This window comes from Lolium perenne, chromosome 2 (genome assembly GCF_019359855.2).
Source record: "Lolium perenne isolate Kyuss_39 chromosome 2, Kyuss_2.0, whole genome shotgun sequence".
Classification (NCBI taxonomy): domain Eukaryota; kingdom Viridiplantae; phylum Streptophyta; class Magnoliopsida; order Poales; family Poaceae; genus Lolium; species Lolium perenne.
Window position 1 is genome coordinate 290,490,639 of NC_067245.2, and position 72,089 is coordinate 290,562,727.

At 43.2% G+C, this 72,089-nt stretch overlaps 2 protein-coding genes across 2 annotated transcripts; one reads left to right on the forward strand and one right to left on the reverse strand.

The window, feature by feature from the left end:
• Window positions 1-26,862: 26,862 nt before the first annotated feature.
• On the forward strand, window positions 26,863-32,891 carry LOC127336286 (nuclear pore complex protein NUP88). Its single transcript, XM_051363077.2, has 9 exons — window positions 26,863-27,367; window positions 28,157-28,308; window positions 28,658-28,780; window positions 29,026-29,170; window positions 29,726-29,787; window positions 29,913-30,126; window positions 30,948-31,862; window positions 32,045-32,294; window positions 32,382-32,891. Exons 1-9 carry the CDS (start codon window positions 26,939-26,941, stop codon window positions 32,648-32,650), a joined length of 2,559 nt encoding a protein of 852 aa, XP_051219037.1. The 5' UTR covers window positions 26,863-26,938; the 3' UTR covers window positions 32,651-32,891.
• Window positions 32,892-36,547: 3,656 nt separating this feature from the next.
• On the reverse strand, window positions 36,548-42,226 carry LOC127336285 (26S proteasome non-ATPase regulatory subunit 1 homolog A). Its single transcript, XM_051363076.2, has 13 exons — window positions 41,972-42,226; window positions 41,187-41,250; window positions 40,997-41,102; window positions 40,793-40,904; window positions 40,541-40,709; window positions 40,264-40,398; window positions 39,830-40,176; window positions 39,602-39,737; window positions 39,265-39,513; window positions 38,964-39,184; window positions 38,628-38,886; window positions 37,577-38,392; window positions 36,548-37,151 (listed from the first exon to the last, which is right to left on the reverse strand). Exons 1-13 carry the CDS (start codon window positions 42,118-42,120, stop codon window positions 36,825-36,827), a joined length of 3,090 nt encoding a protein of 1,029 aa, XP_051219036.1. The 5' UTR covers window positions 42,121-42,226; the 3' UTR covers window positions 36,548-36,824.
• Window positions 42,227-72,089: the final 29,863 nt, after the last annotated feature.

Sequence of the window (72,089 nt, forward strand, 5' to 3'; positions counted from 1 at the left end):
CAGCATGTTGGGTGAACAAATTACAGTTGGGCAATTGACAAATAAAGAGGGCATGACCATGCACATACATATTATGATGAGTATTGTGAGATTTAATTGGGCATTACGACAAAGTACATAGACCGCTATCCAGCATGCATCTATGCCTAAAAAGTCCACTTTCAGGTTATCATCCGAACCCCCTCCAGTATTAAGTTGCTAACAACAGACAATTGCATTAAGTATTGCGCGTAATGTAATCAGTAACTACATCCTCGAACATAGCACCAATGTTTTATCCCTAGTGGCAACAAGACATCCATAATCTTAGAGATTTCTGTCACTTCCCGCATTCACGGAGACATGAACCCACTATCGAGCATAAATACTCCCTCTTGGAGTTACAAGCATCTACTTGGCCAGAGCATCTACTAGTAACGGAGAGCATGCAAGATCATAAACAACACATAGATATAAATTGATAATCAACATAACATGGTATTCTCTATTCATCGGATCCCAACAAACACAACATATAGAATTACAGATAGATGATCTTGATCATGTTCGGCAGCTCACAAGACCCGACAATTAAGCACAATGGGGAGAAGACAACCATCTAGCTACTGCTATGGACCCATAGTCCAGGGGTAGACTACTCACACATCACTCCGGAGGCGACCATGGCGGCGTAGAGTCCTCCGGGAGATGATTCTCCTCTCCGGCAGGGTGCCGGAGGCGATCTCCTGAATCCCCCGAGATGGGATTGGCGGCGGCGGCGTCTCTGGAAGGTTTTCCGTATCGTGGCTCTCGGTACTGGGGGTTTCGCGACGAAGGCTATTTGTAGGCGGAAGGGCAGGTCAAGGGGCGTCACGAGGGGCCCAGATGACAGGGCCGCGCGGCCAAGACCTAGGCCGCGCCGCCCTGTAGTCTGGCCGCCTCGTGGCCCCACTTCGTTGACTCTTCGGTCTTCTGGAAGCTTCGTGGCAAAATAGGACCCTGGGCGTTGATTTCGTCCAATTCCGAGAATATTTCCTTACTAGGATTTCTGAAACCAAAAACAGCAGTAAAAACAAAGAATCGGCACTTCAAAGATCTTGTTAATAGGTTAGTTCCAGAAAATGCACGAATATGACATAAAGTGTGCATAAAATATGTAGATATTATCAATAATGTGGCATGGAACATAAGAAATTATCGATACGTCGGAGACGTATCAGCATCCCCAAGCTTAGTTCCTGCTCGTCCCGAGCAGGTAAACGATAAACAAAGATAATTTCTGGAGTGACATGCCATCATAACCTTGATCATACTATTTGTAAAGCATATGAGCTAAGATCAAATCATTCAAAGCAAGTATCTATATTGACATAAGAGATGATAATGCAAGAGTTAGACAAGCTAGAAGTGTTCATGAACTATTGCTTTAAAGACATGCAACCGTACAAGGTTCATTAAAGATGTATTAAGTATTCAGCATAGAAGTTCTATCCTTCATTCCAAGCATCAAGTAAATTTTCACAACATAAGAAGGATTCAGTCAAGTAAACATAAACATGAACGTCATGAATCAACTGTTTCGAAGTCTACTCAACCGGTGAGCGCAAGCATTTGGTATTAGCACCAGGATGTTATGGCATAAAGAACGTTAATGGGGGTTTGAAAGGCCAAATGGAAGAAAGGCTTGCAAAGCTGTAAATGACCATTAGACAAGAGGAAGCCTTATGATCGAAGCTATGCAAGGAGTAGTGATTGCCATGCAACGGATGCACATAGAGCTATATGTGTATGAAAGCTCTCCAATGGAACTAGTGGGGGTGCATCCAACTTGGTTGCTCACGAAGACCTAGAGCACTTTTGAGGAGGCTCATCATTGGAATATACAACCCAAGTTCTATAGTGTAAATTCCCCACATAGTTATACTAGTAAAACATGAAAACTCTCTCATATGAATGTAGGTGCTGAACATGAGCACAAATGATGACTATGAATAATGCGGGTGCTAAAACATGAGCACAAGTGTGGATAAAAGATAGTAATGATACCCCCTTTTTTTTTCTTTATTCTCTTTTTTTTCTTTTTTTTCTTTTTTTTTCTTTTTTTTTCTTTCTTTTCATTTTTTCTTTCTTTCTTCTTTTTTTTTTCTTTTTGATGGCCTCCACGGCTCTTTTCATTTTTAGGGGCAACATCCTAATATGACAACACACTTTTTGGTACAAATAACTCATAATGAATGAAACATGATGTATGAAACTGTATGCCTCTGCCAGTGTAGCAGGATGTGCAATGATCTAGCGTAACATGGGTAAACCACACATCAGCTGTATATGATCATGCAAAGCAATATATAAATAATAAATGACAACATGGCATGTAATGTAAAAATGGATGTTGCATGGCAATATATCTCGGAACAGCTATGGAAATGCTGTGGTAGGTAGGTATGGTGGCTGTTTTGAGGAGATGTATGGGCTTATGTGTAGGAGAACAAGAGAAAGTTCTCCCACGGGTTTGGATGTACCGGCGAAGTATGCACAATTCTCAATGTGAGCAAAAGGCAATGCACAGTACCGAAGAGGCTAGCAAATTTGGATGGTGGAAGTGCCAAAAACCGTAGCTTAACATTAGTCAAAAAGAACTCACAAGCTTATTGCAAACAACTAGCAGGTTCATCATTAAGAGCATGATTAAAATTTACTCCAAGGAGGGCCGTTCACGGTGGCACAAGTACCCCGCTTGCGCCCTCGACCTTCAGCACAACTTAGTTATTACGATGAACTCTCAGACATGGAAAGCTATCAAGTCCAACTACGCCTTCAACTATTTAAATAGAGTTTGTAGTACGGCACAAGCTTAAAGACAACAATCCACTACTAATTTTAACTCATTTATCCAGCAAGCCTTACCATCTAAATATCTCAAAACATTTGCAAAGAATCAAGTTATCAAAGCTCAATGTTCTACAAGTATTTTATTATACACTACCACATGCAACATTTCCCGTTTCCAACCATACAACAATTTAACGAAGAAGAAACTTTGCCATGAATATTATGAGTAAAGCCTAAGGACATACTTGTCCATATGCTACAGCGGAGCGTGTCTCTCTCCCATACAATGAATGCTAGGATCCATTTTATTCAAACAAAACAAAAATAAAAACAAACCGACGCTCCAAGCAAAGCACATAAGCTGTGATGGAATAAAAATATAGTTTCAGGGGAGGAACCTGATAATGTTGTCGATGAAGAAGGGGATGCCTTGGGCATCCCCAAGCTTAGACGCTTGAGTCTTCTTGATATCTGCAGGGGTGAACCACCGGGGCATCCCCAAGCTTAGAGCTTTCACTCTCCTTGATCATGTTGTATCATCTCCCTCTCTTGATCCTTGAAAACTTCCTCCACACCAAACTTAGAACAACTCATTAGAGGGTTAGTGCACAATCAAAATATACATGTTCAGAGATGACATAATCATTCTTAACACTTCTGGACATTGCACAAAGCTACTGAAAGTCAATGGAATCGAAATATCCATCGAACATAACAAAACAGGCAATGCGAAATAAAAGGCAGAATCTGTCAAAACAGAACAGTTCGTATTGACGAATTTTATTGAGGCACCAGACTTGCTCAAATGAAAATGCTCAAATTGAATGAAAGTTGCGTACATATCTGAGGATCACTCACGCAAATTGGCATAATTTTCTGAGTTACCTACAGAGAATTTTGCCCAGATTCATGACAGCAAAGAAATCTGTTTCTGCGCAGTAATCCAAATCTAGTATGAACTTTACTACCAACGACTTTACTTTGCACAACAAAACACTAAACTAAGATAAGAAGAGGTTGCTACAGTAGTAAACAACTTCCAAGACACAAAATAAAAACAAAGTACTGTAGTAAAAACATGGGTTGTCTCCCATAAGCGTTTTTCTTTAACGCCTTTCAGCTAGGCGCAGAAAGTGTATATCAAGTGTTATCAGGAGACGAAGTGTCAACATCATAATTTGTTCTAATAATAGAATCAAAAGATAACTTCATTCTATTTCTAGGGAAGTGTTCCATACCTTTCTTGAGAGGAAATTGATATTTTATATTACCTTCCTTCATATCAATGATAGCTCCAACGGTTCGAAGAAAAGGTCTTCCCAATATGATGGGACAAGATGCATTGCATTCAATATCCAATACAACAAAATCAACGGGGACAAGGTTATTGTTAACGGTAATGCGAACATTATCAACTTTCCCCAAAGGTTTCTTTGTAGAATGATCAGCAAGATTAACATCCAAATAACAATTTTTCAGCGGTCGCAAGTCAAGCATATTATAAATTTTCTTAGGCGTAACAGAAATACTTGCACCAAGATCACATAAAGCATTACAATCAAAGTCATTGACCTTCATCTTAATGATGGGCTCCCAACCATCCTCTAGCTTTCTAGGAATAGAAGCTTCGCGTTCTAATTTCTCTTCTCTAGCTTTTATGAGAGCATTTGTAATATGTTGCGTGAAAGCCAAATTTATAGCACTAGCATTGGGACTTTTAGCAAGTTTTTGAAAGAATTTTATAACTTCAGAGATGTGGCAATAATCAAAATTCAAACCATTATAATCTAAAGCAATGGGATCATCATCCCCAATGTTGGAAAAAAATTCAGCAGTTTTATCACAGGCAGTTTCGCAGTTTTAGCAGTTTCAGGCAGTTTCTCGCGCTTTGCATTAGAAGTGGAAACATTGCTAACATCAATTCTTTTATTATTATTAGTAGGAGGTGCAGCAACTTGTGTAGCATTAGCATTACTAGTGGTGGTAATAGTCCAAACTTTAGCTATATTCTCTTCTTTTTCATTTTCTTCTCTTTCCCACCTATCACGCAATTCAGCCATCAATCTTATATTCTCATTAATTCTAACTTGGATGGCATTTGCTGTAGTAACAATTTTATTATGATGATTCTCATTAGGCATAACTTTCGATTTCAAAAGATCAACATCAGCAGCAAGACTATCGACTTTAGAAGCAAGTATATCAATTTTCCCAAGCTTTTCTTCAACAGATTTGTTAAAAGCAGTTTATGTACTAATAAATTCTTTAAGCATGGCTTCAAGTCCAGGGGGTGAATTCCTATTATTGTTGTAAGAATTCCCATAAGAATTACCATAGCCGTTGCCATTATTATAAGGATATGGCCTATAGTTGTTACTAGAATTGTTCCGGTAAGCATTGTTGTTGAAATTATTATTTTTAATGAAGTTTACATCAACATGTTCTTCTTGTGCAACCAATGAAGCTAACGGAACATTATTAGGATCAACATTTGTCCTATCATTCACAAGCATAGACATAATAGCATCAATCTTATCACTCAAGGAAGAGGTTTCTTCGACAGAATTTACCTTCTTACCTTGTGGAGCTCTTTCCGTGTGCCATTCAGAGTAATTGATCATCATATTATCAAGAAGCTTTGTTGCTTCACCAAGAGTGATGGACATAAAGGTACCTCCAGCAGCTGAATCCAATAGGTTCCGCGAAGAAAAATTCAGTCCTGCATAAAAGGTTTGGATGATCATCCAAGTAGTCAGTCCATGGGTTGGGCAATTTTTAACCAAAAATTTCATTCTTTCCCATGCTTGTGCAACATGCTCAGTATCTAATTGTTTAAAATTCATTATGCTACTCCTCAAAGATATAATTTTAGCAGGGGGATAATATCTACCAATAAAAGCATCCTTGCATTTAGTCCATGAATCAATACTATTCTTAGGCAGAGATAGCAACCAATCTTTAGCTCTTCCTCTTAATGAGAAAGGGAACAATTTTAATTTTATAATGTCACCATCTACATCTTTATATTTTTGCATTTCACAAAGTTCAACAAAATTATTAAGATGGGCAGCAGCATCATCAGAACTAACACCAGAAAATTGCTCTCGCATAACAAGATTCAGTAAAGCAGGTTTAATTTCAAAGAATTCTGCTGTAGTAGCAGGTGGAGCAATAGGTGTGCATAAGAAATCATTATTATTTGTGGTTGTGAAGTCACACAACTTAGTATTTTCAGGAGTACCCATTTTAGCAGTAGTAAATAAAGCAAACTAGATAAAGTAAATGCAAGTAACTAATTTTTTTGTGTTTTTGATATAGCAAACAAGATAGCAAGTAAAGTAAAACTAGCAACTAATTTTTTGTATTTTGATTTAGTGCAGCAAACAAAGTAGTAAATAAAACTAAGCAAGACAAAAACAAAGTAAAGAGATTGCGATGTGGAGACTCCCCTTGCAGCGTGTCTTGATCTCCCGGCACAGCGCAGGAAAAAGAGCTTGATACGCGTACATCACGCGTCCGTTGGGAACCCCAAGAGGAAGATGTGATGCGTACGGCTGACAAGTTTTCCCTCAGTATGAAACCAAGGTTTATCGAACCAGTAGGAGCCAAGAAGCACGTTGAAGGTTGATGGCGGCGAGATGTAGTGCGGCGCAACACCAGGGATTCCGGCGCCAACGTGGAACTTGCACAACACAAACCAAGTACTTTGCCCCAACAAAACAGCGAGGTTGTCAATCTCACCGGCTTGCTGTAACAAAGGATTAGATGTATAGTATGGATGATGATTGTTTGCAGAAAAACAGTAGAACAATATTGCAGTAGATTGTATTTCAGTAAAGAGAATTGGACCGGGGTCCACAGTTCACTAGAGGTGTCTCTCCCATAAGATAAACAACATGTTGGGTGAACAAATTACAGTTGGGCAATTGACAAATAAAGAGGGCATGACCATGCACATACATATTATGATGAGTATTGTGAGATTTAATTGGGCATTACAACAAAGTACATAGACCGCTATCCAGCATGCATCTATGCCTAAAAAGTCCACCTTCAGGTTATCATCCGAACCCCCTCCAGTATTAAGTTGCTAACAACAGACAATTGCATTAAGTATTGCGCGTAATGTAATCAGTAACTACATCCTCGAACATAGCACCAATGTTTTATCCCTAGTGGCAACAACACATCCATAATCTTAGAGATTTCTGTCACTTCCCCAGATTTACGGAGACATGAACCCACTATCGAGCATAAATACTCCCTCTTGGAGTTACAAGCATCTACTTGGCCAGAGCATCTACTAGTAACGGAGAGCATGCAAGATCATAAACAACACATAGATATAAATTGATAATCAACATAACATGGTATTCTCTATTCATCGGATCCCAACAAACACAACATATAGAATTACAGATAGATGATCTTGATCATGTTCGGCAGCTCACAAGACCCGACAATTAAGCACAATGGGGAGAAGACAACCATCTAGCTACTGCTATGGACCCATAGTCCAGGGGTAGACTACTCACACATCACTCCGGAGGCGACCATGGCGGCGTAGAGTCCTCCGGGAGATGATTCCCCTCTCCGGCAGGGTGCCGGAGGCGATCTCCTGAATCCCCGAGATGGGATTGGCGGCGGCGCGGCGTCTGCCGGAAGGTTTTCCGTATCGTGGCTCTCGGTACTGGGGGTTTCGCGACGAAGGCTATTTGTAGGCGGAAGGGCAGGTCAAGGGGCGTCACGAGGGGCCCAGATGACAGGGCCGCGCGGCCAAGACCTAGGCCGCGCCGCCCTGTAGTCTGGCCGCCTCGTGGCCCCACTTCGTTGACTCTTCGGTCTTCTGGAAGCTTCGTGGCAAAATAGGACCCTGGGCGTTGATTTCGTCCAATTCCGAGAATATTTCCTTACTAGGATTTCTGAAACCAAAAACAGCAGAAAACAGCAACTGGCACTTCGGCATGTTGTTAATAGGTTAGTCCAGAAAATGCACGAATATGACATAAAGTGTGCATAAAACATGTAGATATTATCAATAATGTGGCATGGAACATAAGAAATTATCGATACGTCGGAGACGTATCAACCGGCTAGGGGCAAAATAGCTTTTCTTCATTTTTAAACAGAAAATGCTCCCGAACTCCGATTGACATGAAACCAATTTTGTTGAAAAGATAACGACAAATAGAACCCAACAAAAACGGTGAAGACGTCCAAACTCGAAAACGCAATAGAAGATGCATGCGGATTCCGTTTTCGATGAACTTGGGCTTGTTGTAAAGCTAGCAACAAGATCAAGAACCTCTCACAGAGAACCACCAAGAAGCAATAGGGATATGCAAATTATGCAAAGTATTGAGCTCCCTAAGATGATGTGATCAAGTTACCCAACCGAAAGCCCCTCTTGATACTGCGGCTATCTATCCTATAATCCGGTCTCCCATCAACCACCTTGAGACCGGTAAAAGGAAAACCTAGCAAGGCCATAACTTTGTCTTGCGCATCCCGCTTGATCTTGATAATAACTCTTCAAGCTTCACTCAAGCCGAAATGCCTCACTTGATCATTGTTGCTTCGTGAAGACTCACAAATGCTCCCCGGCCCATACACCATGATGGGAAAGCTCCATTGATGCACATCTTCACATGTCCATTATCACCAAATTGCCGGCAAGCTTCAAGTATATGATCCTCTTGAGATACTCAACTTGAACTTGCCCAACTCAACCTTGATGACGATCACCACTTGTCGTCATCCTCTCATGGGCTATATGAGATCTCACTTTTGATGCATGCCCATGGAAAGATATCTAACCCACATAGACAACACAATGGCACATATATCATGGGTTAGTTCATGAAGCATAATTGACAAGGCTTACCATACCACATGACTTCACGTGGCACATTCTTCATGCTTCATGTGTTGACCAAACTTGAATCTATTATTCACTCTTTGTATTGGTCAACCTTGTATCTTCTCATGCTCTATAATACTATCTTGAGGTGTATAAATAACTCTTCATTTGTTTGCATGCTCTAAATCTTAGTCAACCATGGCTCAACTCATGAGCCTATCATGACACCGACTTAGAGCCATATCATGAGTTCTTCACTTGTAATCAAGAACTCAAGGTCTTGATCATTCATTGCTTATAACATAAGCTAGAGCATGGATAATATTGAGTTCCACATAAGAACTCCATCTTAATTTCTTCTTCTTGATCATATCACATATATATCTTCAAATCCATGATCTTGATGCCAATACACAAGGTATATCTTTATCTTCATGGCATCCATACTTGAATCCAACACATGGACTACAAGTAGTACCTATGGAATATTCCTTCATATAAACTCAATGAAAACATTAGTCCATAGGGGTTGTCACTAATTACCAAAACCACACATAGGGGCAATATACCCTTACACCTGGGGTGTGCGGCATGTGATAAGAACCAACTAGGGTGGTGTATACCTCTCAGTCGATAGTGTTGATGCTCGCGTCTCTGTTCGATGAGCTATGCACGTATATGGAGTACAATAGTTCTTTCAGGCCGGGGTTTTTGTAGAAATGGATCGAGTATAGCCGGGGGGTGGGGGCATTGGTTGGACACTTTGTTCGGTGCATGCAATGGCAATCCCCAAAGATATGTCATAATTTTTTGCATGATTTCTCTATTTTATCTCATCTTCATGTTTAACAGGTTTAGCATCAATATTTTAGCACAAATCATAAAACATGTTATAAAATAGATATGCAAAATTCATAGTCTACGTTTGGAATTCAAATTTAACCATAAAGTAAAAAAATGATCACAGATGGCACAATGTTCGTGCACATATATAGTAGAACATAGTGTTCAACTGATCCGCGACAATGATCTTGGCACGTGCTTGTTCATACCAAGCCTTCGTCATGTCGTCCATGATGCTTGTATACATCGGCCAACATTACTCGGGCTTAGTGAGCAACTTGAGACCTACTTCCTTTGTCTTGCTCCCAACTTGTCGGTTGCAACCTTTTCCACTTCAATTTGGACCTTATCTTCTATGTTTGTAAAGCTCTTGAAAGTGTTTATCTTTCCGGAGCCCTCTTGGATTTCCTCTTTTCTCGCTTGACACCTCTTGAGCTTATTATTTTGGGTAAGGATTATAGGAGTCAAATGTTCTCATATACATCCAAGGAAATGTTCACACAACTATACACCCAAATATTCATACAATTATGCAATCAAAAAAAAGAATGGTCATGAAACATACATTGGTTGTGGGCGTCGAGTTGCCAATAGCCAGGAATGCCCGTGGATCCATTACAACACCGGTGAGACGTCCACTATGTACGAGGTGTTGAGATCAAATGGCGACAAAATGGAAGAATTACATGGATAACATGCCGATCCGGGGGAGAGGGAGAGGGGAGCTAGCTAGCATGGTGGCACGGTGGCACGGTGGGATCACGGAGGTATGTCGGTGATAGCGAGAGGTCGATCTACAAGAGTCATCCAATTAAAGTAATATTTTATGCCATCTTTGAAAGTGCAGCTACTTAATTGTGACCATGAAAATAACCCACTTGCTCGCGAGAGTATTACAAAGACGTTGCATCAAATTTATATTAGAACGTGATGTTAATGCCCATATGAATGGAAATCAAACACTACAAACACTACAAAGAAGTTGCATTGAAATTATCTTGTCTATAAATGTTATACTCGTGCCACCATGTTTATGAGAGTATTATCAAGTGAATCCATGAACCCGATCCACTTTTTGTTATAAGAACATACTTTTAAGTTACTACACTTGCGTTCACATTTTCTATAATTACTTATTCTAAAAATACAAAAAGATATATCGCATTTGCAGCTTTTATTTACAATATTGGGTTTTTATTTCATAGACATGGGGCGACTTTGTTATTTTGTAGGGGCTGCCTCAAGAGGGAGAAAGAAACTTGCGTAACTCCCTGAGTTTGATAAACCCTGACTCATATTTGTGGGGGTAAAGAGTCATTTGCTACAACACTTTGTGCTTGAAGTCGCAATAAGGTTGTGTACAACGTAGTTTGTTGCCATCAACGGGTGAAAAAGCAATATTAGCTGACTTGTCTCATTCTTTCCTTAATAGCTTCCAAAGAATTGCAGCCTTGGCATGATGACCAGGCACTTCTAGTGGGTCACCATTCTAAAGAGCAGAGATGAGAGTATGCCAGTAATTAATTGTAGCTTTTGTGTGAAAGAATTAGGCATTTGCATTCTCTAGATTGACCTATTTTGTTTCCCTCTATGTCTCCAATAAGTTTGCTGATTACGCAGAAGTGAAAGCACGCGGATATCTCTTAAATGTTATTTTTATTTAGTTTAAATTATCAATTCTTCAAAAATTATCCAACATAACAATGACCATATTGACTTTTGGAATCAAAGCCCAAAAACAAGTCCAATTCGTTGACCAATACTTTTAACCCCTTCAAAGGTTTTCGAACTTAGCAGTATAATTTTGGCACTATCAAATTGACTAACCGGTAGAGTCCAAGCATTTTCGACAGTTTGCTTAAAATCAACGCGCTGCAGCAAAAAATTCTCAAGGAAGAACATAGGAATAGGATTTCCAACCTGAATAACAAAGGGAAAATGATCTGACATTAGCTTAACCAATGAAGTTAACAAATTTGGGGATCTGATTATGTCCAAGAGGTAGAAGTAAATAACCAATCAAACATTTTTTTAAGCAAAGCATCCTGATGCATGTTGATCAATGCGTATTTTCTACCCATAAGAGCTTGCTCTATAAGTTCTGAACTATTTATAGTTTCACCGGAGAGCATCATGTCATTTATGTCCCCACTAGGTTTGTTTCTATCATTTGGGATCTGATGAAGTTGAAACCACCGATAATAACCCGTACTTGAACGTTGTTGAATCAATTTAAACCCTTTGACGAGGATGTGGAAAAGATGATGGCATCGAGCCCGGACAAGGGAACATATGAGGGGGACATTAACTTTGGCTTGGAGTGGGAGGGCCAGAGCTTGAACAAAACTTATCAAGGAAGATCAGATGCAACAGTAGCACAAAGATGAGGCGAGGCTGACCAAAGCTTGCGGGGTGCGTGCCCCTGGAGGAGATAGTATTAGGCTCAAAGCAAGAGGGTCCAAAGGTGGTGCACAAAGTAATGGGTGATCAGCATGTCGAAGTTGGGACGCAGATACCAGGTTAGAGGCGTGTGGCGAGAGCCGGCACCAGGAGCTAAAGGAGGCGAGGTAGAACCGTAGAGGAGTGGGAAAGACATGAAGTTGGGAGCCAGCATGTAGCAAAGGTGAGGATCAGCGTGGGCTGGTGGGCGGCAGAAGGGGTGAGTAGTGGCAACTCGGTTCTTGGGGATCCGTAACGCGAGGAGACACTCTACCCTCGACGGGTGAGAGAAAGATGAAAAATTACAATGACATTCTTCTTGAGGTAAATACGGCGAAAATTATGACTAGTTTTATAAAAGAAGGGGAACCGAATTAAGAGAAGTTGCAGAAGCAGTGGGGGTTTGAGGCTCCCGAGTTTGAGTGATCTCTTTATTTTAGAAATTCAAAAATCTTACTTACAAGTTTCAAAAAATTATTTTAAAAATATAAATGTATGCAATTACAGATCCTACAAACACACAAATTCCCAAATTAAAATAATTTTTGTTATGAACTACACAAAAATAAAAATAAAACAAGAATCTTAGTATAGTTCAAACTCCAAAATTTTCCTCTTTTGTGTGCATCTCAGAACTCGAATAATTTAGCGTTGCGATTTTGCGTTCTTGTAGGATACATCATTGACTATATTCAGAGAAAGACATATCCTGAAACTTGTTAATAGTATGTTTCAATTGTTTCAAAATAAAGGAAACAACGGAGCTTGGGAGCCAAAGAGAGACTCTTCGCCGAGGCTACTCTTTTAACTTCTTCAAGATAGTACTTCCGTTTCAAAATAATTGTCGCAATTTTTGTAGATTTATACGTATTTATCTCTCTTTTCCAAAATAAGCCATCACAAATTTATCTAGATTCATATGTATCTATCACTAAAACAAGTCTAGATATATGTGAATCTAGATTTATCTAGATTCATATGTATCTATCACTAAAACAAGTCTAGATACATGTGAATCTAGATAAATTTGAGACATTTATTTTGAAAGAGAGGGGGTAGTAGGAAGGGGCGGTGGCTCCGAGCCGAAATTCAGCTGCACATAAATTTCGAGTTTTTAGGGACTTAGGGTTCAATCCACCTATACAAGTCTACCCAAAAGCTGAAAAGAACATGCCATTTTTTTTTTTATGAAAGCCCCAGCCTGTGGAAAAGAACCGGCCTTAACGAAACAAGATTCTTGAGAACCCCTTCTCCTGGGCTACCTAGCAAGTAACATGTGTCATCTACCCCGTCTTTGTCCTCACCTCTGTCTTATGCATGGATTCCCTATCAACGACTTGGTTGCGGCTGTTGCCGAAACATTGAAAAGAGCTTCTTCACCAATCCATCATCGTTTTTGCTGCTGGGTCTTCTTCTGTTCATCCTATTAGCCTTCAACCTGCTGACCAGCTGTGCTGCAGCCGGCCACGCCTTGGCCTGCTTGATATTGTTCTTCGTGTCGCTGTTTACTGAATCTCTGCGTTTCTTTGACCTCGTAGATGACTGCTGGTCAGTGTTGTTGGTCTGGCAGGGCATCACGAGCTTGAGCACCTTCTTCCAGTTCCAGTCGCCTCCATAGCCCAGGCATCTGTATCTCACCTCCTGCAGGCTCGCCGCGCGCTCCAGCCGCCGTTGTGATACCAGCCTCCGATCATCACCGGCCCCAGGGTGGTCGTCATGACGCACCGCACTAACCTGAACAAAATCAAATAATCTATCTTGTCAAATACACCGATGAGTTATTTTACAGGTCTAGTCGAGTGAGCTATCAGTAGCCTACAAGATGTGGAATCCGTACCGGTTTGATATCGCGCCGTGGAGGAAGAGGCGGCTTTGGGTGCGGCGCCGGCGTCGTTGCAGAAGTGGCTCTCAGCTGCCGCGAGTACTCCAGCAGGTCGGCCCGACGGTCCGCTCCGCGTCGCGGCGTCTCGTGGCTTCTGCCGTGCAGATGGTGGTGAAGATGATGGTGATGATGATGATGAACACTGTGGTGGTGGCGATGAATCTGTCGTGACGAGGACGAGGCAGCAGACACGCCGCCGCCATCTTTGTTTCTCCTCGGCCTCACCACGTAGAAAGTCACAAGCACGGCCTTCCCGCTCCCGGACTGCTGCTGCTTCTTCTTGCTATGCTTGCCCATCTTCATCGCACAGTGATAGAGAGATCGATGGATAGAAAACCTGTCGTTGTTGTGCAGGCACAGACAAATATATATACCACCTATCTAGCTGAAAAGTTCTTGTGCCGAATCAAGACTTGGCATACGGCGTTATCGGTTATTCTGCCGGAGGATTCAAAGACCGTGTGTGTGCAAAACGGACGGATGCATCGATACGTCCGGACACCATCGACCTCTTGCCTGACGACCCAACCGGCCGGGATCTGATTGGTCTCCTGCGAAACTGCTCTGGCTCTAACTGCCAAAAGGCATCACCAGTCCAAAAGTACCCATATCCAATGCTACTGTGTACCAACCGTATTAGGGCGCATTTGGTCCTTAAGATAATCTGATGCCGTCATCACGTATTGTAATCTCCACCTTATAATCTACTCATTCTGTCCCATAATAGGTTGTAATAACTTCTTATGATACTATAGGACAGAGTGATCAATTTTTTTGTGGGTGCCGTTTACCCCATAAGAACTGTGTAAATCAAGTAATCCCTCCGCTTCGTAATTGGTGGAAAAACAGGCTTTGGTCGCGGTTGGCAACTGCCATTAGTCGCGGTGGCGCAACCGCGACCAAAGCAGCGCGACTAAAGGCCCCCCCCCTTTAGTCGCGGTTCCTTACGAACCGCGACTAAAGGCCCGTCCACGTGGGCCGCGAGGCGGCGCCCGAGGCGGAGGACCTTTAGTCGCGGTTCTTACGGCCAACCGCGACTAAAGGCCTCACGCAGGGTTTAGGGTTTTAGCCCCCTCCCCCTAAATCTGGTTTCTTTTTAATTTGTATTGTTTTATTTCTTTTGGGTTTTAATTTTGAAGGAGTTTCACATATTCTACTAGATCGTATACATACATGCATATGAATGTACAATTTCAAACAAATTTGAAATTAGAACCAAAAAGAATTCAAGAGGAATATACAATATATATTCAATATCGGATGACCATATACAATATATATTCAATATCGGATGACCATATACAATTTTGAACAAGTTAGTTACAAATTCTGGTGCATATAAAGTTCTACGTCATCGTAATAGTGTTCTCCTCTAGGATCGATGACTTCCCTCGCCAACCATCCAGCTAGTTCCTCTTGAAGTGGTCGGAAGCGAGCTTCTGGACTAAGCGTCTTCCGGAGGTTATTCCTCAGGATGTTGTTCTCACACGTCTGGTCCCGCTCATTGCAGTATCTCCGGATCCTCTCACAAACATAGTATCCACATAGATTGGTCCCCGGTGGCTGAATATCCCCAGTCGTCCGCACTGCCATTTTAAAATGTAGCTCTTTTTTGAATTCACCGACCTTGGTATCTACGAACCGTCTCCAAACCCTACGAGGCAAAGAAAATTAAATAAACAAGAGAGTTATTAATTAGTTACTTGATATTAGGAAATGATGAACGAAATAGGCCGATCGATATAGAGCGCAAATGAATGAAAATAATTACTTTTGCATCATTTTTCTCATGTCGCCCCAAAGCGCCGGATCCATATTCAGAGAGTCGTGGACGAGAACCGAGGAGGTCTGAACTTTAATTACCATAAGAATCCAGTGGAACCTGCGGACACGATACATGCACGATCATGCATAACTCATCGATTAGCCACATACCATGCATGGAGTAAACAAAAGAGAATGTGCTCAAGACAAAACACTCACCCAAAATGGTAAGGAAATAGAATATCACTTTTCTGTTGCTGTTTTCTAATAAACCGCCACGGAGTCATCCTCCACGTCGGCGGGGTGGTGTTCTAACACATGTGAATTAACGATGTGTGGGTCAATGAACCCAACATCATGGATGTTCCTTATTCGCATTTCCCGCTTCTTCATTCTCGCATAATAGCGTACACAACAAGATAGTTAGGACAGTGCGAGGTGCAATGAACGAGATGGGGTAGAAACTAATAAATCACTTACGTAACGTAGCAACCGATGATAGATTTGTCGAGGTCGCGCAGATTGAACAGTGGAACAATTCACTCGATGAATTTGTACCCGGTAATGTTTGAAGTGATGCTCATATCTAACTTCCGCATAGATATAGTCTTTGGCGTTTTTATGTTTTATGTAACCCTTGTACCAAATTAGCAGACCTTTCATTTGTCGAGGTAGATCCTCTTCCCGCGAGGCTCGACGAGAGGGCCATTCTTCACATATGTAAATACTACGTCCTTCATTGGCGCCTCATCAAGGCCTAGCGGTGCACGAAGAGTGATACCTAACTCGGCCGCTTGTTCTCTCGGCACTCGTTACGGTCAATCCCATGTGCTGCCGCAGCTGCTATGATATCGGGGTCATCGGATCGGCGGCTTTCACTATGAGCGGGGCGATCGATTGTTTACTTTGTTCCCAGCTGGGCAACTTCTTTCCCCTTTTCTAATTTTGACTCGGCCTCCTCCTCCAAGGCTTTCTTCTCCGCCAACTCTTGGTTCCTCTTGAACGCGAGTGCTTGCCTACGAAGTTCACGTAAATAGTCGTCGTGCTGATTCTTCGCGGCTTGGGACGGTGTGTTCAAAAATGACTTAGCCCACCGCTTTTGCTTGTCGAATATACGGCTTGGGCTCGCCTCTCTTTTCTTCTTGCACTCCTCCTTCCATTTCTCATGCTTTGAGCAGCCACGGCCGCCGCATTTTCCTCGACACTAAGTTCCCAAGGCCTCGGGATGAGAGGCTTGAGTGATGGCTCTGGTATCTTTGTTTTCTTAGGTACATAAGGGTCCGGGTTAATAACCCAGGACTGCTTCGCTTCTTCGCGGAGGTGGATTGGGGCGGTACACGGTGTCGATCACCCGCCGGACAAGGATGGGGCGGCATCGTCGGCCGACGTGAATGAGGTGTATTAGGTGAAGCACCACCGCCACCGTCACCGCCACCGCCATCACCGCCACCGCCACCGTCACCGCCACCGCCACCGTCACCGCCACCGCCACCGCCATCGTCACCGCCACCGCCACCACCACCACCGTACGGGGTGGACTTGTTGGCGCCTCGCCTCGGAAACTTGATAAATTTCTTACGCCATAGAATGAACTGGCGCTTGACATCTCCAAGTCTTTTCACCCCTTCGGTGTAGCAATGTCAATGTCCAGGTCCTCAAACCCTTGGACTATCTCCTCCACCGTCACACGAGCATAGCCATCTTGAATGGGGTTGTTGTGGTGGAGTGCTCCAGTGGTAAAGCACCGCCGATGGCTACCTTCATGGACATGTTCCCGATAGGATAATACAGATGACATGCTTTCATCTCCTTTATATCGTCCACGGGGTAGCGAGGAGGCTCCGCTGGAGTAATTTCGACCACCGAGGCTCCGGTGCAGTAATTTCTTTCGTCGGTGCACCAGCCGGTGAGGCCTCCGTGGAAGCCACGCTGCTTCTTCTCCGCTGCCGGCTTCCGAGATCCATTGGATGATCTTCAGCATGTCTGCGCCCGAGCTGCATCTCTTTCGGCGACTAGTACACTCACGGTTTTCTTCATCACATCCATTTCCGTTACCAACTTCGCCACAACATCTGCATCCCGATCCATCTTTCTCTTACGGCTTCTGTAACCGTACGGGTCATCGTTCTGGGGGAACCCTACTTTCCACGGAATGGGCCCCATGCCTCGTATACGTCCTCCGTGTTCGGGATTCCCGAGGGCTTTGTCGGGCGTCGTTCTCTCCGTTGAACCTGATCCTCCCCTCTTGAGCCTCCCTCATTGCCTCAATAAGCTTTTTGGTGGGTGTAATTATTTTGCCCTGGTAAACACACTCCCCTGTCTCCGGGTTCAGCGATCCCCCATGCCCGTACCACCAGCTTTTGGCCCTTGGGTCCCATCCCTCCGTACCTGGACGGATTCCTCGCGCCCTCAGCTCGTTCTCCATCTTCTCCCACTTAGGCTGCCAAAAGCGATACCCTCCTGGCCCCATTTTATGATTGTACTCCTTCTTGGCCGCATTTTCCTTATTTTTTTTCGATAGTTCAAGGAACTGCTCCGATTTCTTTTGCTTCACAAATTCTGGCCAATCATGTTGCCTTTCTCATATTGTCCTTTGAAATCCGGAGTCTTGCCCTGGTTGACAAAGTCATGGGCTAGATTTTGCTTGTATTTCCGGAATGCGTTGGCCATCCTAGAAAGAAGCGAATCGTTTGACTAGCTTGCGCCTCTCCTTGTTTTCCGCAATCTTGTTACCCTCCTCATCGTATTTGCGGTATTCCGGAGGTAGAACGAAATGTTCCATAAGCTTGTTGAAGCAATCTTTTTTTGTTCTCTTATCGACAAAAGTGAAACCAACACGTGCCTTCTTTGGCTCATTCCACTCCTGGCGGGTGATCGAGACGTTGTCTCTAACAACGGCTCCGCATTGGCTGACAAACTTGGTGGCGTTCTTGCTGGGCTCCAGCGGCCTGCCGGTTGCTTCGTCGACAACATCGATGGTGCATGTTTCTCCTGGTTTCATCGTCTTGGTTGCGCCACGCTTCGACGACGTACTCGATTTTTTCGACGATCCGGCCGAGGGCTAAAATAAGAAAGAGAGTCGCGCGCGTTAGTACACACACATTTATTCAAATCAGTTAGTTTGTATCACCAGACGCTAGCTCAATATGTATATATATATACCTCGGCGCCGGAGGTGGTTGCTACTTCCAATTGAAGATCGTCGTTTATCGTCGTTCCTTCGGCATCATCTCGCTGGCGACGGCGCCTCTTCATCTTCACACTCAAGGTTCGATAAGAAGAGATATCATCTTCTTCTTCTCCGGTCGACAAATGGAATATCGCCTTTTATGATGCCGAACATATGGTCTTCAGCGTCCGGATCATAGTTGTCCGTAATCGGGTCAGCTCTATCGTCCGCCATATGTCGATCCCGAAAACATGTAGTCAAAACAAATTAATTGTGTATATGCCGGCATTATCATATCTCTTCTACATATAAAGAGAGAGGGCGACGAGGGAGGCGAGAGGGGGACGCAGTGATCGCGTGACCGAGAGAACGGTGGTGGTGGCGAAAAGGGGACGCTGATGACCGCGTGACCGAGAGACCGGTGGCGGTGGCGAAAGGGGACGCAGAGACCGGTGTGGCGGTGACCGAGAGACCGGTGTTGTTCTACATTTTGGACGAAATTCACTACAGATGATGTGTGTAATTGTTGTGTATGAGATTAATTGTTGTGTATGCAAGATAACTGTGAGTAAATTAACAATGTTAACAATATAATGTAAAATCAATAAGTTTACAACATTAATTTGTTCTACATTTTGGAAAAAATACTACATATGATGTTGTTGTGTATGCAAGAGAACTACATAAGTAAAAATAACAATGTTAACACTGTAAAATTTATAAGTTTACAACATTAGTTTTTTTGTATTAATTAGCAACAAAAACAATTTTGTTAAGTTAAGTTAAATTTTTAGTTAAGTTAAAAAAACAAAATTAACAAAATTTAACAAAGTTTACGATTGTTAAATTTGTTAAATTTGTTAAATTTGAAAATTGTTAAATTTGTTAAATTTTGTTAACTTTGTTAAAGTTTACGATTGTTAACAATTGTTAAGTTAAGTTAAATTTTTAGTTAAGTTAAAAAAACAAAAAAAAAACAAAAAAAAAGAGAGGCAGGGGGCGCCGGCCGTCTCTCTCTCTCTCTCCCCGCGCCCTCGATCTCTCTCTCTCCCGGCCGGGCGCAGCGGGCGGCGGCGGCGGGCAAGCGGCGGGCAACAGCGGCCGGCGGCGACGAGTGGGGGCGGCGCGCGGTGGCGCCGGCAACAGCAGCGCGCGCGAAGCCGGCAGCGCTGCGGCGGCGGTTGTGGATCGGCGCGACGGGCCGGGGACGGCGAGATCGACGACGTACGGCGGCGGCTCGGGCGCGGCGACGGCGGCGTGACGACGACGGCGACGGCGGCGAGGCGACGGCAGGGCTTCGGCGGCGGAGAAGGAGGCGACAGCAGGCTTCGGCGAGGAGTTCGATCGTCTGTCGCGCGGAGAAGAAGATGGCGCGGCGGCGGTTCGGCGCTGACATTTATAGTCCCCCTTTAGTCGCGGCGGGAGGCGACCCGCGACTAAAGGGTACCCTTTTAGTCGCGGTTGGCCTCGCCAACCGCGACTAAAGGTATTCCCCGGCGAGGTTTTTCCCGTTCCTGTGGGCAGGCAGATTTAGTCGCGGTTGGCGAGGCGACCCGCGACTAAAGGTCTTTTTTCAAATTGCTTTTCTTTTTCAAAATCATAAAATACAAATAATATATCAAAAAAATCAGAAAAATAAAACTAATTCAATTCAAAATTTTAAAAATACAAATTATATATCAAAAAAATCAGAAAAATAAAACTAATTCATTTCAATATGTTAAAAATACAAATTATATATCAAAAAATTAAGAAAAATAAAACTAATTCAATTCAATATGTTAAAAATACAAATTATATATCAAAAAATCATAAAAATAAAACTAATTCATTTCAATATGTTAAAAATACAAATTATATATCAAAAAATTAAGAAAAATAAAACTAATTCAATTCAATATGTTAAAAATACAAATTATATATCAAAAAATTCATAAAAATAAAACTAATTCAATTCAAAATGTTAAAAATACATATAATATATCAAAAAAATTCATAAAAATAAAACTAATTCAATTCAAAATCTTAAAAATACAAATAATATATCAAAAAATTCATAAAAATAAAACTAATTCAATTCAAAATCTTAAAAATACAAATAATATATCAAAAAATTCATAAAAATAAAACTAATTCAATTCAAAAATTTAAAAATACAAATTATCAAAAATTCATAAAAATAAAACTAATTCAATTCAAAAGTTCGTTGGCCCCCTCTTCCTGCCTCTTTCCGCCGACCCCTCTTCCCTCCTCGTCTTCCCGCCATTTCTTCCCTGTCTTCCCGCCTCTTTCTTCCCGCCAATTGTTTCCCGCCAATTTCTTCCGGCCTCTTTCTTCCCGCCAAATTTTTTCCCGCCAATTTCTTCCCGCCACTTTCTCCCCGCCTCTTTCTTCCCGCCTCCGTCTTCCCGCTCCCATTTTTCCCGCCATTTGTCACTACATATAGGTAGCCCGGCTTGGCCGCATCACATCTCTACAATCTCTCATCACTCTCTCATGGCTTCCACCGCACCCACTCTAACCTACCGGCAGGTGGAGGAGCTTTGCGCCTCGAACTACCCTTGCCCTCCGGCTACCGCGTCCTCGCCGGCCGGAGCCTAAGCGCCGGCGGCGTGCCGGTCCCTCCCGTCCTCGTGTACCGCGCGCCGGCGGCCATCACGAACCACTACTACCTCGACCTCACGCCGGAGCAGCGGATGAATCCCCGCCGGCATCCCGATAACCACATACTTGGGACGCCTTCTTCATCAATCGGCGTGAGAGGGCGCTCGCTGTATGAGGAGGACGGTCCGCCTCCGGAAACTTCCACGAGGCGGTCGTCGGCTATGGTGGTACGGCCGGACTTCTGCAGAGCGTCATGGACTACATCACGGCCGGCGATATCCCCGCCCGCGCTACCCTCGATTCGAGCCACGAGCGCCGCCCGACGACAGCCGACGACAAAGCGACGACGACGCCGGCAACTTAGAAGGCGACGACTACCAAGACAACGGCGGCGGCTATGAAGACTACGAGTATGCATATTATACGCCTAGGCAGGAGTATGACTAAATCACTCCAAATTTCATGTATGCAGGAGTATGACTTAGTCACTCCAAATTTCCTATATGCAGGAGTATGACTTAGTCACTCCAAATTTCATGTATGCGGGAGTATGACTTAGTCACTCCAAATTTCATGTATCATCAGTGCTATCTCGAGTCAATTGAATCATTCGAAAATGGACACCAAACACATCACGGGTAATATAATTCACATGATTCATTCAACAAAGTTTGGTACAATAAATTATTACACATCATTTCTTCCCTTGTGTCCCCGCTTGCTTACGATTGTGCCGTATCCATGGAGCATCCTCATCATTTAACTTAATGCTTGGGTCGGTGTTCACTTTGAAGGGCGGAATTTCAGCAAACATATTATAATCTTCTCGACATGTCTGTCTTGTCCTCCACTCCCACGATGTTTCTTTTCCCTGAAAGAACAATGTGGCGCTTTGGATCATCGCATGATGTACCGATCGTTTTCTTATCTTTCCGTTTCCTCGGTTTGCTACTCATGTCCTTCACATAGAAAACCTGAGCGACATCTTTTCGCTAGGACGAATGGTTCGTCAAGGTAACCAAGATTGTTGAAATCCACCATTGTCATTCCGTATTGCTGGTCCACCTTTACCCCACCTCCGTTAGCTTGAACCATTTGCACCGGAACAAAGGGACCCTAAAGGAGGGTCCATAGTCAAGTTCCCATATCTCCTCTATGTAACCATAATATGTGACCTTTTGCCCATTCTCGGTTCTTTTGCATCAAAGCGGACACCACTGTTTTGGTTGGTGCTCTTTTTATCTTGGGCGATCGTGTAAAATGTATTCCCATTTATCTCGTACCCTTGGAAAGTCGTTATAGTCGAAGATGGTGTCTTGGCCAACATGTACAAATTGATCTACAACCTTATTGTCACTCATTAAATGTTTTCTCAACCAACCGCCGAAAGTCTCCATGTGGGCCTTCCTAATCCAGGATTCGGGCTTCCTGTGGTTGTCCGAGCGTAAAATATTCTTGTGTTTCTCAAAGTACGGAGCCACCAAGCTGGAATTGGTCGAAGCGTGTGGTGTGCTTCGCCAGAGAATGGCCGTCCATACATATCATTGATTTCCTTCCGATCGTGCCTTTTCCACTTAGTCTCCCTCGTGCCGCGATTGAGGAAGACCAATCGGCTTAAGGTCAGGAACAAAGTCAACACAAAACTCAATTACCTCCTCATTTCCATAGCCCTTGGCGATGCTTCCTTCTCGGCCTAGCACGGTTACGAACATATTTCTTTAATATTCCCATGAACCTCTCGAAGGGGAACATATTGTGTAGAAATACAGGACCGAGAATGGAAATCTCATCGACTAGGTGAACCAGGAGGTGCGTCATAATATTGAAGAAGGATGGCGGGAACACCAACTCGAAACGACAAGACATTGGATCACATCGTTACGTAACCGTGGTAGAACTTCTGGATTGATTACCTTCCGAGAGATTGCATTGAGGAATGCACATAGCTTCACAATGGGCGATCGAACATTTTCCGGCAGAGCCCCCTCAAAGCAATCGGAAGCAATTGCGTCATAATCACATGGCGTCGTGAGACTTCAGGTTTTGGAACTTTTTCTCCGCCATGTTTATTATTCCCTTTATATTGGACGAGAATCGACGGGACCTTCATACCGCTCGGGCATTCAAAAAAGATGACCTTCTCTTCTTTGGTCGTAGCGTAGCCGGCACGACCTTGAAACCGTTCCGGATGCCGGTCATCGTGGTCTTTCAAACTTTGCTGGTCCTGCCGTGCTTCCTTTGTATCATTTGACTTCCCATACACGCCCAAGAAGCTTAGGATGTTCACGCAAATATTCTTCGTAACGTGCATCACGTCGATTGCAGAGCGGACTTCTAGGACTTTCCAATATTCTAGCTCCCAGAATATAGATTTCTTCTTCCACATGGCTACGTGCCGTCAGCTCCCTTCGGAACCGATTGTCCGCCAGACCCTTTCCAAAGATGACTTTCAAACCCTTGACCATATCAAATACCTCAGCACCGGTGTGTTCCGCAGGCTTCGGCCGGTGATCTGCCTTGCCGTTGTAATGCTTGCCTTTCTTTCTTCTTGGATGACCTTTCGGAAGAAATCGACGATGCCCAAGGTACACGTTCTTCTTACAATTTGGCAAATGTACACTTTCGGTCTCATGTAAGCGGTGCGTGCATGCATTGTATCCCTTATTTGTGATCCCGAAAGGTTACTAAGAGCAGGCCAATCGTTGATGGTTACGAAAAGCAACGCTCGTAGGTCAAATTCCTCTTCTTTGTGCTCATCCCACACACGGACACCAGGTCTGCCCCACAGTGTAAAAGTTCATCAACTAATGGCCTTAGGTACACATCGATGTCGTTGCCGGGTTGCTTCGGACCTTGGATGAGCAACGGCATCATAATGAACTTCCGCTTCATGCACAACCAAGGAGGAAGGTTGTAGATGTATAGAGTCACGGGCAGGTACTATGGCTGGAGCTCGCTCGCCAAAAGGATTCATGCCATCCGTACTTAGACCAAATCTTATGTTCCTTGCGTCACTGCAAAATCTTTGAACTCTCTGTCGATCTTTCTCCATTGCGTTCCATCTGCGGGTGTCTCAACTCCCGCCCGACTTACGGTCCTCTTTGTGCCATCGCAACAACTTGGCATGCTCTTTGTTCTGAACAGACGTTTCAACCGTGGTATTATAGGAGCATACCACATCACCTTGGCGGGAACCCTCTTCACGGGTTTACGGCCCTCAACATCGTCACCAGGGTCATCGCCTCCGATCTTATAACGCAATGCGGTGCATACGGGCATTCATTCAAATTCTCGTATTCACCGCGGTAGAGGATGCGATCGTTGATGCATGCATGTATCTTCGAACCTCTAAACCTAGAGGGCGAGACAACCTTCTTTGCTTCGTACGTAGTGGCGGGCAACTCGTTATTCTTTGGAAACATATTCTTCAACATTTTCAGCAAGTTTTCAAATGCCGAGTCAGCTACACCTGCTGTGCCTTCCATCTCAAAGAAATCCAGTGCAGCCCAGCTTTTTCAGACCATCATCGCATCAGTACGGCGCCTTCTTCCGTGATCCTCTAACATGCGATCCAAATTCTCCCTCTCTTTTCGATTTGCAGCGTCTCCGTGCATCAGCAATGGTCCGACCAAGATCATCAACGGGATCATCACGTGCCTCTTCTTCACCTTCCCCTTCACCTTCAGCATCCTCCATGAAAGTATCACCGAAATGAGCAAGATAGCTTTCATCATTGAAATCATCCCCTTCTTCATCTTCTTCCATTATAACCCCTCTTTCTCCATGCTTGGTCCAACAATTATAGCTTGGCATGAAACCGTGCCGAGCAGGTGCATGTGAACATCTCTTGAGGAAAAGTAACCATTCTGATTCTTACATTTAACACATGGACAGATAACAAAACCCCCCTGCTTGTTCGCATTGGCCACTACGAGGAAATCTTTCAAACCCGCACTGAACTCGCCGGAGAGTCGGTTACCGTACATCCATTGTCGATTCATCTGCATTATTATAATATAAAATATATAATTAACCAGCATGCATTTGTTAAACTAACTAGCTACAAACAATATAAATTAAACAATGAACTACACACACATGCACATTTTATCAACGACACATCAAAGGTTCAAGTTGCTAACCGCGATCGAGGAGGAAAAAATAAATGAGAAAGCTCAAGTGTGGCTCCAACACTTCATATCATGTTTGTTTCATGCTCTTGGGGCATTTCATCAAACACCTTATGTGCATAAGAGGAACCAAAAGCAAACCTAACACCCACTTGTGAAGCTTGTGAAGAGAATGGCACCAAATGGCTAAGTGTTGGCTGCTGGGTGGGTATATATAGGGGAGGGGCTTTAGTCCCGGTTGGCCTGGCCAACCGCGACTAAAGGCCTTCGGGCACCTTTAGTCGCGGTTGGCCTGGCCAACCGCGACTAAAGACCCCCCACGTGCACCGGCTGGCCACCGAGCGCCCTGGGCCCAGGCCTTTGGTCGCGGTTCTCCTCCCGAACCGCGACTAAAGGTGCCATTAGTCGCGGCTCCTTTACCTTCGCGACTTATGGGGCTTCCCGGAAGCCTGTTTTTCCACCAGTGAAGTTTCGCTGATTCAGTACAACTTTGTACTATACCAACGAAGCTTATTATGGATCAGAGGGAGTGAGACACGAATGCCGTTGAGAATGATACAACTCAACATGAGTTGCACTTTAGACAAGTATATATATGCGGTGGAAACACCTATTTACTCAACTTAATTGTTTGCTCAACTCTTACAGGATAAGTGGTTTACTCCGGTGTCGCATTTATAACCTTATCCACCTTTTTATGGATGAATTGGCACTACGAAGTTGACAAATATAACATCCAAACCGTCAAACTGCTATTCACATTTGCAACGGTTGCTCTTTCACCTTGGCTATTGTCTCCCGTGGGTCAGGGGAAATCAACTACTCCCACTTTATGCACGTCGATAGATGTAACTCACCAATAGTTACATGATGAGTATGGATGAAGATGGTGCAAAAAGTTTTCATGTGCGCCAGACGAAAAAAAAAAGATAAGCTGCAATTTCGAAAACAAAAATATGAAATTAGAGAAACAGAAACAAAACAAGTTTTGGCAGAAACAAATGCATAGATGAAATTCGTGAACAAGTCATACAAGAAATCCCCTTTTCGTTTAGGAGATTTTTTTTGCGAATGTAACATGGTCTCAGTGGTGGTCGATAGACATGCGGCCCACGCCTCTTGTTATTCACTCTCACTATGTTTCGAGTATTATATGTTTTGAGCACTATCTGTTCACATAACTACTTTTATATTTTTATATTTTTTTCACTTTTCAAAGAAACATTGTAGTGAAAAAAACAACAAATTTTCATGTTCAGAAAACCCAAAAAAGAGTGGGTCAAAAGCAAATGATAGCACCCATTTAGAGCCCATAGAAAAGAGCCCGTCAGCTCTACAAACCTACAGACGGCGGGCCATCGAAGCCCAAAGCCCCCTTCCTCTCCTCCCTCCTCCAAACCTCAAACCCCACCACCTCTCCGGCAACCTCGTCGCCGATGACTCGCATCACCGCGCCGGAGCTGTCCCCCTCGCCACCGGACTCCCCGCCTCCCGTGCGCCGCTCCCCGGCCCCGGCCTCGGCGACCCCGCCCTCCCGCCGCCGCCACTCCCCGTCCCCGTCCCTCGCTCTCACCCCCTCGTCCGCCTCCACCTCCGCCACCTCCTCCAGGCCCAAGACCCGTCCGTCCCCCAAGAGGAAGTACTCTCCGGCGCAGTGGGTCCCCGTCTCCTCCCACCCCGCCTTCGCGCTACGCGGCGGCCAGGGCCAGGGCGGCGGCGGCGCTGCGTGGGATGCCGCCGCCTCGAGGCTCTTCGTGTGGGATCCTTCGGCGCGCGGCGTCCACCGGATATCCGTGCGGATTCGCGACGCGGAGCCGGACAAGGACGGGGAGGAGGTCGCCGTGGAAGCAGCCGTGCCTTCCGAGGTCAAGTGATTTTCGCATTTTCCCCGTGAAATGGTAGCCGGCAGGGATCGCATCGGTTCTCCCCATTTTTTCTCGGATTGCTTTCTATTCACTTGGAGGCATACGTTTGAGAATTGGGCAACTTCGCATCGGTTCCGCAGCATTAAAGCTTCACTGACCTATTTTTTATGTAGTAGCATATGATATGATGGAAGTATGTAAAATACTCCTTCCGTTCCACAATTCTTGTCGTGGTTAGTTGTGGATTTTCAGGTTTGGGAGATTTGACGAGAACATATAAAAAATGATATAGTACATGGCTAGACTGTCTAGGGCTCCAACTATACATACATGTAACTTCTACCTGGTACAAACTCCGCCCTACGCCAAGTATATAATTGGCTACCGTATATTTAACCCTTGGCATACGACATATAAATGATGTTGACCAGAGGTGGTGTATTTCTTATTTGCACACTGACAAAGTGTGCAAAATAATTAATTACCGACTCCCTACTGATAATGGGGAAAGATTCTATCCCCACATCATGATTGATAGCTTTTTTGGAAGGTGCATATTCATATGCAAAAAAATAAGGACAATTTTGCATTTCTATCCTGTTTCGGTTGCAGCAGTATTGCTTCATTTGATCTCTTTTCGCCATGAAACCCTGTTATAATTGAATGTTATTGATTTTGCTTGTAGCTTCTGAAACAGAAATCCTTTATGTTTCAACATTGAGCATTCTTTCTTTACAGAGATGATTGTCTTGCTCTGACACAACTGATGTTGCTTGTTGTGCTGTTCAGATGTTGATGCCGGAGATAGACCTTGGTTATGAGGTCACTCATATAACACTCAATACTGATGGTTCATCACTACTCCTAGCTGGATCACATAACATAAATGTTTTGTATGTACATGAGAGGGTATCTGAAGATGGTGACACAATCATATGCAGGTATATATCTTCATTACAACTTCATCTCGTGTTCATAATGCACTCTTGCTCTTATATTTCCTGAACGTTCTGAGATTTTTCTAGTTATGAATACGTTTCTTGCAATAAAAATCAAAATCAATGAAACGTTCTTTTATTTCTCCTGAATGGCATTATTCATGCACATCGAAAGCAATCTTCCAAGTACTCTCCACATTGTGGTATTGAAAGGGCATCTACAGAGTTGTCATTCGGTCTTCAGTTTTCATTAATGATACTTGTAGGCTGTAGCTACCTTTTCTTTCTTCTGGTGGTATTGTTTCCAGCTTCATTATACTGTAATGTTTTCTCCCCCTATATTTGGCTACAGGACTGCACCTGTTGCTTCTCACGTCTTACCTCGCAACAACGATGGCATAAAAGTGATGCAGACATCCTGGCACCCTTTTAGCAGCAGCCATTTTGGGGTTTTAACATCAGATGCTGTTTTCAGGTAAGCTAAATAGATTTTGATGCTATGTGGAGCAATGCTAATCTTAAGCTTACTTGACCTACAATTGTTGGAGTTGATAATATATTTTCCTCCTCCATTCCCATATGATGTTGTTCTCCATCAAGTACACCTTTTTTTTCAGCATGGCATCAAGTATCTTTATTTATGCCTTAATACCCATTCTTCATCACTTTTTGAAAATTGCTCCATGACTCTTTGATAGAAATCAAGAACTATTTATGCAGGTTATTTGACCTTTCAAATGATTTAGTGCAACCAGAACAGGAATTTTATTTGCAGCCAATTCTACCTGGAAGATGTCAGAATGCTTCGTCAATTTGTCCAGTGGCATTCTCTTATGGGAGTGATCATCTGTGGGATAGATTTTCGGTATGTCTCTTGATTGCAGTTCGCCTAAACAATGAAGACCCTCCTCTATTATGCTTGACATTGTACCAGCAGGATTATTATATTAATCTAGCAACCAAGATGGCATCACTGTTTGTTACCACCTAAAGTGGAAAATAAAATAACTTCAAACCAGCTTTGGAGCAATTTGGTGGTGAATTTGACATGTGGAGATTTATCTTTTTGCTAGTTTAAGCTTATGTCATAGTACAGATATTTGGGGTATCAATTGATAACACTATACAGTCTACACGGTATCTTTATCTAACGAATCTGGGAATGCCATGCTGATTTTACTGTTTCTTATGTCAATTCTATTTTTCTGTGGTTGAAGTCAATGCCCATGCTATATTAATAGTTACAGAAACACACTTGATTGCTCATGCATATCCAAATTTCTTTCAAGTTGACATTTGATATGTTGTTTAGACATATGTATGTAATCTCTTCATAGTTACCTGATTAGGATTATGTGATGTATGTTGAGTAGCCAATTCTTGTGCTTGGTTTCACATGTAAGTCCATCCTTTATTGCAGGTTTTCATCTTATTCAGTGATGGTTCAATTTTTGTGCTCTGTCCCGTTGTTCCATTTGGAAGGTAATGTTGCACTCCTCGTTGTAATCAATGATGTCTAACATTGGGAGAACTACTTAATGCCAGTTGTTGGTTCTATTTACTTCATCTGCATGTTAGTTTTGACAATTTATTTTTCTATGATGCAGTGACTATAGTAAGAGATATATTGAAGAACTTTATGAAGATGTTAATACATTTGGCTTGAAATCTTTGAATCCAAATGTTGTCACGAACTCACATTTGGCCATTGCATGGTTGGAGGCAACATTTCCGGAGTTGTTACGTCAATCAGCAGATGGCAGCACACTGATGTTAAGAGCTCGTCCATATGCCCCAGTAGACGATTCTTTGACTCTGCAGGTCTGCTTCTTTTAACTTCGTGAAATATTTGTCTGGAGAATGACCCAGCAAAATGTGGCTGTGTGTGTTTAACTGGAGAACTCAACCTGTGAGCTTGAATGTGGGCTAATGCTTCTTTGACCTTCGTGCGGCTAGACGTTTCCATTTTTCTCATGTATTGCTATATTCTGGTTGAACATAGTACTATCAAATAATCGCTTTGAAAGAAAGGAGTAAATGGCTTCTGTTCAGAAATAATTTTGGGTGATACCATGCATATGAGTAGCACAGTACCTCTATTTGTTTACGTGTACAAATTTAGGATACTGTAACACAGCCATGGTGAAGAGGCAAGCAACGTGCATGCTTCTTAAACTAGTACTCCCTCGGTTCGAAAATAAGTGTCGCAACTTTATCTGGATCTGGATGTATCTACATATTGAAATGAGACTAGACACACAAAAAGGAAATACTTGTTGAAATTCATTTTACTGTGACAGGGCTCTTCAATAACCATTGAAGTGGTTGTATTTGACTGAAGGTAGAAATTTAGTGCTCAATCCGAATTCTGAAGTGAGTGCAAGAAACAAGACCAATCTGTATCCTAAATTTGGAATTTAATGATACAAGTTTATAAAAAAAGTTATAGGAAAATTACAAACTCCAGTTTTTTAGGGGAAAAACCAGCTATTTGTAAATTGCTTTGGTAACAGGGAAATGCCATCATTTCTTTTCATAAGGATCTGATTATTCAAATTCTGGCTGCATGTTGTCTATGTGACTACCATCCTATGCTTTTATTATCAATCAATGTGTATTAATCAGATTGAGTACCCATGCAGGGGCCTCTTTGTAGAGTTTGTGAGGAAAACAATGAACTTGAAGGCAAGGGCAGCTCTTGTGATGGTAAAGCTGTGGGTTTTGTGTACAGCTCAGTTGGCAAAGATTCAGTTCTTGTAACCGCCTGGGGTAGCGGACAGCTCCAGATTGATGCTCTAGCTGATGAAATTCAACCACAATGGAGCATTGGGGTTCCTACTTGCCTTAATTTCAATTCAAACGGACACATAAAGAGCGTTGCTATGAAATGTGACTCAAATCCACAAGATTCGTTGGCCCTGAGATCACATCGCACATCCAGTACGGGATCAAATGTGAAAAGCAATACAGAAGCTGTCTGGATGGGACACACTCCTCCTTTGCTAAGACTCTCAATTGTGGATTTGGCACTGCCAAAAACTCCTAACAGTAGCTCTTTATCATTGTTTCTGGATCCCCTTGTCCCAGAGAGGTTTTATTGTGCACATGGTGGGGGACTTGACATGGTCACATTGCACTTCCTGCCATTTTCATATCCTGAGATGGCTTCGACGCCGCCCTCTGTGCATCCTGTACTCACCACAGGCAACAGTGATACAACTTCTCCCTTCCTTTCTGGATTCGTCACCATAGCAGATGCATATGGCCATGTGCAGTTAGTTGGCATTACACACACTGCTGAGTGCTTTGTGGTAGAGATGAAGGGTTGGAAGGAACCAACACCTCTTCAGCTTGACATACATAGCAAGAGCATCAAGGATGTGGAATCTGTCACAACTGGAATGATCAGCAAAGAACTTATTGCTGGTCCAGATCCACCCATACTTCCATCTTCATCAGGCCTGAGGTCGTTGACTCCTGACTCCATTGAAGGGAAGTCCACACTTCATCACTATATTAAGGTTTTCCATGAGCACTATGTGGAGTATGGACACAAGGTAAGAGCTCTCATTATGATATTTTGTGGATATCTCTTATCAACTTAGGTTATGTCATCTGCCATTGTTGGTGGACAAGTAAAATCAGTCGGTTCTGCAGATACTTCAACCTCGTACATTTTTTATTCCTCGCAATATAAGCATACCATTACTGTCTGAGAGTTCATTTTAATGATGCTCAGGTTTTCATCGAGCTCAAGGAACATGGAGATTATGTGAAGACAGAGATTGAAGACAAGCAGAAACGCTTGCAGGCAGTTAAGCAATCCCTTCTATCCATAGAAACCAAAGATCAGGAGTTAAACAAGCGGATAGATCGGGCCTCCAAGGTATACGATCTGCTGGAAAAGCGCATAGAAAGCTTCAAGATGCTGCCTGCCGCAAACAAGAAGCCACTGTCACAAGCAGAGCTGGAATTCAAGTCACAGCTTGGTCCGTAACTAAGAACTGTGACCTTGCACTCTCTACTTTACAACTTCATAACCTAACAAAACTTTGTATCTGCTAAAACTTCTGCAGATAGGTTTGCGGACGTGGAGCTGGATGCACTGCGCTCTTCCATTGCTGCCCTAAGCGCGAGGATGAGACGGTTTGCCCACATGTCCCCAGGTGGCGCAGCTGGCACGGGGATGGCACCATGGCAGGCACCAAAAGCAGGAAGAAGCCATGTTACAGAGTCCCAGATGTCGCTGATGAAGTCTTCGCTCGAGAGGCTCTCGCTCATCAATGAGGAGAACAATCTGAAGCTACGGCTCATTGAAACTGAACTCAAGAACAAGGAACAATAGGTGGTATCTTATCTTAAAACCTTTTTGTTCTCATCTTCTGTCTGGTGACATGTTTCGGACTACTGACTGCCTTGCCCCACGACTGAACATAGCACCGCCTTTGGGTGCAATTAGCGAACACATCAAATATGTAGGGTGCAAGCAAGCTAGCACTACTACTAGATGTTATGTAACTAAATGACTTGTAACTTTCAGATCGCTTGCCTCTGCCTTTTTTATTTCCCGGGGATTCTGGTCCTTACATACATCTGTTCACTTCTACCTACTTAGCTGCACTATGTGATCGACATTGGTGAGTTGGACAGGGATCAAGTGGTTCCATAGTAAATTATGTCCAGGAAGATAGTTGTGGATCTCCATTGTGCCTTAAACAGTTACATTAACTGTTTTAAGGTCCTTGGGTGATGTGTTCACCAGCCCCTGTTAGTAACATAGCATGGAAGGCCTAGCCCTTATCAGTATTCCTATTCACTTGTTAAAGAAATGGCTATAAAGAACGAATTAACCCTTTATCCCTTTTTTTCTTTTTAAATACCCCCTACCCAGGGAAATAAGAGTAGGACAAAAGATATGGAGTGCAATCCAAAAAAAATTGGAATTATTCCTTCCTCTAATACATATTCGTACAGAATTCCTTATAAACTAATGCCTAAATCTTTTCATTTATTAATTTAATTATCTCTACCTCACCGCTCACAATATGGCTGTATATACTGTATTCTCGGTGTGTGCCAAACTACAATCATACAACTAGCTGTGTCTGTGCCCCATGTTGCTTCCCCACGGAAGCTTGCTGCCGTTCAGCCCAGCGAGTGTGTTAATGCGAGCCTGGAGCCCTGGAGACGTCTCCCCTTACAGAGGAATGGTTAAGGAAATGGCAAGGATTTTTATTTTTTTTTAAAGGAGGGTAAAAGCTTTGCCCAATCCATTAATTAAGTAGAGGAATACCGGACGTGCACGATTGGAACCTGGGTGCGGGCGTACCCAGTTTTCCAAAAAATAAAAAAAATGCGATTTAAAAGTTTCAAAAAAATGCGAAGTAAAATTTTGCATGTACATATTATGTTGATACTTACTCCTATGCGTTTTCACCAAAAAATATTATTGTATGTGGCCTACACAAAAATGATAAAATGTAAATTTCCATCCCTGTGAATAGTACAATTCATATTCACTAGTTTCATTTTGGGCATTTTGTCATTTTTGTGTAGGCCACATACAATGATATTTTTTCGTGAAAACGCACACGAGTAAGTATCAACATAATATATACATGCAAAATTTTACTTCACATTTTTTTGAAATTTTTAAATAGTATTTTTTTGAATTTCTCATAACTGGGTGCGCGCGTACCCAGGTTCCGTTTGGCATTTCCGGAGGAATACCTAGTTAATTAACGGGAAACCGGGCGAAAAAACCGTTATAACAACACCACCATCCACAGATGCTAGCAACACCTACAACACCACCAACCACGAACGACAGAAACTCCTACAACCACAAACTTTCAAACAAGAGAGGAGAATCATCCATCAACCAACTGCGATCTCCTTTTTTGTGGCGCCACTTTTCTTGCTTCTATTCCTGAGGTAGTCTTTCACATTCTGGATTTTGCCCCTCAAAGACTTCTCCTCTAGGAGGCGAGCAATCTCCTTGCTACATCTAGAGCTAGCCACCTCCAACCTAGCGAGGAGGTCGCAAATCTCACTAGCAAAGAGCGCATCAGAGTTAGGTGCCAAAGCACCTGCCTCGATAACTTTGTCGCCACAATGGCTTGCCTCCACCGGCGGTGGTGAGGAAGCCACGTCCGAAGTCACAAGCGAGTCCACCTAAAGGTGAACCATCGAAAGAGGAGGGGAAGGGTCCTCACACAGCTCAAAGCCAAGAGCCAGTCTCAGCGGAGAAGACACAGTCGACACCAGAGTCAAGGTACCATCTATGCCTTCGCCCTCAGAGGCAGCCAACACAACAGGCTGCAGCGGCTGGCAAGGACTATCACGAGGAGAGAAACAACTATAGAGATGTTCTTCCTCCACCACCGACGACTTCTGGTCAGCGGATCCAACCTGCACGGTGGCGAGCTCCTGCCCACCAGAAGAGCATGCTTCTGTCGGCTCCAAAGAAGCACCAACGCGTGCCAACAACAGCTTGAGACTTGCCACCTCATCATGAAGGGGGCGAGCCGCCTCCTCGACCCGGTTAGCAACCAACTGATCAACCTCCATGTGAAATAAGGCAAACTAACATCGAAGGCGAGAGTCCAAATTGGCGTTGACATTGACCTCCTCGCAACAATTAGGAGAGGGCCTTGGAGGCAATGTTGCAGGCGACAACAAGCGGCACACGACTTCAACCCAACTCTGGGATGCCGAGGGACGACGAGGCTGAGCAGATGGAGAGGCGCTCCGCCTACAAGGAGCATGTGCATTCGGAGAACGGGCACGAGTGTCTAGAGAGCGAGAACGAGCATCGGGAAAGCGCGCACGGCAGAAACACTCCCGATGACCAGGACGACGACAACGGATGCATTTGAATGGCTCACGACAAGTGTTGACCTGGTGGTCACGCTCGAGGCACCGAAAGCATCTCCCACAAGCCCAACGCTTGAAGGCGAGACTACGCTCAAGGCATTCCTCCTGAAGCAAAGATGATGGCTCGCGGCCGAGGCAACCGCCCCGACCCACCTTTACCCAGCCTTCGTCATATCCAAGAGCATCAGGAGCAGAGAGGCCGCCACAGGGCTCTGTTGGCGCCCCCTCAACATGGCACAAATCAGTGGTGCCACGAACCTCGCTGGAAACGGTGCCGGTGGTGGAGGCCAACAACGGCTATGGAGCCAACTCTCCATTGCCGTCGTCGTCATCGAAGCCCAAAGAAGCAACCCATAGCAAGCCCGGGGCCGACAGAGTATCCTCTCCAGGAAGGGGCACCTCGGCAGGGCCACCCGAGACAACCGGCGGCAGTGACAAAGACCCGAGCCCCTCGACCAACACGGCAGGGTCGTACAGCATCCCGTCGGAAGAGCGAGGACCAGTAGGAGGAGCGGCCATCGTCGCAGTCCTATTGCAATGGTGAGGACGAGGCAGGCGCGGGGGAACTTCTTCAGGCAGGACCAAGGTGGACGTCGATGCAGCCGGCCGGGGCTGAGAGCACATCGTCGGGGCCGTCGGCAGTAGGCCACAGGTGGCGCCGGTGAGGGGAGCGAGGCCGGCGGGCGGCAGGGCCGGAGCCAGAAAGGCTGCCTTGGAGTCGAGCGGGCGCTTGCGGAACTGACGGGCGCGACGACGCATCTGGCCACCAACGGACGGGTCTGACCTGCGGCGGAGCAAGCACCACGGCAGGCACCACAGGATGGGTGGTCGAAATGGCAAGGATACTAAGTTTAGAGATCACGAGCAGAAGCTTTGGCTAGGGCGCTAGGATTTCTTTGATTCACACGTACTCAAAACATAGGTATAGAAAAGAAAAGGTGTAGACTTCATTCACACACAAAAAACCTCCATCTCATGAGGGTTGTCTGAGATTTGTTAAAAATTAGATATATCTATACACTAAATAGTATCTAGATACATCCAAATTTTGACAAATCTCAGATAACCTTCATGGGATAGAGGAAGTATTTTCTACAAAGAATTTGAATCAGAGTGTTAAACAACACAGGAAAAACATGAATTCTAGTAAAAAGTTAAAGTGGATGAGAAAAATTCTCCAAGAGTGCAAAGGAATCCCGAAATTTGATATGGATCCTATTCCTGTAAGGGCCAATTCATACGGAATACCTTTAAATCAAAGGAGCTCTCAGCATGTGGAAGATTCTAGAGCAGTTTCAAAATAAATAAAGAATATTGTATAAAATTTTGCAATACAAGCAGGGAAAATAAATGCATCGCTTGAAGATGTAGCAATATGGGACTAAAGCCGTGCTATTTAATGCCAACAACGTTAAGCACATTACATCACAGCGCAAGACGTGTTCAGATGCCCAAAGTTCACAAAGAACACTCAGCCTGTAACCCCTGTTCGAGTTAAATTTTCTACTGATGAAGTGATGATTCTACAAAAGTTTCCAACAAACAACAGATTTCCGCATAATACATACTCGAAAAAAGGAATAAGCAACGTGTGGCAGGGGTGAATGAACTAATGAGCACAGACAGTTTTCCTATTTTATGGATTACAAAGTGTTGTACTCGAAAGGTTGAGGCGGCTGGGGCTCATCGTCGACGGCCATGGCAGCCGGTTGCCCTGCAGCCGCTGCGGCGTTGCCAGTGCTCGAGACCACAGTTGCAGGGGCATCGGTGAGCACGAGTTCCTCAGGCTCAGTGGGCTGCGTGTCTCGGAGGAGGATGAATCCAGAAGGGGCTGGTCTCACAGGGACATATCGGCTGTCCTCGATGAACTTGATGAACTTCTCCTGCGCAGGGAGGACACGAGCTGGGTTCGCCAGGATCTGGAAGGTCGGTTCTGGTTCCGGAGCCTTCTTCTCTGCTGTACTATCAACCTGATAACAAAAAAATGAGAAGAGTAAACACAGAGAGGCCAAATCAAATGGGTTTGGCTAAAATATCGAATAAGCAGGTTCTTTTTTTCGAGAGTACTGTTATGAGGCAAGGTTTGAGTATAAGAACACTACCACTCGCTGAGAGCAAGGAGCAGGTTCTTTGAAAGACAACGAAAAAAAGAGCAACTCCAGACAGATATAAATCACAAGTTCACTACTGACCACTAAAAGGCTCCACATTAACAACTAGGGGTCAGGGCCAATTTTACAGTCACGGTGCTATGCTAAACTGTGACGAGTCAGGGGAAGTAATTCCAGAAAACAGATACACTAACATGATTTAATTATGAGCCAGACCTACCAAAGTTGGTAAAACCCTAGGATGTAAAAACACGTGATGTGGAAAAGTGAAACAGATGCTTTACCTGCATTGCATCACCGTCCTTCTCCTGTGATTTAGCTGCCTTTGCTGATGTAGAACCAGAAGCATCTTCCGGTGTCTTCTCCCCACTAGTCTTGCTTTCTGCGTCTGTTGCCTTCTCCTGGTTAGCTTTGCTATCTGCTTCTGTTGTCTTCTCCAGGTTAGCTTTGCTTTCTGCATCCTTCTTCGCCCTAGATTTTGCCTTGGCATAAGTCGACAAAATAGCTGTGGGCAGCTTGACTGCTGAAGTTGTAGTCTGCGTAGTTGTCGGTTTCGGGTACTCAAAGAGAGACGGTTTAGCATGTGATACAAATTCAAACTTTGGCAATTCCAGGTCAGAGTTGAGACCAATGATGGCTGTTGGCGAGAAGGCCAAGCTGATGAAATATAACAGAGGATACCAGTACCAGAACTGGCTGAAAACGGCAAGGCCAATCACAGCAGTGAGCTTGTCATGCTTGTTCCTCGAGAGAAGTTTAATTGTCACATTCCTACCACCGGCATCTAGAATACCAGAAGCAAGTATGGCACCCATTTTGCTCATTGTGTCCTCATGCTTGTCAAGAATGATCTTTTCCAACTGACGCCTGAATGTTCCAACACGAGAATCAAATGATTCATTAGTCTGGATCATGACCATTGCCATAGCAATTAGAGCCCCCTGGCGTACGAAGTCAACGACGTCTGATGTGAGAGGTTCCAGCAAGGAAATGGCATCACTTAGCCCTGTTCCTGCACATGATATCCCAACAGCTAAAGCTGCACCGTAACGAACATGTGGGTTGTATGATTCAGAGAGCAGGGACACAATTCTTGGAGTCTGCATGATAAGACCAAAATGTAAGGTGTAGATCAAAGTTATTGATGGTTGTTAATTTTTAGCAATTTTTCTATAAGATGGCAAAGAAATGTTGCATAAATGCATAATAAATACTCTCTCCGTTCCATATTAGTTGTCGCAGGTTCGGATGTATCTAGACAAATTACGTTGCTTTGGAGTAATATTGAGTAGAGAGCATCTATTTATAAATAAAAGGCATCTGAAGTCTACAGACCTGCTCAGGTTCGTTGTATAGAACAAATCCAAGAGCCATAACTGCAGTCCTACGAACATCGTCACTGACGTCCGACACAGCGAAATGCAGCAACTGATGGATAGCTTTGTTATTCGCCGTTCCTCTGTAGGCTAGAGCCAATGCATACATCCCACCATAACGTAGTATGGGATCTTGATCTCTAGTCATTTGTTCGATCAAGGTGTCAGCTTCCTCCTCCCTGCCATACACTGTCAATGCAATGCCAAGTGCCAAACCCCTACACAGAGAGAAATGTCAGAACAAGGGCTGGATGCACCTTCAGAAATAGGACAACAGTAATTAAAAAGCACCAACCTGATAATCTTTTCATGCTGTGTATCATGTGCATAAGCAAGCATCTCACTAGCCTTCTCACTAGCTGTGCCAACCATGAGCAAACCCATGCCAATACCAGCTGCTTCACCAGCCACAGCGCTGTCTGTGTAAAGGACATTCTTTATGTCCTCATATACTTCTTCATCTGCTGTTCCCAGAGAGGCGAGCCCAAGTCCCAGACAAGCGCCGTGCTGAATGACCTGTACATTATGGTTTGAAGTAAGAAAAAGCACTCAAAAGTGAATACCATTCAAGAGAAGGACAAGAAACAAAATGTCACCTCTGCACTGGTGTTGCGGAGGCTTTCACGGAGGAATTGTTTGATTCCTTCACCATGGTTGGCATGAATCAAACCTAAAGCATAGAGGGCACCGCCTTCTGAGTATGGACTGCCACCGCCAACTGCTCCACTTTGAGGTAGGTATGGGGCCATCAAAGCCCGACCTTGTTGAAGGTGGCCTCTATGGATGACCCCAAGTCCAGCAGTTGCACTGAATTTAGCCCAATTAGTTGCCCTGCTTAACCACTCCTGCAAGACAATACCAAAATGAGTAATCACAGAGGTAAAAAGAAGGAACATCTATGACAACAGGACAACCAGTAGAGCACAAACTTACTAGATTCTCTCTTAGGAATGTATCTACAGTTGTTCCTGCATGCATGATTGCATTGGAACAAATAGTTGCACTGTGGCAAACACTGTTCCTCATTTCCACAGCTTGCTTTATTGTTTTCAGAATCAGAAGATCAGACCTATCAAACACACAACCCCATCAAGGCAATGTCAGATATAAAAGTTACGAGAGGTCAGGCCGCAAGACTTAGGAAATAATAGTAAGTTTTACCTGTTGTGGGTATACAAAAATTGTAGCGTAAGCTGAATAGACTTCTCCCCTGACAGTATTCCTTTAATTTTTGCAAGCCTATCAGCATGCACTGCTTCATTTGGATCAACTGGGTGAGCATTTCCATTAGCTGTTGTTGTGTCATCTCCCATCTGAACATCACCGGCTGGTTCTGTGCTAGTTGTACCCAAGTTAGCAGTCTGATCACCCGGTAAAGCTGATCCACTATCAGGGTTAGACTGAGCAGGAGTCCGTGCGTCCAGACGATTCTTCACATTCAAAAGGAAGGCCTGGTTTTCGTTTTCCACGAGGTCAAAAGCAATTTGGTATGCAAGGAGAGCATCATCCTGCATAATGAACACAATATCTCAAGTAAGCAAATGGAAGCTGCCATGTAAGTGATGTAGTGAGGAGATCAAAGAACAAACACATACCTTGCTTCCAGAAAGCAGTGTGTCCAATATGTTTGCAACAGTTTCAGGCTCACCCAAAAACATAAGGCACTGGCAAATGCTCAGATAATCTGGATGCGGCAAAGTCTGGTATATTTTAACAAGACAGCGAAGAACCTGACATAAAGTGAATTATTTTGTCAACTCGGGAAAGAACATCAAATTTTGCTTACTCTAAGATAATACTTTAATAATCCAACCAGACTACACAATATAAATTTTAAAAAGTGACAATTTGGCATACATAACATGCCCATACCTCACAGCGATATTCGCGGTGACTAACATATTGGTGAGAAAGGTTGATGCAATACGAAAGAGCCCCATGAATGTTATCACACTGAACAATTGCTTCCTCCAGCTTATCCAGTCTCCTGCATTCAACAGCCATACCCATGGCCTGTTGGTATTTACCATCAAGAATACACCTACAGTGAAGAGTAACCATTAGCTGAATACTCCATCTAATAAATAGGAGGATATGAGAAAATGGTGCGGTATATTATTATACTTCTCCAGCATCCTCTCCACTATGGTCTCTAATCTGGGATCCACGTTTTCTTCTTCCTCTGTAGCTTTAGAAGCTCTCGTCTTGAAACTCGCATATTCATCTAATGCTTTGGCTGAAAGAAAAGAACCGCCATTTCAACATAACGATCAAAAAAAAATTCATGTGAAATCACATCTAGAGTGACGAGAACTTGAGGCAACTCACCTAAAAGAGCATGAGCATAATCTGAATCCTCTGAAACGTCAAATAGAGGTCCAGCACCAAGTGCATAGGATAGTGAATCATTTAACTCGCCTAAGTAGTAAAATACCTACATGGTATACAACAGTCATCAATATAAGCAGTATAAAACATGATATCTCAAGAGAAGGTACAAAATAGCATGAGGTGCTACCTTAGAAACAACTAGTGCAGCAAGCTGTCTCTGGTCAAACTCCTCGTCTTCATACAAGCTCTCACTGCAGGCAAAAGGATATGATGGAAACAAATTATTGATTTAGTCCATTTGAAATACAGACTTCCACAGGTTGGGTTCTAAACTGAAGTATATATGTTATTCTTATGCAAAGCGAAATGACCTACGGAAAATATATGAGACGAAATTATAATCTAAACTGAAGTAGCAAAAAATATCTCTTATATTGTTGAACAGAGTGATATCAGATCAACTTGCCAAAACATGTCACCCTATACTATTGCAGATAACAATTTCAATTGTTAATTAATGCATCAAAGATTTTCCTTAGCACAGGGCAGGCATCATAACCAAGTGAACGAATAAGTCCGAAAACAACTACTGTACAAAAGTGAGAGTTCAAAGGCTCCTGAATTATCATTCTCACCCCTCCCCAGTTTCATCACACTTAAACCTTACGAGCTCCAAGCGAGGACACGAAAGTGAAGAAAAAAGTTGAAATTTTTACGACGGTGCTAAATCCAAGCACACAGCTTTACTACCTAAATACTGTTAAATTTCGGTTCAGGCCCTGCAGATTCATCCTGGACAACATAACCGCACACTGAATCCCAAGAATCGGGAGGCTAACAGATCAGAGCCCACACAAACTCCAGATCGAACCGAACTAGGCCAGCCAGCCAAACGAATCGCGCGGCAGCAATAGCATCTAGGGCAACTTGGGTTTTTCAGGGGAAGGGGGCGAGGGAGGGGAGGGGGCTCACATGGTGGGGATGCTGGTGGAGATCTCCGGGTAGAAGAGGTGGACGACGGAGTTGAGGCTGGCGAGCGCGTGCAGCTTGAGCTCCTCCGCCGGCTCCTGGAGCATGGCGAGGATCCCGCTCGCGGAGCTGACTGTGGCCACCGCCGCCATGGCCGCCTCCGCGAAGAGGTGGGGTGTGGGAGTGCGAGGGTTTGGTTTGTTTGGGTGCGTCGCGTGAGTTGGCTTCGAGACGACGACGTCGCGTGATGACTGACGGAATAAGCTGCGCTGCGCTGCTGTGGAGGGTGCGGTTTCGGCAATATAGGAGCGGCGCGAGGGGTGGGATGGAAAACACGGTCCGACTAGGATAGAAGATCGATCTGCCCTCTCAAACGGATACTTGTTGTTAGGGGTTTCCGTTTGTCAATCCAAACCATCAACATAGTTTGAAAATTTAAGTACCGTCCGACTAGCATAGGTAGGTCGATAGGAGATCGATCTGCCCTTTCACACGGATAAACATGTACAGTACAGTGTTACGGAAGGCACGTCTCCTCTTAGCAGTCCATGTTATTTAGGAGAATGATAAATATAATTGGTACAATATATTATCTCTTATTGTTATCTCTTGTAATAAATAATAGTAATTAGTTATTTTTAGTAGAAAAATAATAAACATAGGGCTCGTTTGTAGCCTGCATGAAAGTTGGTAGACTGCATAGTGTGAGAAATATTCCCGGGCTCGTTTGTAGCCTACATGAAATTTGGTAGACTGCATGGGATGAGAAAGATTCCCATTTTTGTGGCCAACCAAACAACAAGGTCCAAAATTGCATGCACAGTACAGACCTTAAAGCAGTCGAAAAAGGCCTCGTGCCAGCTCCACAGCTACGCCTGAATCGGGCGTTTCTCCGGGGCCAAGCCCATTGCAAACAAAATCGCGTGAAGATTCCTTTGGTTTTTAGTGCCAGGTTGTTGGGCCCTCACATGGCAAGCTCACATGCATGCAGGACGCAGCCACAACCAAACAACCAGCCCAAAATCTCTTCACTGCCCAAAAATTTCAGCTCAGGATACGAAACAAAGTGGAAACTACGTCTTTTGCACCGTTTCCAACATGCTCTACTGGGGGAAGAACGTGCATTGTTTCGGGGCATGGCTGCGCGGAAATGTCAACCAAACGCGCCCATAGTAGCTGGTGAGAGTATCTCCACTCGTCTCCCTATATAGGCTTCGATACAGTAGTTTTAGGCTCTATATGGAGAGGCGTCGGTGATAAAACAAAAATAAGGGTGACTGCCAGTCGCAACCCTTATACTAAACAATTTAAATTTTCAAAATATAACATAATTCATAGAAATAGTAGAATTGAAAATAGTTTAGTCATACTTCGCCAATATTTGTACAAATTTAAAAGCATAGACTAAAAAACCCTAAAAATCTAGTAACCGCCACGCCCTAGCCCTAGGCGGCGGTTCATTGCCACCGCGTAGTCCTCCTGCTCGTCGCTAGGCTTCTCCTTCTTCGGCTACAGGAGGTAGTTGCAGCCCTGGACGGCGTCCCCGCGCCTCCTGTGTGGCCTGATGACGCGTGAAGCACACGTCCGTTGGGAACCCTAAGAGGAAGGTGTGATGCGTACAGCAGCAAGTTTTCCCTCGGTAAGAAACTAAGGTTATCGAACCAGTAGGAGTCAAGGGCCATGTGAAGGTTGTTGGTGGAGGAGTGTAGTGCGGCGCAACACCAGGGATTTTGGCGCCAACGTGAAACCTGCACAACACAATCCAAATACTTTGCCTCAACTTAACAGTGAGGTTATCAATCTCACCGGCTTGCTGTAAACAAAGGATTAAATGTATGGTGTGGAGAATGATGTTTGTTTGCAATGAGCAGCAGAGAACAATGATTGCAGTAGATTGTATTTCAGATGTAAAAGAATTGACCGGGGTCCACAGTTCACTAGTGGTGTCTCTCCAATAAGAAATAGCATGTTGGATAAACAAATTACAGTTGGACAATTGACAAATAAAGAGGGCATAACAATGCACATACATATCATGACGAGTAATATGAGATTTACTTAGGGCATTACGACAAAGTACATAGACCGCTATCCAGCATGCATCTATGCCTAAAAAGTCCACCTTCGGGTTAGCATCCGCACCCCTTCCAGTATTAAGTTGCAAACAACGGACAATTACATTAAGTATGGTGCGTAATGTAATCAACACAAATATCCTTAGACAAAGCATTGATGTTTTATCCCTAGTGGCAACAGCACATCCACAACCTTAGAACTTTCTGTCACTGTCCCAGATTCAATAGAGGCATGAACCCAATATCGAGCATAAATACTCCCTCTTGGAGTTACAAGTATCAACTTGGCCAGAGCCTCTACTAGCAACGGAGAGCATGCAAGATCATAAACAACACATATATGATAGATCGATAATCAACTTGACATAGTATTCCATATTCATCGGATCCCAACAAACACAACATGTAGTATTACAAATAGATGATCTTGATCATGATAGGCAGCTCACAAGATCTAAACATGATAGCACATAAGGAGAAGACAACATCTAGCTACTGCTATGGACCCATAGTCCAAGGATGAACTACTCACACATCAGTCTGGAGGCGATCATGGTGATGTAGAGTCCTCCGGGTGATGATTCCCCTCTCCGGCAGGGTGCCGGAGGCGATCTCCTGAATCCCCCGAGATGGGATTGGCGGCGGCGGCGTCTCTGGAACTTTTCTCATATCGTGGCTCTCGGTAATAGGGTTTTCGCGACGGAGAGTTTAAGTAGGCGGAAGGGCAGAGTCGGGGGAGGCACGAGGGGCCCACACCATAGGGCGGCGCGGGCCCCTCCTTGGCCGCGCCGCCTTGTGGTGTCGCCACCTCGTGGCCCCACTTCGTATCTCCTTCGGTCTTCTGGAAAGCTCCGTGGAAAATAAGACCCCTGGATTTTGTTTCGTCCAATTCCGAGAATATTTCATGTGTAGGATTTCTGAAACCAAAAATAGCAGAAAACAGGAACTGGCGCTTCGGCATCTCGTCAATAGGTTAGTGCCGGAAAATGCATATAAATGATGTAAAGTGTGTATAAAACATGTGAGTATTGTCATAAAACTAACATGGAACATAAGAAATTACAGATACGTTTGAGACGTATCAAGCATCCCCAAGCTTAGTTCCTACTCGCCCTCGAGTAGGTAAACGATAACAAGGATAATTTCTGAAGTGACATGCTATCATAATCTTGATCAATACTATTGTAAAGCATATGAGATGAATGAAGTGATTCGAAGAAATGGTAAAGACAATGATTAAACAACTGAATCATATAGCAAAGACTTTTTATGAATAGTACTTTCAAGACAAGCGTCAATAAGACTTGCATAGGAGTTAACTCATAAAGCAATAGGTTCTTAGTAAAAAGCTTTGAAGCAACACAAAGGAAGATATAAGTTTCAGCAGTTGCTTTCAACTTCAACATGTATATCTCATGGATAATTGTCAACACAAAGTAATATGATGAATGCAAATAAGCAAGTATGTAGGAATCAATGCACACAGTTGACACAAGTGTTTGCTTCTAAGATAGAAAGAAATAGGTAAATTGACTCAACATAAAGTAAAAGAAAGGCCCTTCGCAGAGGGAAGCATGGATTGCTATTTTTGTGCTAGAGCTTTTATTTTGAAAACATAGAAACAATTTTGTCAACGGTAGTAATAATTCATATGTGTTATGCATAAGACATCCTATAAGTTGCAAGCCTCATGCATAGAATACCAATAGTGCTCGCACCTTGTCCTAATTAGCTTGGATTTCCATGGATTATCATTGCATAACATATGTTTCAACCAAGTGTCACAAAGGGGTACCTCTATGACGGCTGTACAAAGGTCCAAGGAGATAGATCGCATTTGATTTCTCGTTTTTGATAGATCTCAACTTAGGACATCCATACCGGGACAACATAGAAAACAGATAATGGACTCCTCTTTAATGCATAAGCATCCAACAACAGATAATATTCTCATAAGAGATTGAGGATTGATGTCCAAACTGAAACTTCCACCATGATACATGGCTTTGGTTGGCGGCCCAATGTTCTTCTCTAACAATATGCATACTCAAACCATTTGATCATGATAAATCACCCTTACTTCAGACAAGACGAACATGCATAGCAACTCACATGATATTCAACAAAGGTGTAATAGTTGATGGCGTCCCCAGAAACATGGTTACCGCTCAACAAGCAACTTATAAGAACTAAGATACATAAGCGACATATTCATTACCACAATAGTTTTTAAGCTATTTTCCCATGAGCTATCTATTGCAAAGACAAGGAATGAAATTTTAAAGGTAGCACTCAAGCAATTTACTTTGGAATGGCATAGAAATACCATGTAGTAGGTAGGTATGGTGGACACAAGTGGCATATTTTTTGGCTCAAGGATTTGGATGCACGAGAAGAATTCCCTCTCAGTACAAGGCTTTGGCTAGCAAGGTTGTTTGAAGCAAACACAAGTATGAACCGGTACAGCAAAACTTACATAAGAACATATTGCAAGCATTATAAGACTCTACACTGTCTTCCTTGTTGTTCAAACACCTCACCAGAAAATATCTAGACTTTAGAGAGACCAATCATGCAAACCAAATTTCAACAAGCTCTATGGTAGTTCTTCATTAATAGGTGCAAAGTACATGATGCAAGAGCTTAAACATGATCTATTGAGCACAACAATTGCCAAGTATCAAATTATTCAAAACAATATACCAATTACCACATGAAGCATTTTCTGTTTCCAACCAAATAACAATGAACGAAGAAGTTTCCACCTTCGCCATGAACATTAAAAGTAAAGCTAAGAACACCAGTGTTCATATGCAACAGCGGAGCGTGTCTCTCTCCCAAACAAAGAATGCTAGGATCCGATTTTATTCAAACAAAAACAAAAACATACAGACGCTCCAAGTAAAGCACATAAGATGTGACGGAATAAAAATATAGTTTCACTAGAGGTGACCTGATAAGTTGTCGATGAAGAAGGGGATGCCTTGGGTATTCCCAAGCTTAGATGCTTGAGTCTTATTGAAATATGCAGGGATGAACCACGGGGGCATCCCCAAGCTTAGAGTTTTCACTCTTCTTGATCATATTGTATCATCCTCCTCTCTTGACCCTTGAAAACTTCCTCCACACCAAACTCAAAACAAACTCATTAGAGGGTTAGTGCATAATCAAAAATTCACATATTCAGAGGTGACATAATCATTCTTAACACTTCTGGATATTGCACAAAGCTACTGAAAGTTAATGGAACAAAGAAATCCATCCAACATAGCAAAAGAGGCAATGCGAAATAAAAGGCAGAATCTGTCAAAACAGAACAGTCCGTAAAGACAATTTTTTTAGGGGCACTTAACTTGCTCAGATGAAAAGCTCAAATTGAATGAAAGTTGCGTACATATCTGAGGATCATTCACGTAAATTGGCAGATTTTTCTGAGTTACCTACAGAGGGGGCTACTCAAATTCGTGACAGCAAGAAATCTGTTTCTGCGCAGTAATCCAAATCTAGTATCAACCTTACTATCAAAGACTTTACTGTTGGGATTCGTTGCATAGAAAACAAAAAATTTCCTACCGCGAGAACGCAATCCAAGCCAAGATGCAATCTACAAGACGGGAGCAACGAGGGGACGAACGAGACTCACCCTTGAAGATTTCCAAAGCCTACAAGATGAGGCTCTTGTTGCTGCGGTAGACGATCACTTGCCGCTTGCAAAAGCGCGTAGAAGATCTTGACGGTGCTACAATCGGGCAGCACCTCCGTACTCGGTCACACGTTCGGTGTTGATGAAGACGACGTCCACCTCCCCGTTCCAGCGGGCAGCGGAAGTAGTAGCTCCTCCTTGAATCCGGCAGCACGACGGCGTGGTGGCGATGGCGATGGAGATCTCCGGCGGAGCTTCGTTAAGCGTTGCGGGAGAGGGGGAGGAGTGGGGCGGCTAGGGTTTGGGGAGAGGGGGTGGCCGGCCTCTATGGGGTGCGGCCAGCTTGTGGCTTTGTGGTGGACGGCCCCCTCCCCTTGGCCCCTCATTATATAGGTGGAACCCCCAAGTGTTGGACTAGAAGTATTCAAATAAGACCCCAACCCAAAACCTTCCATGTTGTAGGGAAACCTACCCAAGGTGGGACTCCCACCCAAGTGGGATTCCCACCCTTCCATGAGGGGGGGTGGCCGGCCCCCTTGGTGGAGTCCACCTTGGACTCCCCCCTCTAGGGTTGGCCGGCCATGGGTGGTGGAGTCCCACCGGGACTCCGCCTTCCAAAGTGAATTCTTCCGGACTTTTCTAGAACCTTCCATAAATTCACCGGATCATTTTAAAACTTATAAAATGACTTCCTATATATGAATCTTATTCTCCGCACCATTCCGGAACTCCTCGTGATGTCCGGGATCCCATCCGAGACTCCGAACAAAACTTCGAACTCCATTCCATATTCAAGGTCTACTATTACAACATCAAACCTTAAGTGTGTCACCCTACGGTTCGCGAACTATGTGGACATGGGTGAGAACTTTCTCCGACCAATAACCAATAGCGGGATATGGAGATCCATAATGGCTCCCACATATTCAACGATGACTTAGTGATCGAATGAACCATTCACATACGATACCAATTCCCTTTGTCACGCGATATTTTACTTGTCCGAGGTTTGATCATCGGTATCACTCTATACCTTGTTCAACCTCGTCTCCTGACAAGTACTCTTTACTCGTACTGTGGTATGTGGTCTCTTATGAACTTATTCATATGCTTGCAAGACATTAGACGACATTCCACCGAGAGGGCCCAGAGTATATCTATCCGTCATCGGGATGGACAAATCCCACTGTTGATCCATATGCCTCAACTCATACTTTCCGGATACTTAATTCCACCTTTATAATCACCCATTTACGCAGTGGCGTTTGATGTAATCAAAGTACCTTTCCGGTATAAGTGATTTACATGATCTCATGGTCGAAAGGACTAGGTAACTATGTATCGAAAGCTTATAGCAAATAACTTAATGACGTGATCTTATGCTACGCTTAATTGGGTGTGTCCATTACATCATTCATATAATGATATAACCTTGTTATCAATAACATCCAATGTTCATGATTATGAAACTAATCATCTATTAATCAACAAGCTAGTTAAGAGGCATACTAGGGACTCATTGTTGTTTACATAACACACATGTATCAATGTTTCGGTTAATACAATTATAGCATGGTATATAAACATTCATCATAAACATAAAGATATATAATAACCACTTTTATTATTGCCTCTTGGGCATATCTCCAACAGTCTCCCACTTGCACTAGAGTCAATAATCTAGATTACATTGTAAGGTACCTAACACCCATGGAATTCTGGTGTTGGTCATGCTTTGCCCTAGGGAGAGCTTTAGTCAATGGATCTGCTACATTCAGATCAGTGTGTACTTTGCAAATCTTTACTTCTCCATCTTCGATGTACTTGCGAATCGAGTGATAACGCAGCTTGATATGCTTCAGCCTCTTGTGTGACCTTGGTTCTTGTGCATTGGCGATGGCACCCATGTTGTCACAGTAGATGACTAGTGGGTCCAATGCACTAGGAACCACACCGAGCTCTACAATGAACCTCTTCATCCATACCGCTTCGATGAAGCCTCCGGAAGCCGCTATGTACTCGATTACGTTGAAGACTTCGCCACCGTGCACCGCTTCGAGCTTGTCCACTTCGCATCACCATTCAATATAAACACGTACCCAGACTGAGACTTAGAGTCATCAGGATCAGTGTTCCAACTTGCATCGGTGTAACTTGTTACAATGAGCTCTTGGTCACCTCCATAACAAAGAAACATATCCTTAGTTCTTTTCAAGTACTTCAGGATATTCTTGACCGCTGTCCAGTGTTCCATCCCTAGATCACTTTGATATCTGCTAGTCAAACTAACAGCATGTGCTATATCCGGTCTAGTACATAGCATGGCATACATGATAGAGCCTACTGCCGAGGCATAGGGGATCTGACTCATCCTTTCTCTTTCTTCTACCGTAGCCGGACCTTGAGTCTTACTCAAGACCTTGCCTGGTAACATAGGTAAGAATCCTTTCTTACTTTCGTCCATTCTAAACTTTTTTAGAATCTTGTCCAGGTATGTACTCTGTGATAGCCCTATTAGGCGTCTTGATCTATCTCTATAAATCTTGATGCCTAATATATACGATGCTTCACCAAGGTCTTTCATTGAAAAACTATTATTCAAATAACCTTTTACATCGCTTTTAATAGTTCTATATCATTCCCAATCAATAATATGTCATCTACATATAATATCAGGAACGCTACAGAGCTCCCACTCACTTTCTTGTAAATACAGGCCTCTCCATGACACTGTATAAACCCGAAGTCTTTGATCACCTTATCAAAGCGTCGGTTCCAACTTCTCGATGCTTGCTTCGGTCCATAAATTGAACGCTGAAGTTCGCATACTTTGTCAGCATTTTTAGGATCGACAAAACCTTTGGGTTGTACCATATACAACTCTTCCTCAATGTCTCCATTAAGGAACGTCGTTTTGACATCCATCTGCCAAATCTTATAATCGAAAAATGCAGCTATTGCTAACAAAATCCTCACAGATTTTAGATTTGCTACAGGTGAGAAAGTCTCATCGTAGTCAACACCTTGAATTTGTCAGAAACCCTTTGCGACAAGTCGAGCTTTGTAGACAGTAATATTACCATCAGCATCTATTTTTCTCTTGAAGATCCATTTATTCTCGACAGCATTGCGGCTATCAGGTAAGTCCACCAAAGTCCACACTTTGTTATCATACATGGATTCCATTTCGGATTTCATGGCTTCTTGCCATTTGTTGGAATCTGGGCTCATCATCGCTTCTTCATACGTCGCATGGTCTTCATCATTGTTGTCTACGATCATGAAATTTAGACAAGGATCATACCAATCAGGAGTGGCACGTTCCCTTGTCGATCTGCGAGGTTCAGTAGTTTCCTCGTTCAAAGTTTCATGATCATTATCATTAGCTTCCTCCGTTGCCGGTGTAGGCGGCACAGGAACAACTTCCGGTACTGCGCTACTCTGATCAACGAGTGAAGATTCATCAATCTCATCGAGTTCTACTTTTCTTCCAGTCACTTCTTTAGTGAGAAATTCTTTCTCAAGAAAGGTTCCGTTTTTAGCAACAAATATTTTTGCCTTCGGATCTGTGATAGAAAGTGTACCCTATAGTTTCCTTAGGGTATCCTATGAAGATGCATTTCTCCACTTTGGGTTCTAGCTTGTCCGGTTGTAACCTTTTTACATAGGCTTCGCAACCCCAAACTTTAAGGAAGGACAGCTTAGGTTTCTTATTAAACCATAATTCATACGGTGTCGTTTCAACGGATTTTGATGGTGCTCTATTTAAAGTGAATGCGGCTGTCTCTAATACATAACTCCAAAATGATAAAGGCAAATCAGTAAGAGACATCATAGAACGAACCATATCTAAGAGAGTTCGATTACGACGTTCGGACACACCGTTTCGTTGTGGTGTTCCCGGTGGTGTCAATTGTGAAAGTATTCCGCATTTCTTTAAATGCATGCCAAACTCATAACTCAGATATTCACCTCCACGATCAGATCGTAGAAATTTAATCTTCTTGTTACGTTGATTTTCTACTTCACTTTGGAATTCCTTAAACTTCTCGAAAGTTTCGGATTTATGTTTCATGAAATAGATATACCCATATCTACTCAGATCATCTGTGAAGGTTAGAACATAACGATAACCACCGCGCAATGCTACACTCATTGGTCCGCACACATCAGTATGTATGATTTCCAATAAGTCTGTAGCTCGCTCCATAATACCAGAGAATGGAGTCTTAGTCATTTTTCCCATCAGACATGCTTCGCATCTATCAAGTGACTCAAAGTCAAGTGATTCAAGTAATCCATCGGTATGGAGTTTCTTCATGCGTTTCACTCCAATATGACCAAGACGACAGTGCCACATATAAGTAGAATTATCATTCAATCTAATTCGCTTAGCATCAATGTTATGTATATGTGTATCACTACTATCGAGATCTAACAGAAATAAGCCATTCTTTTCAGGTGCTCGACCATAAAAGATATTATTCATAAAAATAGAACAACCATTATTCTCAGACTTGAATGAATAACCGTCTTGCATTAAACAAGATCCAGATATAATGTTCATGCTCAACGTGGGTACAAAATAACAATTATTTAGGCTTAAAACTAATCCCGAAGGTAGATGTAGAGGAAGTGTGCCGACATCGATCACATCGACTTTGGATCCGTTTCCAATGCGCATCGTCACTTCATCCTTCAATAGTCTTCGTTTATTCTTTAGTTCCTGTTTCGAGTTACAAATATGAGCAACCGAACCAGTATCAAATACCCAGGTACTAGTACGAGAACCAGTAAGATAAACATCTATAACATGTATATCAGATATACCTTCTTTCTTCTTCTTGACAAGGCCGCTCTTCAGATCAGCCAGATACTTGGAGCAATTACGCTTCCAGTGTCCCTTCTCCTTGGCAGAATAGCACTCAGCATCAGGCTTAGGGCCGTTCTTAGGTTTCATAGGAGGCGTGGCAGCTTTCTTGCCACCCTTCTTGAATTTTCCCTTAGACTTGCCCTGTTTCTTGAAACTGGTGGTCTTGTTGACCATCAACACTTGGTGCTCTTTCTTGATCTCAATCTCAGCAGACTTTAGCATGGCGAAGAGTTCAGGTAACTCTTTGTTCATGTTCTGCATATTGTAGTTCATCACAAAGTTTTTGTAACTAGGTGGCAGTGATTGAAGGACACGATTAATCCCCAGTCTGTTAGGAATCACTATTCCCAAGTCACTGAGTTTCTTCGCATGCCCGGTCATGGCAAGCATGTGCTCACTAACGGAGCTTCCTTCTTCCATCATGCAGCTGAAGAAGTGTTTCGATGCTTCATAGCATTCCACGGCCGTATGAGTTTAAAAGATAGCTTTCAGCTCATTGACCAACTCATGAGGATCGTGGTGCTCAAAACATTTTTGAAGATCGGCTTCCAGACTGCATAGGATGGCACACTGAACTTGAGAGTACCGAGTTTTCCGAGTCTCGTAAACGTTCTTTACTTCATCGGTTTCAGTTTCTGTAGGAGGGTCACCTAGCGGTGCATCAAGCACATATTGCAGGTTTCCACCAGTGAGGAAGATCCTCACATGACGGAACCAGTCGGTGAAGTTGCTACCATTGCTCTTAAGCTTTTCTTTCTCTAGGAACTGGTTAAAATTGATTGGGGACGCCATATCTACAACATATATTTGCAATAGTTTAGACTAAGTTTATGACAAATTGAGTTCAAATTTTAATTCAACATAATTAAAAACTAGGTGAACTCCCACTCAAAACAATATCCCTCGAATTGTCTTAGTGATCACACGAACCAAATCCACCACACCAAGTCCGATCATCACGAGACAAGATGCAACTTCAATGGCGAACACTCAAAGTGTTCATCATATCAATCATATGATTCATGCTCTACCTTTCGGTATCACGTGTTCCGAGACCATGTCTGTACATTCTAGGCTCGTCAAGGACGCCTTAGTATCCGCATGTGCAAAACTGGCTTGCACCCGTTGTATGCACTTGTTGATTCTATCACACCCGATCATCACGAGATGCTTCGAAACGACAAGTCTTGGCAACGGTGCTACTAAGGATGAACACTTTATTATCTTGATATTTTAGTGAGAGGGATCATCTTATAATGCTACCGTCGCGATCTAAGCAAAATAAGATGCATAAAAGGATTAACATCACATGCAGTTCATATGTGATATGATATGGCCCTTTTGTCTTTGCGCCTTTGATCTTCATCTCCAAAGCACGGACATGATCTCCATCATCAACGGGCATGATCTCCATCATCGTCGGCGTAGCGTCATGGTCAATGGCGCCGTCTTCATGATTGTTCTCCCATGTAGCAACTATTACAACTTCTTTGAAATACTACTCAACATGAAATTTAAAGACAACTATAAGGCTCCTGCCGGTTGCCACAATACAATAATGATCATCTCATACATATTCATCATCACATTATGGCCATATCACATCACCAAACCCTGCAAAAACAAGTTAGACGTCTCTAATTTGGTTTGCATATTTTACGTGGTTTAGAGTTTTCGAGTGAGATCTAATCTACCTACGAACATGAACCACAACGGTGATACTAGTGTTGTCAATAGAAGAGTAAATTGAATCTTCACTATAGTAGGAGAGACAGACACCCACAAAGCCTCTTATGCAATACAAGTTGCATGTCGAACGAGGAGCAAGTCTCATGAACGCGGTCATGTAAAGTTAGCCCGAGCCGCTTCATCCCACTATGCCACAAAGATGCAAAGTACTCAAACTAAAGACAACATAAGCATCAACGCCCACAAAACCATTGTGTTCTACTCGTGCAACCATCTATGCATAGACACGGCTCTGATACCACTGTTGGGATTCGTTGCATAGAAAACAAAAAATTTCCTACCGCGAGAATGCAATCCAAGCCAAGATGCAATCTAGAAGACGGGAGCAACGAGGGGACGAATGAGACTCACCCTTGAAGATTTCCAAAGCCTACAAGATGAGGCTCTTGTTGCTGCGGTAGACGATCACTTGCCGCTTGCAAAAGCGCGTAGAAGATCTTGACGGTGCTACAATCGGGCAGCACCTCCGTACTCGGTCACACGTTCGGTGTTGATGAAGACGAAGTCCACCTCCCCGTTCCAGCGGGCAGCGGAAGTAGTAGCTCCTCCTTGAATCCGGCAGCACGACGGCGTGGTGGCGGTGGCGATGGAGATCTCCGGCGGAGCTTCGCTAAGCGTTGCGGGAGAGGGGGAGGAGTGGGGCGGCTAGGGTTTGGGGAGAGGGGGTGGCCGGCCTCTATGGGGTGCGGCCAGCTTGTGGCTTTGTGGTGGTCGGCCCCCTCCCCTTGGCCCCTCATTATATAGGTGGAACCCCTGAGTGTTGGACTACAAGTCTTCGAATAAGACCCCAACCCAAAACCTTCCATGTTGTAGGGAAACCTACCCAAGGTGGGACTCCCACCCAAGTGGGATTCCCACCCTTCCATGAGGGGGGTGGCCGGCCCCCTTGGTGGAGTCCACCTTGGACTCCCCGCTCTAGGGTTGGCCGGCCATGGGTGGTGGAGTCCCACCGGGACTCCGCCTTCCAAAGTGAATTCTTCCGGACTTTTCTAGAACCTTCCATAAATTCACCGGATCATTTTAAAACTTATAAAATGACTTCCTATATATGAATCTTATTATCTGGACCATTCCGGAACTCCTCGTGATGTCCGGGATCCCATCCGAGACTCCGAACAAAACTTCGAACTCCATTCCATATTCAAGTTCTACTATTACAACATCAAACCTTAAGTGTGTCACCCTACGGTTCGCGAACTATGTGGACATGGGTGAGAACTCTCTCCGACCAATAACCAATAGCGGGATCTGGAGATCCATAATGGCTCCCACATATTCAACGATGACTTAGTGATCGAATGAACCATTCACATACGATACCAATTCCCTTTGTCACGCGATATTTTACTTGTCCGAGGTTTGATCATCGGTATCACTCTATACCTTGTTCAACCTCGTATCCTGACAAGTACTCTTTACTCGTACCGTGGTATGTGGTCTCTTATGAACTTATTCATATGCTTGCAAGACATTATACGACATTCCACCGAGAGGGCCCATAGTATATCTATCCGTCATCGGGATGGACAAATCCCACTGTTGATCCATATGCCTCAACTCATACTTTCCGGATACTTAATCCCACCTTTATAACCACCCATTTACGCAGTGGCGTTTGATGTAATCAAAGTATCTTTCCGGTATAAGTGATTTACATGATCTCATGGTCGAAAGGACTAGGTAACTATGTATCGAAAGCTTATAGCAAATAACTTAATGACGTGATCTTATGCTACGCTTAATTGGGTGTGTCCATTATATCATTCATATAATGATATAACCTTGTTATCAATAACATCCAATGTTCATGATTATGAAACTAATCATCTATTAATCAACAAGCTAGTTAAGAGGCATACTAGGGACTCATTGTTGTTTACATAACACACATGTATCAATGTTTCGGTTAATACAATTATAGCATGGTATATAAACATTCATCATAAACATAAAGATATATAATAACCACTTTTATTATTGCCTCTTGGGCATATCTCCAACATTTACTTGGCACAACAATGCAATAAAATAAAGATAAGTAGAGGTTGCTACAGTAGTAACAACTTCCAAGACTCAAATATAAAACAAAAGTGCAGAAGTAAAATAATGGGTTGTTTTCCATAAGCGCTTTTCTTTAACGCCTTTCAGCTAGGCGCAGAAAGTGTGAATCAAGTATTATCAAGAGATGAAGCATCAACATCATAATTTGTTCTAATAATAGAATCATAAGGTAACTTCATTCTCTTTCTAGGGAAGTGTTCCATACCTTTCTTGAGAGGAAATTGATATTTAATATTTCCTTCCTTCATATCAATAATAGCACCAACAGTTCGAAGAAAAAGTCTTCCCAAAATAATGGGACAAGATGCATTGCATTCAATATCCAAGACAACAAAATCAACGGGGACAAGGTTATTGTTAACCGTAATGCGAACATTATCAATCCTCCCCAAAGGTTTCTTTGTAGAATTATCAGCGAGATTAACATCCAAATAACAATTTTTCAATGGTGGCAAGTCAAACATCTCATAGATTTTCTTAGGCATAACAGAAATACTTGCACCAAGATCACATAAAGCATTACAATCAAAATCATTGACCTTCATCTTAATGATGGGCTCCCAACCATCTTCCAACTTCCTAGGAATAGAAGTTTCAAGTTTCAATTTCTCTTCTCTAGCTTTAATAAGAACATTTGTAATATGTTTTGTAAAGGCCAGATTTATAGCACTAGCATTAGGACTTCTAGCAAGTTTTTGTAAGAACTTTATAACTTCAGAGATGTGGCAATCATCAAAATCTAAACCATTATGATCTAAAGCAATGGGATCATTGTCCCCAATAGTTTGAAAAATTTCAGCAGTTTTATCACAAGTAGTTTCAGCAGTTTTAGCAGTTTCAGGCAGTTTTGCACGCTTTGCATTAGGAGTAGAAACATTTCTAACACCAATTATTTTACCATTGATAGTAGGAGGTTTAGCAACATGTGAAGCATCAACATTACTAGTGGTGGTAATAGTTCAAACTTTAGCTACATTATTCTCTTTAGCAAATTTTTCTTCTCTTTCCCACCTAGCATGAAATTCAGCCATCAATCTAATATTTTCATTAATTCGAACTTGGATAGCGTTTGCTGCAGAAAATGACTTAATATCTTGGGATTTCTATTTTCGTGCCCCTGCTTCGTTAGTTGTACTCAGTTTTCCCCAGCTCGTTAGTTTTTCCTCAGTTTTCCCCTCCCTCTAGTTTGAAACCCCTCGAAGACGCGGGTTGCCGTCAGGTCAGAGGCCTTACCGTTACCGTGAGGTCAGTTCCTCGCTGACCGTCTCGTGCTGACGGGTGGATCTATCTACCGCTGACGCGTGGGCCGTTTTATTTCCTGATTGTATACGCGGTGCTGCCAATGACAAATGGGGCCGCTCTATGGGGCTGCCGCAGCCAATGACCAGTGGGTCGTCTATTTATTTATAGAAAATTATATATTGCCGCTCTGTGGGGCCTCCGCAGCCAATGACCGCTGTGGTCGTCTATTTTATTTAGAGAATATAATATAGAGCCGCTCTGTAGGGGTCGCCTCAGCCCATTTTCGCAGCTTAATCTAAAGTGACTCTTATGCTAAACATTGTGTATCCCGACGTTGACCTAGCAGTGGCGGCGAGCATAGCCGTTCTGACCATGCCGATATCGGCATCGGCATCGGCATCGTTTGGAGGATGTGGTGCTCGAATAATAGTGGAAATGCGATATTATTTTTTACATGCATAATATATAGAAAATAGCTAGATCTCTAAATCGATGCATATGAAGCTACATATATATTCTTGGTCATAATCCCCTTAATTATCTAAAGGGGATGGATGCATGGCTTCACGTCGTCGTCGCTTTCATCGTCGCATCTTCGTCGTCCGAGTAGTAGTACCTCCTGCACATTGTTCCGTCGAACACCTTCACTGTGAGCACATCATCGCCTTCATATTTGAAGTGTACGAACCAGCCGAAATCCACACCGTGCGCGATGGCGAATTTCTCCCAGCCCTTGTCGAGGTACATCCGGCCTTGTCCGTCAAATAGGACCTCCACGGTCCAGAGACGAGGACCGCAGTCAGCTGCTCGCAGATACACCTTAGCCGGCTCCTTGCCGTCAAGATAGTCCGCAAATTTTTTGGGAGTTCTGCAAAGAGATCGAGCGCCGATCGTTTGAAATTAGGGAACCCTTGAAATTAAAGGTTTTTTAGAACATGCCCATAATTAATCACATGCATCATATATGTGGGAACGCGTACGTACCTTCTTGACCAAAGGGTCTTCATAGACGACGATGAAGAACTCCTCTATGATCAATGGCGGTGTTGACGGTGGTGGTGGCAATGATGATGATCCACTTCCCTTCCCCTTCCCCTTCCCCTTCCGGTCCGCGTCCGAGACGTGGAAGCCATGGCAATGGATAAAGTGTATGTGAACGAAAAGAAGAGAGAGGCAGAACCTATTGACACAAGGGATGGCCGTGTGGGTGTTTATAAGGGAGAGATGACCGTTGTAGGGTTTACACAATAAAATAAGGAGGAGATGACCGTTGTGGGGGTTTATACACAATAAATTAAGGAGGAGTCGACCGTTGTGGGGGTATAGTTTATCATTTTACCGTGAAAAGTAATGCCTAAAAGGAAAGTAATGGCTACAAGAAATCGGTGATGGTTTATCGTTTTTTGCGTGAAAAGTAATGGGTACAAGAAATGGGTGATGGTGTATCATTTTTTGCGTGAAAAGTAATGGCTACACGAAATGGGTGATGGTGTATCATTTTTGTGCGTGAAAAGTAATGGCTACAACAAATCGGTGATGGTTTATCATTTTTGTGCGTGAAAAGTAATGGCTACAACAAAATCGGTGATGGTTTATCATTTTTTTGCGTGAAAAGTAATGGGTACACGAAATGGGTGATGGTGTATCATTTTTGTGCGTGAAAAGTAATGGCTACAAGAAATCGGTGATGGTTTATCGTTTTTTGCGTGAAAAGTAATGGGTACAAGAAATGGGTGATGGTGTATCATTTTTTGCGTGAAAAGTAATGGCTACACGAAATGGGTGATGGTGTATCATTTTTGTGCGTGAAAAGTAATGGCTACAACAAATCGGTGATGGTTTATCATTTTTGTGCGTGAAAAGTAATGGCTACAACAAAATCGGTGATGGTTTATCATTTTTTGCGTGAAAAGTAATGGGTACACGAAATGGGTGATGGTGTATCATTTTTGTGCGTGAAAAGTAATGGCTACAACAAATCGGTGATGGTTTATCATTTTTTGCGTGAAAAGTAATGCCTAAAAAGAGTTTATAATTTAGCTCGTGAAAAATAATGCAGAAAACCAAAATTTGCGTGAAGCTAACCGACGAGAGAGAGAGAGAGGGTGGTGGCCCGACCGAGAGAGAGAGATAGGGTTATCCTGCCCGTTAGATCATACGATCAACGGTCGTCGGGCACGATCCGCGTGACATGGGCTAGACCAATCAGGGCAATGTTGGGCGTCGTGAGAGTTTGTGAAGGGAGAGGGCAAAACTGAGTAGTATCAAGAAACCAAGGGCAAGTGAGTAGTAAACAGACTAAGGGATTCAAATATGAGATTTAAAAAATGGAAAATGCGTGTTTTGTACAATGAAACCCATCTTGGCCTACCTCAAACTATTTGCAATACAAATCTACATGAGTGTGAAAATTATGGTCTCATTCGGACAAAGTATGTTTTGGGGAAAGCTGTTTTGGGTAGGGCTTATTATGGAAAACCATGCACCTTCATAGCTACTAGGTGATTTGAGAAGTGGCAATTTGTGGTGAAACTTGATTTATCTACGATTTATCTATGATTTGAGAAGTGGAAATTTGTGGTAAAGACTCCATGAGTAAGTGCCACTCCTTTTCGGAATTTTTTGCACATTAAATAACTCATTTAACTAGTTAATCCCATTTGTTGACTCTCTGTTGACCAGCCACTTGAGGGTAAAAGCGAGTATATTGCACTAGCCGGTATTAGCACTCAAGGTGAAAACTGAGCATACAAAAATGCTAGTATATGACTCGAGGGTATACATGAGTATATCTAAATTTCCAGGGTTAGACTCGAGGACGCGTGTTGCGGTGCGAAGTGGAAGACGTGCCATTGTTGACGCGTGTCGCGGTGCGGACGTGGAAGACGTGCCATTGTTGACGCGGGTCGCATTTAGGACGCGTAAGCCCCTCTCTCCTCCCTCCTCTCGCACACACGTCTCATTATCGCTCACGCACGAAACCACCCCTTCACGTCCCATCAACTTCTCCAAAAAACCCCAACCGCCGTACGAGCCCTCCCTGCCGGCGATGGAGAAGAAGAATGCGCCGGCGGCCATCGCCCCGAGCCCGTCGCCTCCGAGCCCCGTCGCCTCCGAACCCGTCGCCTCCGAGCCCGTCGCCGCCGAGCCCGTCGCCGCCGAGCCCGTCGCCGCGAGCCCGTCGCCTCCGAGGGCGGCGCATCCGAGCGGCGCATCCAAGCGCGGCGCCTCCGTGAACCGGGCCGGTCTCACGGCCGACGGACCACTTCACAAGATCGGCGAATGCTTATTGGCGAAAGAGGAGTACGTGGACAGCTACTCGCTATGAGGCAAGTCTGTAGAAATTGGCGCTCAGGTTTACCCGATCCCGACGTGCACCTGCACGAATGGATCATGCTACACCACGCCCTTCCACGCGCCGCTGAGTTCACCTTCCTCCATCTCGGCACATCCCGCTACGTCACCATAGATCTATCTGCAGTTCGTGCAAGGTTCAAATTCTCGGCTTTTCCCGTGGCGTCACCATAGATCTTATTTTCAATCTTAGTGCTGAATGTTATCTTTTCAATATATTTTAGATTCTACTTCGTCGGCTTTTCCCGTGGCGTCATCGTGCTTGCTCAGAAGAACCCGCTCGCACAAGATACGGCCGCTGAACCCACTCACAAAGAAATCGAACACGATGTTTGAGGCGCAGATGCCATCTGTTTTTCTGAAATCGATCGCCGTTATCAAATCCCCGACTATGGTCTTCGTTGCCACACATTACCCGCCAGAAATTGGTTGGGTCGATGAGAGCACTCCAACTAAGGATATAAATGAAGATGGGGATTGGGGAGAAGGAAGATTTTCGATCAAGAACCATGTTTTCCGTTGCATTACCCCGTTCAATGGTGAAGCGTATGCGGTAACCGGACAATTTTGAGATCGGAAGAATAGTGTGCACCAATATCTGATTGCAGCGCGCGAAACCGTCAAGATGGAGACACTAATTTCATTTCCAGAACTTGGACGTCGAAGTTCTACCTTGTGAAGTCGGATGGTGATCTGCGCTTGTGTTGTTGGTCGGCGCGGCTTTGGCGGGCAAACCATTGGTGTACCGTGTGGACACTCGAGCCGCTCTCTCCATCCGGTCACTAACATTGGCGTAATGCCTTCTTCGTGAATTTTATCCGGTGTATCTCCGTCGACACCAGAGTGTACCCGACACTTCAACCTGGCAGCATCTACTACACGGATTTGGGTTATATCAGAGCGTACTCTCATGATACAAATGCCTGGGATGAGTGGCCACTACGTGTGGATAGAATAGGACTCTACGGTTTGAGAAATGAACACAGGCCATACCGTTTGGAGGATGTATTGGCCTCACACTGCAGACGGAAGGAGTTCAATGAATATTTCCTTGGGGAATTGCACGAATGGAGCGACGGAGAAATATATGAGGAGGAATGAAGAACAAATTCATTCATCCTAATCTTCTTGTTGTCCATACATTGCGTGCGTGATCTTGTATATTTTTGCAGCTTAGTTTGTCGTGAACATTAACAATGTTATTGGCTGCTTTTGGCTGCTGTATGCAGTTTACCTATGTATTATACTTAGTTTTCTCGATTATCTTTCGTGAATTTATCATATAATAGCTTCTAGATTTGCTACTAGATTTGCTGCCATATTGGGCAAAAAACGAGGGCCAAAAGGCATAAATAACCCCAGAGATTTGCTACTAGATTTGCTGCCATATTGAAGAAAGACAGAAATAGAAGCTTCTCTAGATTTGATACTAATTTGGTGAAAAAGACAGAGAGAGAAAGAGGGGAAAAGGTGCTTTTAAAAATGCCAATTTGGGCCGAGAGAGACAAAACCCAGCTCCTGCTCACGTGCAACCAAACGCTTCTCGTCCTGTCCCACGCGGTCCCTTTCTACCAGCCCCACGCGACGCGGCCCCACAGACGACGCGGCGCAACACGTCAGCACAGAACGTCCAAATAAACGGATTCCTTCCGTCTGAGCTCCTTCTGCGGGTCTTCAGACAAAGGCTAGGGTAAAACTGAGGAAAAACTAAGGGGCTGGGGAAAACTGAGCACAACTAAGGAACCGAGGGCACGAAAATAGAAATCCCTAATATCTTTAGTTTCATTAGGCATAGCTTTCAATTTTAAAAGATCAACATCAGCAGCAAGACTATCAACCTTAGAAGCAAGAACATCAATTTTACCAAGCTTATCTTCAACAGATTTGTTAAAAGTAGTTTGTGTACTAATAAATTCTTTAAGCATGGCTTCAAGACCAGGGGGTACACTCCTATTATTGTTGTAAGAATTACCATAAGAATTACCATAACCATTAGTATTATTAGAAGGGTATGGCCTATAGTTGTTACCAGAATTATTCCTATAAGCATTGTTGTTGAAATTATTATTTTTAATGAAGTTCACATCAACATGCTCTTCTTGAGCAACCAATGAAGCTAAAGGAACATTATTAGGATCAACATTAGATCTACCATTAACAAGCATAGACATAATAGCATCAATCTTATCACTCAAGGAGGAGGTTTCTTCAACAGAATTTACCTTCTTACCTTGTGGAGTCCTTTCAGTGTGCCATTCAGAGTAATTGATCATCATATCATCAAGAAACTTTGTTGCGGCGCCTAAAGTGATGGATATAAAAGTACCTCCAGCAGCTGAATCCAATAGGTTCCGCGAAGAAAAATTCAATCCTGCATAAAAGGTTTGGATGATCATCCAAGTAGTCAGTCCATGGGTAGGGCAATTCTTTACCAAAGATTTCATTCTTTCCATGCTTATAATTCATTATGCTACTTCTCAAAGATATAATTTTAGCGGGAGGATAATATCTACCAATGAAAGCATCCTTACATTTAGTCCATGAATCAATACTATTCTTAGGCAAAGATAGCAACCAATCTTTAGCTCTTCCTCTTAAGGAGAAAGGAAACAATTTCAGTTTTATAATGTCACCATCTACATCCTTATACTTTTGCATTTCACAAAGTTCAACAAAATTATTAAGATGGGCAGCAGCATCATTAGAACTAACACCAGAAAATTTCTCTCTCATAACAAGATTTAATAAAGCAGGTTTAATTTCATAAAATTCTGCTGTAGTAGCAGGTGGAGCAATAGGTGTGCATAGGAAATCATTATTATTTGTGCTTGTGAAGTCACACAACTTAGTATTCTCAGGAGTACCCATTTTAGCAGTAGTAAATAAAGCAAACTAAATAAAGTAAATGCAAGTAACTAATTTTTTGTGTTTTTAATATGGAGAACGCAAACAAGACAGTAAATAAAGTAATTCAAGTAACTAGTTTTTTTGTATTTTTGATATAAAGAAAGCAAACTGTCGTCGTGGTGAACGAGCAGATGCCACGGGATGGCTTGAATTGGGGCCGGATGGACGCTAGAGGATTCGGGTGAGGGTTTTGGATTAGATTGGATGAACTTCCGGGTGCTTTCCTCAAGAACTAGAGATAGAAGAAGAAAGACACAAGGAAGAACTCTGCTCTAGATCCTTCTCTTCATTGATCTTTACAGGATACAGGTTTGTGCATACAAGGTGGGTCTCTAGGTCGATCGTCCCGTGTATGGGTGTGCCCCCTCTCCTTATATAGGGGAGAGGGTGGCTTACAGAGGAAGAAACCCTAATGGCATCTTTTACTAGACAAACTACTTTACAAAGTTACTTTAATCATAGATGACGCCGGGGTCTTCTTTAATCAGGGAGGCTGACGTCCTCTGGCTTCTTTCAGCGTCATCTTCCTCTTTGGCGCCAGGGCTTCGTTTAAAGCTACTTTGCTTAGCTCATCTTTGTCCTCTAGCTCTGAAGAGAATCTTTGACCGGTCTTGCCGACATTCTGTTCTTACCGGTAGCCCGGTGTCTTCTTTACCCGGTTCCGGTATACCCCTCTTGGAGATACCAGCTTAGCTTTACTTAGCCAAACACTTATCTTTGTGCTCCGGTATAAACATTAAACCGGTATTTTGATGGCTCAAACCATCCGGTTTGGCATGCCTTTGGCATACCGGGGGTCATCCCCCAAACACAAACAAAGCAGTAAATAAAATAAAGTAAAGCAAGACAAAAACAAAGTAAAGAGATTGGAAGTGAGAGACTCCTCCCCTTACAGCGTGTCTTGATCTCTCCGGCAACGGCGCCAGAAAAAGAGCTTGATAACGCGTTAAGCACACGTCCGTTGGGAACCCCAAGAGAAAGGTGTGATCCGTACAGCAGCAAGTTTTCCCTCAGTAAGAAACCAAGGTTATCGAACCAGTAGGATTCAAGGGCCACGTGAAGGTTGTTGGTGGAGGAGTGTAGTGCGGCGCAACACCAGGGATTCCGGCGCCAACGTGGAACCTGCACAACACAATCAAAATACTTTGCCCCAACTTAACAGTGAGGTTGTCAATCTCACCGGCTTGCTGTAACAAAGGATTAAATGTATGGTGTGGAAAATGATGTTTGTTTGCAATGAGCAGCAGAGAACAATGTTTGCAGTAGATTGTATTTCGATGTAAAAGAATGGACCAGGGTCCACAGTTCACTAGTGGTGTCTCTCCAATAAGAAATAGCATGTTGGGTGAACAAATTACAGTTGGGCAATTGACAAATAAAAAGGGCATAACAATGCACATACATATCATGATGAGTAGTGTGAGATTCAATCGGGCATTACGACAAAGTACATAGACCGCTATCCAGCATGCATCTATACCTAAAAAGTCCACCTTCAGGTTAGCATCCGCACCCCTTCCAGTATTAAGTTGCAAACAACAGACAATTGCATTAAGTATGGTGCGTAATGTAATCAACACAAATATCCTTAGACAAAGCATTGATGTTTTATCCCTAGTGGCAACATCACATCCACAACCTTAGAACTTTCTGTCACTGTCCCAGATTTAATGGAGGCATGAACCCATCGAGCATAATACTCCCTCTTGGAGTTACAAGTATCAACTTGGCCAGAGCCTCTACTAGCAACGGAGAGCATGCAAGATCATAAACAACACATATATGATAGATTGATAATCAACATAACATAGTATTCCATATTCATCGGATCCCAACAAACACAACATGTAGCATTACAAATATATGATCTTGATCATGATAGGCAGCTCACAAGATCTAACAATGATAGCACATGAGGAGAAGACAACCATCTAGCTACTGCTATGGACCCATAGTCCAGGGGTGAACTACTCACACATCAATCCGGAGGCGATCATGGTGATGAAGAGTCCTCCGGGAGATGATTCCCCTCTCCGGCAGGGTGCCGGAGGCGATCTCCTGAATCCCCCGAGATGGGATTGACGGCGGCGGCGTCTCTGGAAGGTTTTCCGTATCGTGGCTCTCGGTACAGGGGTTTTCGCGACGAAGGCTATAAGTAGGCGGAAGGGCAGGGTTGGAGGCGGCGCAGGGGCCCCACACCATAGGCCGGCGCGGGCCCCATGCTGGCCGCGCCGCCCTATGGGTACGGGCCCTCGTGGCCGCACTCCGTATCCCCTTCGGTCTTCTGGAAGCTTCGTGGAAAAATAAGACCCTGGGTGTCGATTTCGTCCAATTCCGAGAATATTTCCTTTGTAGGATTTCTGAAACCAAAAACAGTAGAAAACAACAACTGGCTCTTCGGCATCTTGTCAATAGGTTAGTGCTGGAAAATGCATAATAGTGACATAAAGTGTGTATAAAACATGTGAGTATCATCATAAATGTAGCATGGAACATAAGAAATTATAGATACGTTTGAGACGTATCAAGCATCCCCAAGCTTAGTTCCTACTCGCCCTCGAGTAGGTAAACGATAACAAGGATAATTTCTGAAGTGACATGCTATCATAATCTTGATCAATACTATTGTAAAGCATATGTAATAAATGAAGTGATTCAAAGCAATGGTAAAGACAATGAATAAACAACTGAATCATATAGCAAAGACTTTTCATGAATAGTACTTTCAAGACAAGCATCAATAAGACTTGCATAGGAGTTAACTCATAAAGCAATAGATTCTTAGTAGAAAGTTTTGAAGCAACACAAAGGAAGATATAAGTTTCAGCAGTTGCTTTCAACTTCAACATGTTTATCTCATGGATAATTGTCAACACAAAGTAATATGATGAATGCAAATAAGCAAGTATGTAGGAATCAATGCACACAGTTGACACAAGTGTTTGCTTCTAAGATAGAAAGAAGTAGGTAAACTGACTCAACATAAAAGTAGAAGAAAGGCCCTTCGCAGAGGGAAGCATGGATTGCTATATTTGTGCTAGAGCTTTTATTTTGAAAACATAGAAACAATTTTGTCAACGGTAGTAATAATTCAAATGTGTTATGCATAAGACATCCTATAAGTTGCAAGCCTCATGCATAGATTACCAATAGTGCCCGCACCTTGTCCTAATTAGCTTGGATTTACATGGATTATCATTGCATAGCATATGTTTCAACCAAGTGTCACAAAGGGGTACCTCTATGCCGCCTGTACAAAGGTCTAAGGAGAAAGTTCGCATTGGATAGCTTTTGATTATTCTCAACTTAGACATCCATACCGGGACAAGATAGACAACAGATAATGGACTCCTCTTTAATGCATATGCATTCAACAATAGCTAATATTCTCATAAGAGATTGAGGATTGATGTCCAAACTGAAACTTCCACCATGGTTCATGGCTTTAGTTAGCGGCCCAATGTTCTTCTCTAACAATATGCATACTAAAACCATTTGATCATGATAAATCACCCTTACTTCAGACAAGACGAACATGCATAGCAACTCACATGATATTCAACAAAGGTAATAGTTGATGGCGTCCCCAGAAACATGGTTACCGCTCAACAAGCAACTTATAAGAAATAAGATACATAAGCTACATATTCTTTACCACGATAGTTTTTAAGCTATTTTTCCCATGAGCTATATATTGCAAAGACAAAGGAATGAAATTTTAAAGGTAGCACTCAAGCAATTTACTTTGGAATGGCAGAGAAATACCATGTAGTAGGTAGGTATGGTGGACACAAATGGCATAGTTTTTGGCTCAAGGATTTTGGATGCACGAGAAGTAATCCCTCTCAGTACAAGGCTTAGGCTAGCAAGGTTGTTTGAAGCAAACTCAAGTATGAACCGGTACAGAAAAACTTACATAAGAACATATTGCAAGCATTATAAGACTCTACAGTGTCTTCCTTGTTGTTCAAACACCTCACCAGAAAATATCTAGACTTTAGAGAGACCAATCATGCAAACCAAATTTCAACAAGCTCTATGGTAGTTCTTCGTTAATAGGTGCAAAGTACATGATGCAAGAGCTTAAAAATGATCTATTTGAGCACAACAATTGCCAAGTATCAAATTATTCAAGACATTATACCAATTACACATGCAACATTTTCTGTTTCCAACCATATAACAATGAACGAAGCAGTTTCAACCTTTGCCATGAACATTAAGAGTAAAGCTAAGAACACATGTGTTCATATGCAACAGCGGAGCGTGTCTCTCTCCCACACAAAGAATGCTAGGATCCGATTTTATTCAAACAAACACGAAAATAAAAACATAAAGACGCTCCAAGTAAAGCACATAAGATGTGACGGAATAAAAATATAGTTTCACTAGAGGTGACCTGATAAGTTGTCGATGAAGAAGGGGATGCCTTGGGCATCCCCAAGCTTAGATGCTTGAGTCTTCTTGAAATATGCAGGGATGAACCACGGGGGCATCCCCAAGCTTAGAGTTTTCACTCTTCTTGATCCTATTGTATCATTCTCCTCTCTTGATCCTTGAAAACTTCCTCCACACCAAACTCAAAACAAACTCATTAGAGGGTTAGTGCATAATCAAAAATTCACATATTCAGAGGTGACATAATCATTCTTAACACTTCTGGACATTGCACAAAGCTACTGAAAGTTAATGGAACAAAGAAATCCATCAAACATAGCAAAACAGGCAATGCGAAATAAAAGGCAGAATCTGTCAAAACAGAACAGTCTGTAAAGACGAATTTTTCTGGGGCACTTAACTTGCTCAGATGAAAATGCTCAAATTTAATGAAAGTTGCGTACATATCTGAGGATCACGCACGTAAATTGGGAGATTTTTCTGAGTTACCTACAGAGAATCCTACTCAAATTCGTGACAGCAAGAAATCTGTTTCTGCGCAGTAATCCAAATATAGTATCATCTTTACTATCAAAGACTTTACTTGGCACAACAATGCGATAAAATAAAGATAAGGAGAGGTTGCTACAGTAGTAACAACTTCCAAGACTCAAATATAAAACAAAAGTACTGTAGTAAAATAATGGGTTGTCTCCCATAAGCGCTTTTCTTTAACGCCTTTCAGCTAGGCGCAGAAAGTGTGAATCAAGTATTATCAAGAGATGAAGCATCAACATCATAATTTTCACAACTTGTCACAATAGGTATCTTAGATGTTCCATTATCTATAGTGGTACTAAGGGTTTTGTCAATTTTAGGCCTATAATAGTTTTTTGGCTTAGGCACCTTAGAGACATACATGAACTTTTGCTCCTTACCCACATAAGCTTTCTCCTTAAACTTAAGAGAAGAAAAAGTTGAACCCAAGGTTCCCATAGCTTCTTCAAGTTCACTAATCCTATGGGTTTGATTATCATGAGTAGCACAAGCTTCTAAGACTGCAATTCTCTCATTAATTCCGCCTAGAGATTTATAAAGTTTATCAGTGCTATTAAGTAATATTCCCAATTTAGTCTTAATACTTGGAAGATTTTGCTCTATGGTCTCCAACTTTTTCATGACATCTTCAAGAGAGATTTTAATTTTAGCTTCATTAACAGGTGGTATTCCAACTAGACTCTCAATAATGCAACTGGCTTCTAAAGTAGGAGTGCCTAGGAAATTACCTCCCGCGAGAGTATCAAGAACATACCTATTCCAGCTAGAGATACCAACATAAAAATTCCTAAGTAGGATAATAGTGGAGTGTTTCTTAGTGCACCTATTATGAGCATCACTAATTCTATACCAAGCATCTTTTAAACATTCTCCCCCTTGTTGCTTAAGGCCTTGTTTACTTCTAGGGTATTTATGGGGATGGGAGGGTATTATTTGGTATCCCGAAAAATCCCCACTAGTCCGTTTACTTCTCCGGTTTTGAACGACACGATCCCGAGATATCCCCTCCCATCCCCTCTCATCCCCACATTTTTTGCCTAAATCAAAAACTCTCCATCATACTAGTGTATTTTTGGGGAAGGGTATTTGAGGGGATTGGGTGAACACCAAATCCCCTCCCATCCCCATACCCATTGGGGAAAAAAATACGAGAGAAGTAAACAAGGCCTAAACGAACGAACTTCAACTTCAGGATTACTCATTTTAGCAATAGTAAATAAAGCAAACTAGGTAAAGTAAATGCAAGTAGCTAATCTTTTTTGTGTTTTTGATATAGAGAACGCAAACAAGACAGTAAATAAAGTAAAGCAAGTAACTATTTTTTTGTATTTTTGATATAAAGAAAGCAAACAAAGCAGTAAATAAAATAAAGTAAAGCAAGATAAAAACAAAGTAAAGATATTGGAAGTGAGAGACTCCCCTTGCAGCGTGTCTTGATCTCCCCGGCAACGGTGCCTGAAATTTAGCTTGTTGACGCGTAAAGCACACGCCCGTTGGGAACCCCAAGTGGAAGGTGTGATGCGTACAGCAGCAAGTTTCCCTCAGTAAGAAACTAAGGTTTATCGAACCAGTAGGAGTCAAGGAGCACGTGAAGGTTGTTGGTGGCGGAGTGTAGTGCGGCGCAACACCAGAGATTCCGGCGCCAACGTGGAACCTGCACAACACAATCCAAATACTTTGCCCCAACTTAACAGTGAGGTTGTCAATCTCACCGGCTTGTTGTAACAAAGGATTAAATGTATGGTGTGGAAAATGATGTTTGTATGCGAAGAACTGACAAGGTATTAACTTGTCAATGCCTACGGGTTTTAGACTAGGGTTTAGTTGGAAGTAGAGGTCAAGTAGATCTCGAAGGTTTCAGCCGAAAAGTACTCGACGATTATGAAAACTAGGGTTTGAGAGACAATGATTCGATGCTTTCTTTGTCCCTCGACTCCCCCTTATATAGGAGGCGGAGCCGAGGGATTCGTGTTGTACAAGTTACAGAGTCCGGGACGGTTTCTAACTCATCCCGCAAGATTACAAATGATACTTCCTATTACGACTCTAGCTTTCCTTAGTAACATCTTGGGCTTTCGAATCTTCTTATTCTTCGGGTAGTGGGCCTTCAGTAAACCCCGGGTACTATCTTCGGCAGGCCCATTTGGGATGCCTATGTCAGTAGCCCCCGAGATTTTTCTTGAATCGTAGAGTCAGGGAAAATCTCCACTGTTTATTTTTACTCGACAATTTAACACTTTTCTATATTTTCTTCACATAAATTTCTATATTGTACAGGGATAATGGTAGTTGGGGCTAGTTCATCTGACGGATCAGGTACTAGTTAACTGCTCTAGTGGCAATCCGCAAAAACCTACTTCAAGATCACGTCCCTGGACATGATCTCGGGATACTGGTGTAAACTTCGATAGGTGCCGCTTAAGGTCTTACCATTCTGTCGAGTCCCAGTAAAATTTATCGGGTACCTAACGCGTCCGTTAGGATTTTTCTTCGTATCTATTGATACGGATAAAAGTAGCAAACCGACGTCAGAGACGGCGCCACGCCTCACAGAATGGATCCGGGGTCTTACCTTCGCAAAGTTTTGCGGCATTCAGAAATTGATCGCAACTTTGGCGTTCTGAGAATATATTGTCGAGTGCTTATTCGGCTGTTGGAATGACACATTTTATTGAGTCAAAGATGACTTATATTGCTCTCCCGATGGGAGTATATGCAGAGTTATTAATAACTCGAAATATATTCTTTTGCTCTTCTATCTTTCTTCTTTTCATTCTTTCTTTCTTCTTCTTTTTTATAATTTCATCGGGCACGCGAATAGCGTTCCCGATGGGAGTGGCCCCCGAGGCTACAACCAAGGACTTGTGCTTGGGTGTAGGCTCCACGTCTTATGCCGCTATATTTTCTTTCTCTCCCGAAGTTTTACAATTTCTCGGGTGCGCGAACAGCGCTCCCGATAGGAGTAGCCCCCGAGGCTATGAAAAAATATTTGTATTTGATCATAGGCTCACGCCATTTCTATTTTGTCTTTCTTGATCTTTTCATTTTTCCAAAGTAGCCCCCGAGCATTTGATCAAAAACTTGTATTTGATCGAAGGCTCACCAATATTTTCCATGTCGCCTTTTATGAAGCTGTTGAGGTGAATTTTTCCTTCTGCTAAGGTGACGTTATTGCTGACGACAGCCACGATTGTGAGTCTAAAATCACGAGAAGTCTTTTCCCGCTGCCTTGCGGGCCCAATTTATCCACTATCTTGACACATCGTGCAAGTGGGGGACACA

Excerpts from the sequence above, each read along its gene's own strand:
- LOC127336286 (XM_051363077.2), top strand. The coding sequence starts at position 26,939 with ATGACTCGCATCACCGCGCCGGAGCTGTCCCCCTCGCCACCGGACTCC. Across the intron at positions 29,171-29,725 it reads ATCTGTGGGATAGATTTTCG|GTTTTCATCTTATTCAGTGA; the intron begins GTATGTCTCTTG and ends CCTTTATTGCAG. Across the intron at positions 31,863-32,044 it reads ATGTGGAGTATGGACACAAG|GTTTTCATCGAGCTCAAGGA; the intron begins GTAAGAGCTCTC and ends AATGATGCTCAG.
- LOC127336285 (XM_051363076.2), bottom strand. The coding sequence starts at position 42,120 with ATGGCGGCGGTGGCCACAGTCAGCTCCGCGAGCGGGATCCTCGCCATG. Across the intron at positions 40,710-40,792 it reads GTGGAGAGGATGCTGGAGAA|GTGTATTCTTGATGGTAAAT; the intron begins GTATAATAATAT and ends TCTTCACTGTAG. Across the intron at positions 38,887-38,963 it reads CAGCATGAAAAGATTATCAG|GGGTTTGGCACTTGGCATTG; the intron begins GTTGGTGCTTTT and ends CTCTCTGTGTAG.